At 47.3% G+C, this 54,119-nt stretch overlaps 5 protein-coding genes across 6 annotated transcripts in view; 2 read left to right on the top strand and 3 right to left on the bottom strand.

Annotated features, from left to right (window-relative positions):
- The window catches only part of SYCN (syncollin), a 1,487-nt gene extending 1,401 nt beyond the window's left edge, over nt 1-86 (bottom strand). Inside the window, exon 1 of the mRNA XM_055554041.1 lies at nt 1-86. This exon is cut by the window's left edge and continues 391 nt beyond it. Coding sequence (XP_055410016.1) covers nt 1-4 — 4 coding nt within the window. The 5' untranslated portion in view covers nt 5-86.
- A 22,584-nt stretch (nt 87-22,670) lies between these two features.
- LOC129632416 (interferon lambda-3-like) lies at nt 22,671-24,593 on the bottom strand. The gene is made up of 6 exons (XM_055554039.1): nt 24,312-24,593; nt 24,021-24,208; nt 23,650-23,727; nt 23,220-23,363; nt 23,031-23,114; nt 22,671-22,943 (listed from the first exon to the last, which is right to left on the bottom strand). Exons 1-6 carry the CDS (start codon nt 24,319-24,321, stop codon nt 22,845-22,847), a joined length of 603 nt encoding a protein of 200 aa, XP_055410014.1. The 5' UTR covers nt 24,322-24,593; the 3' UTR covers nt 22,671-22,844.
- Nucleotides 24,594-27,135: 2,542 nt separating this feature from the next.
- On the bottom strand, nt 27,136-37,729 carry LOC129630650 (interferon lambda-4-like). The gene is made up of 6 exons (XM_055551156.1): nt 37,726-37,729; nt 29,019-29,077; nt 28,405-28,476; nt 28,176-28,319; nt 27,868-27,942; nt 27,136-27,707 (listed from the first exon to the last, which is right to left on the bottom strand). The coding sequence occupies exons 1-6, from the start codon at nt 37,727-37,729 to the stop codon at nt 27,609-27,611; spliced, it is 453 nt and encodes a 150-aa protein (XP_055407131.1). The 3' UTR covers nt 27,136-27,608.
- Nucleotides 37,730-39,742: 2,013 nt separating this feature from the next.
- On the top strand, nt 39,743-42,598 carry LOC129630651 (interferon lambda-4-like). Its single transcript, XM_055551157.1, has 6 exons — nt 39,743-39,770; nt 40,036-40,211; nt 40,635-40,706; nt 40,792-40,935; nt 41,169-41,243; nt 41,404-42,598. The coding sequence occupies exons 1-6, from the start codon at nt 39,743-39,745 to the stop codon at nt 41,500-41,502; spliced, it is 594 nt and encodes a 197-aa protein (XP_055407132.1). The 3' UTR covers nt 41,503-42,598.
- Nucleotides 42,599-44,444: 1,846 nt separating this feature from the next.
- On the top strand, nt 44,445-46,756 carry LOC129632415 (interferon lambda-3-like). 2 transcript variants are annotated; one of them, XM_055554037.1, is made up of 7 exons: nt 44,445-44,727; nt 44,873-45,107; nt 45,211-45,398; nt 45,671-45,748; nt 46,047-46,190; nt 46,296-46,379; nt 46,467-46,756. In XM_055554037.1, exons 2-7 carry the CDS (start codon nt 45,098-45,100, stop codon nt 46,563-46,565), a joined length of 603 nt encoding a protein of 200 aa, XP_055410012.1. In that variant the 5' UTR covers nt 44,445-44,727; nt 44,873-45,097; the 3' UTR covers nt 46,566-46,756. The 2 variants fall into 2 exon arrangements, with proteins under 2 accessions (XP_055410012.1, XP_055410013.1); XM_055554038.1 differs by lacking the exon at nt 44,445-44,727 and having other exon boundaries at nt 44,826-45,107.
- Nucleotides 46,757-54,119: the final 7,363 nt, after the last annotated feature.

The following is a 54,119-nucleotide window of genomic DNA, read 5'->3' on the forward strand; positions in this document are numbered from 1 at the left end:
ACATGGTGACGCTGCGAGGCCGAGCCCCCGCTCCCTTTTATGCTCCCGACCCGTGGGAAACGAAAAGCTGCGAGATAAGGACTTGGGGATGGAAGGCGAGGGCGCCCGGGAGCAGGGAGACTTCCCAACCAACATCAGAACCCACAACCGCGCATACAGGACGGACTTTATTTGCATAAAACTCAGCTGCCGTCTACACGACTGAAGCGACTTAGCAGCAGCAGCTGCTGCTGCTTAAGACGGAATGTAGCAAATGACAGGACCTGTGACTTGGAATACAGAGGGTAGCATAGGGTTAATACTTATAGGTGGAGGAGCTCTTAAAAATTGACAGCGAGTGGACAACCCCCTCCCACTTCCAAATAGGGAGAGGCCCAAAGAAGGGGAGGGGAGCTGGGCCTCCGTGCAGGGCGTGTACCCTTCCCCCCAGGCAGGCCCTTGGGACAGGAGAAGCTGGAGATAAGGAGAGACAGACCTTGAAAGGGAAGGGAGAGATGGGAGGGAGGAGATGAGAAGGGAGTCGCCCCCACCTCCACAGGAGCAGATCTCTCAGAGCAAGGTTGAGAAATTAGCTAGACATATTTGCAGGACGAAAATCGTTGCAAGGTAATATACAAAAGGCTTGGGGGGAAATTTGCAACACTTGGAACAGCACAGAATTAGTAGCTATTATACATAAAGATGGAAAGAATACAGGGACGAATTGTATTAAAAAAGATCTTAATGAACCAGATTACTACAATGGTGTGGTTAGTCACCCAGAGCCAGACATTCTGGAGTGCGAAGTCAAGTGGGCCTTAGGAAGCATTGCTGTTAATAAAGCTAATGGATGTGATGAAATTCCAGCAGAACTATTCAAATCCCTAAAAGATGATGGTTTTGCATTCATTATCCCAGCAAATCCAGAAGACCCAGAAGTGGTCACAGGACTGGAAAAGGTCAATCCTCATTCCAATTCCCAAGAAGGGCAGTACCAAAGCATTGGACAATTGCACTCACTTCCCATGCTAGTAAGGTCATGCTTAAAATTGTGCATGCTAGGCTTCAGCATTATTTGAACCAAGAAATTCCAGATGTCCAAGCTGGGTTTAGAAAAGGAAGAGGAACTAGAGATCAAATTGCCAACATTCGCTGGATTATAGAGAAATCAAGGGAATTTCAGAGAAACATCTGTATCTGTTTCATCGACTACACTAAAACATTTGTGTGGATCATGACAAACCATGGAAAGCCCTTGGAAAGATGAGAATACCAGACCATCTCACCTGTCTCCTGAGAAACCTGTATTCTGGTCAAGAAGCAACAGTTAGAACCCTGTATGGAACACCTGATTGGTTCAAGATGGGGAAAGGAGTATGACAGAGCTGTCTGCTGTCACCCAGTTTGTTTAACCTATATGCTGAGCACATCGTGAGAAATGCTGGGCTGGATGAGTTACAAGCTGGAATCAAGATAGGCGGGAGAAGCATCAACAACCTCAAATATGCAGATGATACCACTCTAATGGCAGAAAGTGAAAAGGAACTAAAGAGCCTCTTGTTGAGGGTGAAGGAGGAGAGTGAAGGAGCCGGCTTAAGACTACATATTAAAAATACTAAGATCATGGCGTCCGGCTCCATTACTGCATGGTAAATAGAAGGGGAAAAGGTGGAAGCAGTGACAGATTTCCATTTCTTGGGCTCCAAAATCACTGTGGACAGTACCTGCAGACATGAAATCAGAAGACCATTGCTTCTTGGCAGGAAAACAATGACAAACCTAGACAGTGTGTTGAAAAGCAGAGAAAAGCTCTGCCGACAAAGGTCCATATAGTCAAGGCTATGGTCCTCCCAGTGGTCACGTACGGCTGTGAGAGCTGGACTGTAAAGAAGGCAGAGCACCAAAGAATTGATGCCTTTGAACTGTGATGCTGGAGAAGACTCCTGAAAGTTCCTTGGACAGCAAGGACATCAAACCAGTCAGTCTTAAGGGAGATCAAACCTGAATATTCACTGGAAGGACTGATGCTGAAGCTGAAGCTGAAGCTCCAGTATTTTGGTCATCTGATGCAAACAGACAACTCATTGGAAAAGTCCCTGATGCTGGGAAAGATTGAAGGCAGAAGGAGAAGAGGCGTCAGAGGATGAGATGGTTGGACGGCATCACTGATGCAAAGAACATGAACTTCGGCAAACTCCAGTCAATAGTGAGGGACAGGGAGGCCTGGTGTGCTGCAGTCCATGGGTTGCAAAGAGTTGGACACAACTGGGCGACTGAACAACAACAACACATATAAAGAAGACTTACAAACTGACAAGATATCAAACCACACCCTCTGCCACCTACCCCAAGAAGGACAAGTCAAGGAAGGGGAGAGGGAGGAAGAAGCTGCCACTGTCCCCCCACCCCAGAATTCTCACTCCCAAGGAACTAGATTTTCCTAACCAAGATTGGAAATCTTGCATCTATAAAATAAACAGGGGACTTCCCTGATGGTCCACTGGCTAAGACTCCACACTCCGGATGCAGAGGCGCTAGGTTCCATCCCCGGTCAGGGAACTAGATCCCACATGCCACAGCTAGGACACAGCACAGCCAAATAAATAGATATTTTTTTAAATAAAATAAACAAAGGATAAGTTAAAATGTATAAAACTTAAACGTTTTGTATAGCAACAAATAGAAAAACATAACCTGGGGGAAAATAGACAATTTTTGTAACATGAATGTTTACTGATCAGCAAGTCAAAATGGTATAAACCAAAGGCAAAATTAAGGGGCTGTACGGAGAAGGCAATGGCACCCCACTCCAGTACTCTTGCCTGGAAAATCCCATGGACGGAGGAGCCTGGTGGGCTGCATTCCATGGGGTCGCCAAGGGTCGGACACGACTGAGCGACTTCACTTTCACTTTTCACTTTCATGCATTGGAGAAGGAAATGGCAACCCACTCCAGTGTTCTTGCCTGGAGAATCCCAGGGACGGGGGAGCCTGGTGGGAGGCCGTCTATGGGGTCATACAGAGTCGGACACGACTGAAGTGACTTAGCAGCAGCAGCAGCACAGGAAGGTTAGGGAGGCTAGGACCTCAGGGACATGAGGACCCTGGCATCTGGGAGTCTGGCCAAGGCCCTTCAGAGGGTCTCTGGAATCCCTGGCCTCCTACCAGATGAGAACAGGGTCAGGTGTGTGAATGAGCTGTGGTTCTATGGGTGAGTCCAAGTCTGGGTCTCAGTTTCCTCATCTGTAAAATGGGTGACATTTCTTCCTACACTATAGGATTGCTATGAAGATTACAAGGGATAGGAGAAAAGTACGGGGGCTAGAGGAACAGCTTTTGGAGCCAGGCCGCCTGGAGCCAGATCCCAGCACCTCCATGAGCTTTTTCAAGTGACTACCTCAGGGTCTCATGGAGACAAGGACGGATGGTATCCACCTCAGGATGCTGGTGTAAGGAGTAAATGAAATAATCCACATAACAGCACTTAAAGTAGGGCCCTTGCTATGTGCCATATGAGTGTTTGCCTGTTCTTTTTTTTTTTTTTTTTAATATGTATTTATTTGGCTGCACTGGGTCCCAGTTGCGGCACATGAGATCTACTCTCTTAGTTGCAGCATACTGAATCTTGAGCTGCAGCTTGTGGAACCTAGTTCCCTGACCAGGGACTGAACCTGGGCCCCCTGCTTTGGAAGTTCGGAGTCCTTAGCCCTCGCCTACCAGGGAAGTCCTTGCCATATTCTTATGAAAGCCCTTAGCATGATGCCTGGCACACAACAAAGCTCAACAAACATACACCAGCACCCCACCAGACTGACAACAATCTGCTGTTATCCACAGCCACTCGGCCAACCCTGCTCCCTCCTGTTCTCCTAGACACCATCTTCTGCCTTGCCCGGGGTAGTGTAGGAGTTAAAAGCCAAAGGCTGGAAACACTAAGAACTAGGTTCAAATTTTGACTGTCACCTTACTGAATGACCTTGGGCAAGTGAACCCATCTCCCTGAACGTTTCCTCCTGTCTTCCATAGGATAATACAAAATGATGATAGAAACAGAAAATGACAATAGATTTACTATATAAAGTAATTTATAGCCAATAAAATACTATTTAAAATATTAGGAGCAATTCACATAATTATTTATATATATAATATATGTATTTAATTGTGATGGTGAATAAATACAATAGTATAAATATAAATATGTTGTTGTTTGGTCGATAAATTGGGTCTGACTCTTTTGTGACCCCATGGACTGTAGCCCACCAGGCTTATCTGCCCACGGGATTTCCCAGGCAAGAATAGTGGAGTGGGTTGCCATTTCCTTCTACAGGTATCTTCCCTACCCAGGGGTCGAACCCACATCTCCTGCATTGACAGGTGGATTCTTTACCACTGAGCCACCTGGGAAGCCCCAAATATAAATATATTTATAAATTACAGTATAAATATAATATAAAAAAGTACAAATATAAGTACAAAGTACAGTGCCTGGCACACGGTAAATGCACAATTAACAGAAGCTGTTAGGACTATTCTTACAATGATTCTGAGACCCTGTACCCTGGCCTGACCCGGCCCCAAATCAAACCTGGATCCTTCTCCCTCCTTTCTTCTCGTGACTACGAAATCTAATCTCCAGCTGCTAACTTCCCAGCGGGCCTCCTTAACTTCAGGGACACTGATCCCTACCCTCCCAGCTCTGCGAGGGTTGGACTTGGGGACAGACACAGTTACCTAGAGCCCCAGCCACCCAGGAGGGCCATGAACTTGAGACACAGAGAGCAACATCGGATGGTGAGGAGACCCTGACAGGGACAGGAACGCAGGACCCTCTGGGGCACAGCAGACAGCCAGAGGCAGAGAGAATCCATGGAGACCCAGGACATGGGCACAGCATCCCCAATCCAGGGACACACACACGAGTTGAGGGAAGGTAGGAACACCCCTTCACGCATCAGTATTACTGATGGTCACTGATACTCACTGGTGAATCTAGGATTAAATGTAGACATATGCTTGATACACAGTGCCAGAGAAACACGGCCTCAGACAATGTCTTGCCAACAGAATCACACGCCCACCATCATTGACAAAGCCCCAGTTCTCAACTACTCCCACCCTATGCTCTATGAAATCTCAAAATTGCAAAACTCCATGCAAACATCTAACATGCCCACGTGAGCACTCACTAGGCATCTTCCCCTGGAAACAATTTCCTTGCTGTTAGTAACATAAACTGGACAAATGGTAGAAAAATAAACATCTCTTTACTGCACGTTTTTTTTTTTTCTTCAAATGAAAGAATGTCCTGCCCTTGAGGAGCCCATGAGCCCTTGAGAAAGTTAGATGGTAAATCAATAATTCAAACACAATGAAAAGAGCTATTACAGGGGCGTTGCAAAGGACTCCGGGAATGCAGTGGGAAGAACAGTAGGGTTTTTTTTTAAATCCACTGATATATTTTTATTTGAACAATGTGAAAAAAAATTCCCTTTTTACATCTCATGTCTTGATTTGACATTTTTCATCAGACCATAAAAAATAGATGGGTATACATGTGAAAGTGCTAATAGAAGAAAAAAGAAAGTTTTGTCTCAATCTGGGTAGAATCTGAACATAAATAACATTATGAAAATGCTAAATCTGCTGCATGAATACAGGAAAACATTCAAGTCAGTACTTAAACTTGCACTGGATCACTGGAATGAATCACTTTTTTAATGACAGATCACTGAGAGGGGTTCAGATCAGATCAGATCAGTCGCTCAGTCGTGTCCGACTCTTTGCGACCCCATGAATCCCAGCACGCCAGGCCTCCCTGTCCATCACCAACTCCCAGAGTTCACTCAGACTCACATCCATCGAGTCAGTGATGCCATCCAGCCATCTCATCCTCTGTCGTCCCCTTCTCCTCTTGCCCCCAATCCCTCCCAGCATCAGGGTCTTTTCCAATGAGTCAACTCTTCCCATGAGGTGGCCAAAGTACTGGAGTTTCAGCTTTAGCATCATTCCTTCCAAAGAAATCCCAGGGCTGATCTCCTTCAGAATGGACTGGTTGGATCTCCTTGCAGTCCAAGGGATTCTCAAGAGTCTTCTCCAACACCACAGTTCAAAAGCATCAATTCTTCGGCGCTCAGCCTTCTTCACAGTCTAAGTCTCACATCCATACATGACCACTGGAAAAACCATAGCCTTGACTAGACGGACCTTTGTTGGCAAAGTAATGTCTCTGCTTTTCAATATGCTATCTAGGTTGGTCATAACTTTCCTTCCAAGGAGTAAGCGTCTTTTAATTTCATGGCTGCAGTCACCATCTGCAGTGATTTTGGAGCCCAGAAAAATAAAGTCTGACACCGTTTCCACTGTTTCCCCATCTATTTCCCATGAAGTGATGGGACCAGATGCCATGATCTTAGTTTTCTGAATGTTGAGCTTTAAGCCAACTTTTTCACTCTCCTCTTTCACTTTCATCAAGAGGCTTTTTAGTTCCTCTTCACTTTCTGCCATAAGGGTGGTGTCATCTGCATATCTGAGGTTATTGATATTTCTCCCGGCAATCTTGATTCCAGCTTGTGCTTCTTCCAGCCCAGCGTTTCTCATGATGTACTCTGCATATAAGTTAAATAAGCAGGGTGACAATATACAGCCTTGACGAACTCCTTTTCCTATTTGGAACCAGTCTGTTGTTCCATGTCCAGTTCTAACTGTTGCTTCCTGACCTGCATACACATTTCTCAAGAGGCAGATCAGGTGGTCTGGTATTCCCATCTCTTTCAGAATTTTCCACATTTATTGTGATCCACACAGTCAAAGGTTTTGGCATAGTCAATAAAGCAGAAATAGATGTTTTTCTGGAACTCTCTTGCTTTTTCCATGATCCAGTGGATGTTTTCAATTCGATCTCTGGTTCCTCTGCCTTTTCTAAAACCAGCTTGAACATCAGGAAGTTCACGGTTCACATATTGCTGAAGCCTGGCTTGGAGAATTTTGAGCATTACTTTACTAGCGTGTGAGATGAGTGCAATTGTGCAGTAGTTTGAGCATTCTTTGGCATTGCCTTTCTTTGGGATTGGAATGAAAACTGACCTTTTCCAGTCCTGTGGCCACTGCTGAGTTTTCCAAATTTGCTGGCATGTTTCTATATAATTCTCAAGGGCTGATATAACCCTCCAAACCAACCCGACTGTTTGGTTTGGAAGCAGCAGTTCTCAAAAAGTGATCTCTGGACAAACAGCATCCATCAGCATTCCCTGGAAACTAGTGAGAAATGTAGATTCTCAGCTCCGCCCCAGTTCTACGAATCAGAAACTCTAGGGATGGGGCCCAACAGTCTGAGCTTGTTTGTTTGTGGCTTTGTTTTGAGGGGGTGTTGTCTAGGCTGGCTTGAGGGATCTTAATTCCCAACACACACCCTGGACTATAAAAGCACAGAGTCCTAACCACTAGACCCCCAGGAATTCCCAACACTCAGAGATTGTTTGTTTGTTTGTTTAAGATTTATTTATTCATTTATGACTCTGCTAGATCTTCACTGCTGCACTCCGGCTTTTCTCCAGTTGGAGTGAGTGGGGCTACTCTCTAGTTGTAGAGGCTTCAGTAGTAGCAGCTCCTAGGCTCTAGAGCACAGGCTCAGTGGTTGTAGCAAACGGGCTTAGTTGCTCTGAAGCATGTGGGATCTTCCCGGAGCAGGGATCAAACTTGTGTCCCTTGTGTTGGCTGGTGGATTCTCAACCACTGGACCACCAAGGATACCCTCCAACAATCTGAGTTTTAAAAGCCCTCCTGGTGACTTGATGCTGGAGTTTGAGAACACTGGGTCAGGGCTTTGGTCTTCAAAGACTTCATATGTCACTGTTTATTATATCTAGAATTTTCCATATTAATAGCTCAATTTGCTCAACTCCTAGAAAGTTTATTTCATATATTTTCCCAAACAAATTAAGCCAAATTCCATTAGCAATAGAAAAGGGAACATCTCTTGGGCTCCATGATGGAGTCTCATTAGACCATACCTGGAAGCCAAATTTCTGGAATGTACTTGAACCTTCTCCAGTGCAGACAAAAAGTCACTCATCATCTAACTTCAAGACACACAGGTGAAGACCATTTTCTCAGCTACACCTGCTTCAGGTGAGGCACCTATCTGGAAGGCTCCCTGGGTCCCATGGTCCCCTGGTGCTGTAGGCCAGGGCTACTCGAACTTCCTGATGTGTGCGTCCCCAGTCACTTCAGTTGTGTCCAACTCTTTGTGGCCCTATGAACTGTAGCCCACCAGGCTCCTCTGTCCATTCTCCAGGCAAGAATACTGGTGTGGGTTTCCATGCCCTCATCCAGGGGATCTTCCCCTGCCAGGGATCGAACCTGCATCTCTTAGGTCTCTAGCATTAGCAGATGGGTTCTTTACCACTAGGGCCACCTGGGACGCCTCACTCAGGCTTTACTGTGCCCCAAATTACTTGGGGGTGAGGTGGGGTGGAGAGGGTCCTGTTAAGGTACTGATCCGATTCAGCAGGTCTGGGGTAGGATTTCGGTTCTGTGTTTTCTACCAGCTCCCAGTGCTGAGGACCATTAAGCAAGCCTGACACTCCCATCTGAGATAGATAGAGCCAAGAATTTGGCTCCAGACAGGCAACTTGCCACCAGGAGGGTATGGAGGAATTCAGAGGCCATCAAGGCTGAGGAGGAGCAGTAGGGAGCCCGGGGGCACCATAGGGGAGTAGTTGAAACTGAGAGAGAAAATCTAATGAAATTTCAGAGCAACCCGTGGAGGAAGCAGAGTCTGAAACTCCCAAAGGCTGTAACACTTTTGACCCAGAGACCGCCCCCCCCCCCCTCCGCCCACCCCAGTGAAAACCCTAAACCAAATCTGGGGAGGGGGTGGAGTTTGGCGGGCTGCGGGCCGGGCGTGGGGAGGCTGGGCGCACCCGCGAGGTGGCGCCGAAGCACGGAGATTCCTGGAGCCGGCTGGGGAGAGCTGGAGCCTTGGGTTCAAGCCCTGGCTCTGCCATTTACGGGCTGCCTGAACCTGGGAAGCCACTCAGCATCTGTGAGCTTCAGTTTCCTCTCGTGTGAAGTCGAGGCAATACACACAAAAGCTAGTTCCCTCTTCTAGTTCTGAGACTTGTAAGGAGCGTTTCCTTTTATTTATTTTTTGTACAATTGTTAAAGGTTACACTCCATTTACAGCTATTATAAAATACTGGCTATATTCCCCGTTCTGTACATCCTTGAGCCTATCTTACACCAGCGGTTTGTGCCTCTCCCTCCCCGACCCCTATATTGCCTTTCCAGCTTCCCCACACTGGTAACCACTAGTTTCTTCTCTGTGTCTCCCTTTTTCTTTGACACCTCAGCTGTGAGATCTTCCTGACTACTGGCCACCTAAGGAATTCCCTGTTTCTTTTTGTGTGTGTATTATCCTCACTAGTTTGTTGTATTTTTTAGATTCCACATATAAGTAATACCGTACAGTAGTTGTCTTTCTCTTGTCTTATTTTGCTTAGCCTAAGATACCCTCTAGGTTCATCCTTGTGGCTGCAAATGGCAAACCTTCAGGTTTCCTTTTCCATTGCTTATATTGGTCATCGGTACATTCTCTCTCTCTTTTCTTCTCATTTCTAGTTTTACTGAGATATAATTGACATGAAAGTGAAAGTGTTAACTGCTCAGTCCTGTCCCACTGTTGGTCACCCCATGGGCTGTCGCTCCCCCACCCACATCCATGAGGCTCTTCTGTCCATGGGATTCTTCAGGCAAGAATACTAGAATGGGTAGCCATTCCCTTCTCCAGGGGATTTTCCCCACCCAGGGATCGAACCCAGGTCTCCTGCATTGCAGGCAGATTCTTTACAGTCTGAGCCACCAGGGAAGCCCATAATTGACATATAGTATTGTATATGTTTTTCATGGCTATAGTCACCATCTGTAGTGATTTTGGAGCCCAAAAAAATAAAGTCTGACACCGTTTCCACTGTTTCCCCATCTATTTCCCATGAAGTGATGGGACCAGATGCCATGATCTTTGTTTTCTGAATGTTGAGCTTTAAGCCAACTTTTTCACTCTCCTCTTTCACCTTCATCAAGAGGCTTTTTAGTTCCTCTTCACTTTCTGCCATAAGGGTGGTGTCATCTGCATATCTGAGGTTATTGATATTTCTCCCAGCAATCTTAATTCCAGGTTGTGCTTCTTCCAGCCCAGTGTTTCTCACGATGTACTCTGCATATAAGTTAAATAAGCATGGTGACAATATACAGCCTTGACGTACTCCTTTTCCTATTTGGAACCAGTCTGTTGTTCCATGTCCAGTTCTAACTGTTGCTTCCTGACCTGCATAAAAAGCAGAGACATTACTTTGCCAACAAAGGTCCGTCTAGTCAAGGCTATGGTTTTTCCAGTGGTCATGTATGGATGTGAGACTTAGACTGTGAAGAAGGCTGAGCGCCGAAGAATTGATGCTTTTGAACTGTGGTGTTGGAGAAGACTCTTGAGAATCCCTTGGACTGCAAGGAGATCCAACCAGTCCATTCTGAAGGAGATCAGCCCTGGGATTTCTTTGGAAGGAATGATGCTAAAGCTGAAACTCCAGTACTTTGGCCACCTCATGGGAAGAGTTGACTCATTGGAAAAGACCCTGATGCTGGGAGGGATTGGGGGCAAGAGGAGAAGGGGACGACAGAGGATGAGATGGCTGGATGGCATCACTGACTCGATGGATGTGAGTCTGAGTGTACTCTAGGAGTTGGTGATGGACAGGGAGGCCTGGCGTGCTGCGATTCATGGGGTCACAAAGAGTCGGACACAACTGAGCGACTGAACTGAACTGAACTGATTGTATATGTTTAAGGTCTACAACTTAATGGTATATGTATATATTGTGAAATGATTACCACAGTAAGTTTAGTTAACATCCATACCCTCAAATAATTACATTTTTTCCCTTGTGGTGAGAACTGTTAAGATCTCCTCCCTTAACTTTTTATTTGTTTATTTATCTATTTTGGCTGTGCTGGGTCTTCGTTGCTGCCCCCGCTTTTCTCTAGTTGTGTCAAGCAGGGGCTACTCTCTAGTTACTTCTCTCGCTTCGGAACGTAGGCTCTTTTTGGGCACTCTGGTATCAGTAGTTGCGCTTGCAGGTCTAGCTCACAGGCTCAACCGCTGTGGCCCACGAGTATAGTTGCCCTGAGGCATGCGGGATCTTCTCGGATGAGGGATTGAACCTGTGTCTTGTGCATTGGCAGGTGGATTCTTTACCACTGAGCCACCAGGGAATCCAGCAACTTTTAAATATACAATACAGTATTGTTAACCATAGTCACCATGCTCTATGTTACATCCCTGCTGCTGCTGCTGCTAAGTCGCTTCAGTCGTGTCCAACTCTGTGCGACCCCATAGACGGCAGCCCACCAGGCTCGCCCGTCCCTGGGATTCTCCAAGCAAGAACACTGGAGTGGGTTGCCATTTCCTTCTCCGATGCATGAGAGTGAAAAGTGAAACTGAAGTCGCTCAGTCGTGTCCGACTCTTAGCGAACCCATGCACTGCAGCCTACCAGGCTCCTCCATCCATGGGATTTTCCAGGCAAGTGTACTGGAGTGGGGTGCCATTGCCTTCTCCATTTACATCCCTAGGATTTACCTATTTTATAACTAGAACTGTGTCCCTTGTGACCACCTTCATTCATCCATCAATCTGTTCTTGGTTTCTGTATGAGTTCAGCTTTTTGTTTGTTTTTTAGATTCCACATAAAAGTGAGATCAGGCAGTCCAATGGTTAAAACTCTGCGCTCCCAATACAGGGGAACTAGGATCCCACATGCCTCACAATGCAGAAAAAAAAAAAAAGGTGAAATCACACAGTGTTTGTCTTTCTCTGTCTGACTTACTTCACTTAGCATAATGCCATCCATGCTGTTTCGAATGGAAAGATTTCCTTCCTTTTTTATGGCTGAATTTTTTTCATCAGCTTTGAGATGTAATTGCAATTTTTTTTTTCAAATTACTAATGATAACCAACACTTAGTTTTATAGATCCTCTCTATTGTATATTTGGGGTTTTTCTTTAATTTGATCTTACTTCATTAATAATAACACATAACATTCATTTCTATTGTGCATTTGGTTTTTACTCTTTTTTTTTTAATGTATTGTGCTGTTCTTATCCTAACGTTTGAGATTGATGTTTAGCTTGCTAATTTTCAGCCTTTTTTTCTTTTCCCACATTTGTATTTAACGCTTCTTACTTCCTCTGTGAGATTGTTGCGAAGCTTACATAAGATAATGTTTCGTGTGCCAAGATTATATCAAGCATACAAAAGTTCTCAGTTTGTTGATTAATGTTGATGCTGGTTTTGATTATCATTATTAATGAGATAATTATTATTTTCTCCCTTAAAAACAGAGAAAGATTCAGGAGAAGAAAACTGGATCAATTATGTGTTAGTTTTCTATTGATTCCGAAACAAATGATTACAAACTTAGTGGTTTAAAGCAATACAGGGACTTCCCTTGTGGTCTAGTGGCTAAAACTCTGCACTCCCAATGCAGGGGGCCTGGATTTGATTCCTGGTCAGGGAACTAGATCCTACATGCAGCAACTAAAGATCCCACATGCTGCAAGGAAGACTGAAGATCCCACGTGTAAGACCTGGTGCAACCGAAAATAAATAAATAAATACTTAAACAAAAAAAAAAAAAAGAAGCCATTTTCAGGAAGTAAACTTAATAGTTAAATAAAATACAGATTTATTATCTAACAGATATGGAGATCAGAAATCTAAAATGGATCTCCCTGTGCTAAAATCAATGGATCTCACTGGGCTAAAATCAAGCCTCTTTCTAGAGGTTCTAGAAAACAATCTGTTTCTTTGCATTTTCTAGTTTCTAGAGGCCACCTACATTCCTTAGCCTGTGGCCCCTTCCTTCTTCAAAACCAGCAACATAGCATCTTCAAACCTCTCCCTGACTTTCAAGGATCTTTGTGATCACATTGAACTCACCCAGATAATGCAGGATAATTTCCTTATTTTAATGTCAGCTGATTAGCAGCTTTTATTCTATCTGCCACTATATCACCCCTGTTCCGTGTAATATAACATATCCACAGGGACTAGGGACTGGGAAAGGGCATCTTTGGCTGGGGTGTTATGCTGTCTATCACAAATTAGCATTAGATTTTCCTGAAAATAAGTTTTCTTCTCTTTTGTGTGAAGATAGGTGCTACTCAAGCTGTCCAGGGCTCCACAGTGTGAAGACCCAAGCTTCTTCTATCTTGTTGCTCCATCATCAATATGTGGCTTCCTCTTCATGGTCCAAGATGATTTCTTGAACTCCATCTTTGCATCCTTACTCCAGACAACAGATGAAGAATAAGAGGGAGGGAAGAAGAGAATGTTCCATTCTTTTTTTTTAATATAAATTTATTTATTTTAATTGGAGGCTAATTACAATATTGTATTGGTTTTGCCATACATCAACATGAATCCGCCACGGGTGTACACGTGTTCCCCATCCTGAACCCACCTCCCACCTGCCTCCCCATACCATCCCTCTGGGTCATCCCAGTGTACCAGCCCCGAGTATCCTGTATCCTGCAATGAACCTGGACTGGCGATTCGTTTCACATATGATATTATACATGTTTCAATGCCATTCTCCCAAATCATCCCACCCTCTCCCTCTCCCACAGAGTCCAAAAGACTGTTCTATAGAATGTTCTTTTCTTTAAGAGCTCTTTCTAGAAGTGACACATGATACACCTGTCTCCACCCTACCGTCAGAACTTAGTTATAGGTGAGCATACGATGCCATGAGAAGTTGAGTCGTGGACTTCCCTGGTGGTCCAGTGTTGAAGAATCTGCCTGTCATTGCAGGGAACACTGGTTTGATCACTGGTTTGGTCCAGGGAGGTTCCACGTGCTATGAAGCAATTAAGCCCACATACCACAACTACTGAGCCCACATGCCCTAGAGCCCAAGCTCTGCAATGAGAGAAGCCACTGCCATGAGAAGCCTGTGCACTGAAACTAGAGACTAACCCCCGCTCACTGCAACCAGAGAAAGCCCATGTGTAGCTATGAAGACCCAACACAGCTTATTAATTAAAATTTTTTAAAAGATTAGCCATATGCCTGGTGGGAAGTCAAGTTTCCTGTTCCTGAAGGAAGATTAGATATTGATGTATTAGATGCTGATTAGATATTGAGGTATTGTCACATTGCTTGGGTAAGAGGCAGGTTGAGGGATGAGAGACAGTCACACAGGACACAAGTCTCCAGGGGGGAAAAGGGAATGCAGCCTTTACACCACCCAGGTATGGTAGGGAATTTTGACTGTGGTGGGCTGATCAGTATCAGTATCAGTTCAGTCACTCAGTCTTGTCTGACTCTTTGTGACCCCATGAACTGCAGCACGCCAGGCTTCCCTGTCCATCACCCACTCCCGGAGTTTCCTCAAACATGTCCATCAAGTCGGTGATGCCATCGGACCATCTCATCCTCGGTTGTCCCCTTTTCGTCCCGCCTTCAATCTTTCCCAGCATCAGGGTCCCACCTGTGTACAGCAGAGGGAATTCTGACTCTGGCAAGCTGATAATGGCCTCCAAGGATATCCAGGTCCTCATCCTGGAACCTGTGAGTGTGACCTTTTTGTGGCCAAAAAAAACTGCACATGTAATCGAATTAAGGATCTTGAGATGAGAAGATTGTCCTGGATTATCTGTATGCCTGCTAACTCAGAGACTGGAGTGATGTTCTTTGAAGATAGGTAAGGGGCCACAAGCCCAGGAATATAGGTGGCCACTAGAAGTTGAAATAGGCAAGGAATCGAATTTTTCCCAGAATTCTCCCTAAGGAGTCAGCCCTATTGACACCTTGATTTTGGCCCTCTAAGACTCGTTTCAGGGACTTTCATGGTGGCCCAGTGGTTAAGAATTCCCCTTGCAATGCAGGGGACGTGGATTCAATCCCTGGTCCAAGAACTAAGATACGACATGCTGTGGAGCAACTAAGCCCGCACACCACGATTACTGAGCCCCAGTGCTGCAGCTAGAGAGCCCATGCACTGCAACAAAAGGTCCCGCATGATACAACGAAGATCCGCATGCTGTAGCTAAGACCTGATGCCGCCAAATAAGTCAAACATTTTTAAAAGACTCATTTTTATGCAAATGACTAATAAGCACATGTAAAGATGGCCACTAATCATTAGGGTAATGCAAATCCATTTGGTTTTGTTTTTTTTAGATTGATTTTACTTCGGCATATATATCATTACTTGGTTTATTTATTCACTGGTCAATGAATACATTGAGTGAGATGGAAGAGTTTTCTGGGCAGGGGAGGGGCCTGACTTGACTCAGGTGTTTACAGATTTCCTCTGGCTTCATGTGGGGATCAGACTAAGGGTCCACAGCAGGACTGGGGAGCACAGGGAAGAGGCTGCTGCCATGGTCCAGCTGACAGAGGGTGGACAGGAGCAGGGTGGGGCCGCTGAGGGAGTAAGCAAGGGCTCAGTGCAGCATATCCTTACAAGTAGCATCAACTGGACTTACTAACTGGATGTGGGAGATGGGAGAAAGAGAGGAACCAATGATGATTCCAAGGTCTTTGGCTTGGGGATCTGGAAACATGGAGCTTCCATTTTCTAGGATAAGAAAGATTGCAGAAGAAACAGGTTCAGGGTAGGGAAGAGCAGGAGTTACATTTCTGGCATGATAAGTTTGAGAAGCCCATTAGATATCCAAATGAAGCTGTTCAGTAGTGAGTTTGATGTATAAGCCTGGAGTTCAGGAGTGAGGTCTGGAAAGCTAAGTTTGGGAGGTGTATCAGTCAGTGTGTGCTGTGTAATAAACAACCACAAAAATCTCAAAAACACAGTAACCATTGACTTAGCTCAGCTCTCTGCAGATGAGCCGGGGATGGCTCTGCTGACCTCTGGGGTTCGATGATTCCGATCAGGTTCAGTTGGGTGGCTCTGATTCAAGCTGAGGTCTGGATGGCTCAGGTCTAAGGCCAGGCTAAAGGAGAGCAGCAAGCCAGGAGAGCTCTTCTCATCATCAGAGCAAAACCCCAGGAAGTAACAGGAAACCCATGAGGCTTCTTGAGGACTGGACTGAGAATAGGCACATTGTTGTATATCATTGCATATATATATATCATTGGCTTTAAAAAGTCACATGGCTGGGTCCAAAATCAAGGGACAGAGAAGTAAACTCTGCCTTCAGTGAGGTCATGGGAAGGCTGTAAATACAGGAAAGGGGAAGAATATGTACCAAGAATTCAATCTGCCACAAGAGCCATGACTATACAGATGGGATTGGGTTCTAAGCCATGAGAATAAATACATGCATCACAGATAGATGAGAGATAAGCACTGTAATGAGCTCTGGATGTTCCAGGAGATGGAAAATCAGGAAAGGAACTGAGAAGGAACCACCAGAGAGAGAAGGAAAACCAGGAAAGTGGGAACCAGAGAAGAATGTGTTTCATAGATCAGAGAATGAGCACCCATGTCAATTACTGCTGAAACATCAGGAAACATTGGTCTGAGTATCAACCATTGGGTTTGGGAATGGAAGGTGGATTCTTAACCACTGGACCACCAGGGAATTCCCTAGACAATTCTTTTGACAAACATTGCTGAAAACGGCATGTGATGGTCAGCTTTATATGTTAACTTGATTGTGCCATGGGGTCCCCAGACATTTGGCCAAACGTTGTTCAAGTTATGTCTGTGAGTGTGTTTCTGGATTAGATTACATTTGAACTGGTAGAGTAAGTCAAGTATATTGCCCTCCCTACGGTGGGTGGGCCTCATCTAATTAGTGGCAGACCTGAATAGAAGGGAAAGGTGGAGTAAGAGAGAACTCCATTTGCTTGACTGCATTGAGCTGAGATTGTGCTCTTTTCTGGCTTTCAGACTCTAGATGAACACTGGCTCTTCCTGAGTCGCGAGCAACCTGGTTTTGGGACTGAAACTTACACTATAGGCCCTCCTGATTCTCAGGGCTTTGGACTTAGCCTGGAACTACACGTCAGCTCTCCTGGGTCTCCAGGTGGCCAATGGAAGACGCTGGGACTTAGCCTCCATAATGCATAAGCCAACTCCCTATAATAAATATATATGTATATATATATAGGGCTTCTCTGGTGGTTCAGCTGTAAAGAATCCGCCTCTCAATGCAGGGGACATAGGTTTAATTCCTGGGTCAGAAAGATCCCCTGGAGATAGAAATGGCAACCCACTCCATTATTTTTGCCTGGGAAATCCCATGGAAAGAGGAGCCTGGTGGACTACTGTCCATGGGGTCACAAAAGAGTTGGACATGACTTAGTGCTGCTGCTGCTACTGCTGCTAAGTTGCTTCAGTCGTGTCCGACTCTGTGCGACCCCATAGATGGCAGCCCACCAGGCTCCCCCGTCCCTGGGATTCTCCAGGCAAGAACACTGGAGTGGGTTGCCATTTCCTTCTCCATGACTTAGTGACTAAACAACTATATATATATAGTCTATATCTGTATCTGTATCCAGTCAGAGTTCTGTTTCTCTGGAGAATCCTGACTAATACAAGGAGGCAGAGAAGTGTGGTAGCTGGAGTGGGTATAGGATTGAGTTGGAATTTATTTTAATTTTTAAGATATTTATTTTATTTATTTGGCTGTGCATGGAGTCTTCAATCTTCATCTCAGCATGGGAGATCTTTAGCTGCAGCATCTGAGATCTAGTTCCCTGACCAGGGATTGAACTTGAATCCCCTACATTGGGAGCATGGCGTTCCAGCCACTGGACCACCAGGGAAATCCCTATTTTTATTATTATTTATTTATTTATTTATTGACCACATTATGGCAAGTGGAATTTTAGTTCCCCAACCAGGGATCGAACCCATGCCCCCTGAAGTGGAAGCTCAAAGTCTTAACCACTGGACTGCCAGGGAAGTTCCAGTAAGTAAGCACATTTATGATATGTTAGAAGGAGATATTTGCTGGGGGGAGAGGTGGAAAGTTGAGCACTGGGACATCAGGACCACTAGTGCTTCCCTGGTGGCTCAGTCAGTAAAGAATCTGCCTGCAATACAGGAGACCCTGATTTGATCCCTGAGTTGGGAAGACCCCCGGAGGGGGACATGGCAACCCACTCCAGTGTTCTTGCCTGGAGAATCCCCATGGACAGAGGAGCCTGGTGGGCTACAGGCTGTGGGGTCACAAAGAGTCAGACACAACTGAGCGACTAAGCACAGCATGGAAGATTGCAAATTTTAAAAAATATTTACTTATTTGGCTATGTCAGGTTTTAGTTTTGGCCCACAGGATCTTTTGTTGCGGTGCATGAGCTCTCTAGCTGTGATTCGAAGACTCAGCAGTTGCATCACACAGGGTCTGAGATATGTCAGATCTTAGTTCCCCAAACAGGGATTGAACCCACATCCCCTGCATTGCAAAACAGATTGTTAATCAATGAACCACCAGGGAAGTCCTGGGATTTGCTATTTTTAATGGATTGTTGGTGTGGGTTTCAAGGGAAGTCTGCTAGGGGGCTTCTGGGAAAGGTTTTCCTTAGTGATAAGCAGGACACGTGGATATTCTTTCCTTTTTCTGCCCAAAGGATTTAATGTCTGGAACTGTGGTAGCCACCTTACGACCTGAGATGATCAAACCTGAGGATGCAGCTGAAATGCAAGGCTGAAAGATGGGAAGAATTTGAATTATTAATAACATTAGTGTGATTTTCTGAATTAGCCAACTCCTGATCTATCTTACCATCAGGTTTCTTGTTGTATGAAATTACAAAGTCCTGATTGTTTAAGCAAGTTGAGTTGAAGTTTTCTGTTATTTAAGGGAAAAAAAAAATCCCTGTAAACATATTTACATTTCATACACAGTAGGATTCTTCCATTTGTTCTCCAACCACATGTGATGTGACAATATTCCATTTAAAAAATCTGTAAATGCTGAAGAAGTTAACAGGCATTCACCAAGCTCCCAGCAATGGAAGAAACCACCCTCTTCTAGCTGTCAATGGTGTTCAGAACCATGGAGAGTGGACACTGATCCTGCCTTCTCAGCCCTGTGGGACTAGCTCTTCTTATGGGAGTTTTCACCAGTCAATCCCTTTCTAAGGACCATTATTCAGAAGATGGCAAGGGAAATTTTAGGGGCAGAGTCTTTGTTGCTATTGGCTTATCAGCTGGTACATTTGGATCTGAACTTGAGCTGATTTCTATGCAAAATAATAATGCTAATTTATCCTGTCTTTAAAGTCAGAGTTGGAGATAAGAACTTAAGATGTTTTATATTGCCTTATCATTCAAAATATCTTCTTCCAGGGAATTCCCTCGCGGTCCAATGGGTAAAAACCCACCTACCAATGCAGCAGATGCGGTTTTGATCACTAGTCTGGGAACTAAGATCCCACATGCTGTGTGGCAAGTAAGCCTGCGCTCTCCAGAAGAGCCCCTGCACCACTAAGACCAGACACAGTCAAAAATAAAGAAATATATCTTCTCACCTTCCAAAGAGAGGAATCCATTTCTGTGGGAAATTATTAATCTCTACCCTATTGACCTCAGGCATGGCTGTGTCACTTGTTGGGGTCAATGAAATGGGGATGGAAGTGAAGTGATCTGTATCATTTCTGAGCAGAAGTTCTAAGAGCCAGCGATTAGTCCATCGTGTACTCTTGTCTCTCTATTCTAAGACTATCAAAGTCCAAGATAGAACTGCACCTTCAACTTGGATCCCAGTAAGGAGCTGAGAGTCAACTTACTCAAGATGGTTGTGTTGCATGAGTAAGCAATAAACCTTTGTTGTTATAAGCCTCTAGTTTGAGGGTCATTTGTTACTGAAGCATAACCCAGCTTAAGCAGACTGATACAAAAGTAGTCAATGAGAATATAGTTGGTGAATCCATGGGGATTTGTGAGAAGACCCCAGAGAGAGTATAGAGAAGAGAAATGAGAATCTAGGACAGGCCCCTGAGACACTCCAGTATTCGAGAGATAGGAAGAAGAAAGAGAACCAGAAAATGTGACTGAGAAGAAGCAGGCAGACATGGAAGGAAGAGGAGAGGGTGGTATCCCAAAGGTCAAAGTAGGAGAGAGTTACAAGAAGGAGTTACTGAGGAATGGGTTAGATGCTGCTGAGAAGTCTTCTAGGGTGAGAACTGGAGAAGCAATGCAGGATTTAGCTGTAAGGAGATTGTTGTTGGGGAGTGCAGATCTGGGAACAGAAGCCAACTGTAGGGGTTACTGAGACTTGGAGTCTAGAAGGAAGTGGAGCCAGTAAAGGGAAATGGAGAAATAGTTGCAGACAATAGGACAGATTAAGAAAGGGATTTAATAAAAGAGGAGACTACCGATGGGCAGGTACTTGTAGAAAGAAAGTTATAGAAAATGGAGGCTAAGAGAAGGATAATTTATGGAGGAAGGACATAAGAGGGACCAGGGTCAGGCACTGGTCCAAGTTAGGAAGAAAGGTGGCTCACTTATCTTGATGGGGAAGCAAGAGGAGGGTGGGGACAGGTAGGGTGTGGTATAGATGATGTGGAATTTCTACCTGGTAGCTTCTGTGAGGAAGAGAGCAAAGTAATCTGTTTGGAGGGAGAGAAAAGACATGACGGAGTCACTGATAAGAGGAAGCAGAGAAGACTTGAAAGAGTTGGAGTGAAACTTTCAAGAAACAGAGGTTTGAAGGAATAGTGATGTCATAGAGACTGGGGTAGGCAGAAGGGCCTGTTTACCTGGATTGTAGCTCCAGGTTATTCATCTTCCTGCCCCGCTTCCATGGATACTGATTATGAGGACTCTTTGCAGCTTTGTATCAATGACAGTCTTGGGTATGGTGGAGGCATAACAATCCCATGAAGCCAGAATTCGTCAGCTCTGTGGGAAACCTGCCTTTCATTTCCATGTGTATCATTAAGGATGCTTTTGGCTGCAAGTAACAGTAAGTTTTGGGCTTACCTGGTGGCTCAACAATAAAGAATTCTCCTGCAGTGCAGGAGACACAGGAGATGTGCATTCAATCCCAGAGCTGGGAAGATCCCCTGGAGGAGGGCATGGCAACCTACTCCAGTATTCTTGACTGTAGAATCCTATGGATGGAGGAGCCTGGTGGGCTATAGTCCATAGGGCCGCAGAGTCAGACATGACTGAAGTGACAGCAGAGCACAGCACAACAGTAAGTTTTAACTCGACTGGCTTAAAAAATAATTTGAACTTGTTATCTTGCACAAAGCAAAGTAATGCATATAGACACAAAAATCCTTAACAAAATGTTGGCACATAGAATTCAGCAGTACATCAAAAGAATTATACCCTACCACCTAAGGGATTCATTCCAAGCATACGAGACTGGTTCAACATTTGAAAACCAATCAATACAATTCACCAAGACAGGCTAAAGAAAAAAAAAACCACATGATCATATCAATGAAGAAAAAACATTTACCAAACACAAACATTCATTCATGATTTTTGAAAACTCGTAGAAAAAATAGGAATGAAAAAAAACTTCCTCAACTTGAAAAAAAGCATCTTGGGACTTCCCTGGTGGCCCAGTGGCTAAGACTCCATGCTCCCAATACTGGGGACCAGGGTTTGATCCCTGGTCAAGAAACTAGATCCCACATGCAGCAATTAAGACCTGGCACAGCCAAATCAATATATACATTTTAAAAAAAAGAAAGAAAGAAAAGAGCATCTACAAAAAAAAAAAAACCCCACAGCTGACATTTACACTTAATGGTGAAACTGAATGCTTTCCCCCTAAGATTAGGAGGAAGGCAAACATGTCCTCTCTCACCCTTCTTACTCAGCATAGTAGTACTGCACTCCTATCCATTCCAATCAGGCAAGAAGGGAAATGAAAGACACATAGATCAGAAACAAAAATGATTTGTAGCCAACACAGTTGTCTATATAGCACAATGCTCGCGGTGGAACTAAGTAGTTTTTGGTGATAACTTCCTCTGTGATATTTCTCCCAGCAAATCTCCAATCTGACAAGCCATCCCAGGTTCAGAACCACAGGGAGATGGGGTGAATGGACCATAAACACAATTTTAACACATATGCTTAGACATACTCACAGATACAGACTGTAGGTCCATGATAAAGACATTATCCCACTGATCTGACCCAGACCCAGCCACCTCTAGACATCTTATTTCTTAATGTAATGACAGCTTGTGGTGCAATAAAATCTTCCCTTGTTGTGGTTGGAAAAATCCTTAGTGATTCTTTCACTCCTTGCTCATACATTCTTTTATATTCTCTTTTTTAAAATTACCTACTTCTTTATTTTTGGCTGTGCTGGGCCTTTACTGTTGCATGCAGGATTTCTCTAGTTGCAGAAAACAGGGGCTACTCTTGTTTCAGCGCATGAGACTCTCATTGCAGTGGTCTCTCTGTTGCTAAGCACAGGCTCTGCCTGCGTGTACTTCAGTAGCTACGCCTCAAGGGCCTACAGCACGTGAGCTGTGGGGTGCTACCTCAGTAGCTGTGTCCCACAGGCTTCGCTGCTCCGTGGCACGTGGAACTCTCCCCCACCAGGAACTGAACCACATTCCCTGCACTAGCAGGCAGATTCTTTTCCACTGAGCCACCAGGCAAGTCCACATTCTTTCCTATTCTCTTCATTTCTCCCTTCCCATCCCCCTGCCACATATGCGGTCACATATTCAGACACATATAAGCAAGGTCAATGTCATGAACAAATAGTTTATTTTCACACATTGTATAAAAAGTACAAGAATAAATATAATTTAGGGGCTTTGTAAAAAAATAGGAATCTAGAACCAATAATCCAGTGGAGGTAGTTGGTGCATAAACAATATCTAAAAAGGTGGGACAGGTTGCAGGCAGGTCTCCGGGGTCAGACACACTGGTCTCCGCTGGCAACACATTTCAGGTCCCGGGTGAGGAGGCGGAGGAGGTTGAACATCACAGAGGCTTCGAGGCAGTCCTGGGACTCCTGAGGGAAGAGGGGGATGGCTCAGTATCTCCCACGTCTGGGACCCCAGCTGCCCCGGACATCAGTTTGCCATCTCTGCTCACTCACCTTCTTCCGGGCCTCCTGGAGGCGGTGCAGCCAGTGGTGGAGGCGGCCCCGGGGCCTGGAGCTTGCTGTGGGCTGAGCTGGGACCTGTGGGCAGAGGAGAGAGGGGTGAGGCTGTGAGGCAGAGCCGGGGACCGAGGGGGACATCCAGGCGGTCAGAGCCCAGACCCGGCCCGGGGCCCCAGCACTCACACAGGCCTGGAGCTTGGAGTGGATGTGCTGCAGCGTGAGAAGGGGCTGCTCCAGGCTGTGGCCCAGGGATGAGTTAGCCATGGCCTCCAGGACCGTCAGTGTCAGGGCCAGCTCTGCTTCCAGAGCCACGGGGCGCTCCCACACCTGAGGAGGAGACAGAAGACACGTGAGAGCTGCAAGTGAGAGGGACCAGGTGAGGGGGCAGGTGAGGGGGACAGAAGAGGGGGCAGGTGAGGGGGACAGGGGGAGGGACAGAGGGAGGGGAAGCAGGGTCAGGTGAGAGACACAGTCCACGTGGTTGGCTGAGCAGAAGCGGTGGGAGAGGACTGGGGAGGGCAGGGAGAGAAGGACATGTGAGAAGGAGGAGGTAAGGGGGCACCTGCGGAGCCAGAGCAGGTGAGGGCAGGTGGGCCTGACTCTCCCAACTCACCTGCAGGTGCTTCAGGTCCCGGGTCCTGGGGAACAGGTGGGCGCTGCAGTCCCAGTCCTTCAGCAAGAACGAGTCTTCCTAGAGAGCAAGGGCAAGGTCGGATCACAGCGGGAGGGATGGAGGGGGGACCCCAGGGAGACCGGAGGATGGCCAGCAACAGAGGAGGGGAGGTTATCTTCCCAAAGGATGGTAGAGGCTCATCCAGTGCAGGACAGGAGATTGCCCACTGCGGGGAGGGGGGAGGTCAGCCCCGTGTGTGTGTGTGGGGAGGGGGGGGGCGGCAGGCAGACCTGCCTGCAGCCCAGGTAGTCTAGGAACCCACAGGAGGGGGCTGTGGGCTCACCCACTGCAGGAGGGGTGGGGAGACTCACAAAGGCATCCCTGGCTGTCTTGAAGGCCTGCAGCTCTTGAGGGGACAGAGACTTGAACTGGGCCATGTGGCAGCCCCTGGCAGGTGGGAGGGCCCTGGGGGCAGAGGGCACAGGAACTGCTCCTGTCCTGCTCAGCGCCAAGGTCGTCAGCATCAGCACCAGCACCAGCGTGCAGCCCGGGGCCATGTCTGGTTAAGGAAGGATAGAAAGGTGAGGGGAGGGAGGGCGTCAGGGAGTCAGGGTGCAGGCTCTGGGGAGGCGAGGGTCCCAGACAATGGTGCGGGGGCTCACCCAGCTTCATTCCTGCTCTCTGGTCTCTGTCAGAATGGGGGATCAAGTGTCCACTCTGAGGCTGTTGCCTGGGATCTCAGTCTTGTCTGGCGTCTCTGACTTCAGCCTCCTCTTCTGGATCTCGGCTCGTTGCTGTGTTCGTGTCTCTGAACTTCCAGCTCTGTCTGGTCTGAGGTGTAACTGCTGCCTGAGCTCCATGGTGCAGCTTTTAGCCTGTGCAGCCGGGCAATCCCAGCTGATGTAGGAAAAGTGAAAACACAGCTACAGGCTAACACTGGAAAGCCCAGAGTAGGGCGGAGCCAGTGAGCCAGGTGAGCAACTGAGCGAAAGAGAAACTGACATTGATTGGTGCTCACCTCCGAGGAAGTGAGTAATGAAGACAAAATCAGGACTGGAGTAGCTTCAACCCCACAAGGGCGGGTCTCCTATAGAGACCAGGCTGATTTAGGACTGGGTGGGGAGGGGACAGAGGAAGTTTATTTTTTGCAGATGCCCCAGTGCGGGCAATAGAAGGAAAAGGCACTTGTAGAAGGTGTTACCTTGAACAACATGGACCTTCCAAGAGGGAGGCTGTTCAGAGCATGAGAGAAAATCCAGGGGTGCTGTTGAGGGTGGGGAGAGCGGGTCAGAAAGGCAGAAACACTCTAGAATTAAGAGAGGAGACCAGCCCCTCCCCACCTATGGATAGTGACAGAATAGGGGAGGGGTGGAATCTGCATTAACCTGTTCTCTGATTGTCAGGTACAGAGGGACCCAGAAATAGGAGGATCTGCTATGAAATTGGGGTGTGACTAAGACTTCAGAGAAATCAGATGGGCTTGAGAAAAATGCCTTCATTCACTAAGTAATTATTTACTCCCCACTTTGGGTCAGATTCTTTTTAAGGTGCCAAGAAAACAGTATTGGAAGAAAATGAAAGACATAAAATAATCCTTCACGGAGCCATTTATAAGAAAAAGGTACCAGAGAGTATGGGATGGGGGGGTTAGGCATGTGGGATGTATTATGTTAGATAACATCAGATAATGGAAAATGAAAGAAATGAACCAGGGTTGAGAGTAGAATGGAAGAGAAAGTTGCACTAAATAAGGTAATGAAATGACACTTGAGGGCAGCCCTAAAGGAAGTGAGGGAGGCAGCTCTGTGGAGATCTGAGAGGGAGCCTTCTAAGAAAAGGGAACAGTCAGTGCACAAGGAAAAGAGAGAGAACCTCCTCCTTTTGTGAGCCTGTCTATGTCTCTGCTGCAATGTGGTCTTGAATACTCGTGATAGCACCAAAGACATCCATGCTTACCTACATTTCAAACACAGAAGATATTGCACGGACTCAGAGGGGTTAAGAAAGTTGTTTAAGGCCACACAGCATATAACTAGTGAGGGCAGGATGTGAACTGAGTTTTATCTGACAGCAGACAAGTAACTACTGCACTCAACAGCCCCAGTGTGGCTAGATCTGGACTTAGAGGTAATGGATTTCTCCAACAGAAAGTATGGAGTCCTGGAAAGGGTGGCCCACAGTCCTCATCTGGGAATATCTATGAGCTCCAATGCATAAGCATGTTTCCAAAGCAACCACAGGAATGTGCCTTGGGCATCTACAAGTGTTCTGGTCAGATTCTGTCAATTGCATGCACCTTATATCAAGGGAAAAGATCAGGGTCACCGTTCGCTTTTAGGGCTTCCCTGGTGGCTCAGAGGGTAAAGCGTCTGCCTGCAATGCAGGAGACCTGGGTTCAATCCCTGGGTCAGGAAGATCCCCTGGAGAAGGCAATGGCACCCCACTCCAGTACTCTTGCCTGGAAAATCCCATGGATGGAGGAGCCTGGTAGGCTGCAGTCCATGGAGTCGCAAAGAGTCAGACACGACTGAATGACTTCACTTTCACTTTTCACTTTCATGCATTGGAGAAGGAAATGGCAACCCACTCCAGTGATCTTGCCTGGAGAATCCCGAGGACGGGGGGAGCCTGGTGGGCTGCCATCTATGGGGTCGCACAGAGTCGGACACGACTAAAGCGACTTAGGAGCAGCAGCAGCAGCAGCATATCAGGGGAAAAGATATCCCTACAACAATGCATCATGAAAATTGACTGTTTATCTGAAAATTCCTAAATACTGTTTCTCTTAGAAAGGAAGTTCAGGGGAGTGGTTAGGAGCATTGGAACTGGAGGAAAATATTCTGGGTTCAAACCTGGTTCTGATCACTACCTATGTGACCCTGGGAAACAATCTTTGCACTTGGCTACAGTGGTTGCCCTGGAGAAGGAAATGGCAACCCACTCCAGTACTCTTGCCTAGAAAATTCCATGGATGGGGGAGCCTGGTGGGCTACAGTCCATGGGGTCGCAAAGAGTTGGACACGACTGAGCGACTTCACCACGACGACACGACAATGGTTGCCCATTCACAGGTCAGGACAAGTGGAAGAAGTACAGTTCTTGTGTATTATGTGCTTGGTGGTTTAATGGAGACCAGTTACTAAGGCCATTCTGTGACTTCAGCTGGAAGCTTCGGAAACATTATTTCAATATATATTACTCACTGCAATGGACGTGTAATAATGTCATGGCATAGATGAAAAAACTGAAACTCAAAGAGAAGCAATTTGTCCAGACACACAGCTATGAAGTGGCAAGGACAGAACCAAAACTCAAGTCACCTGATTTCCCTGTCTCAGAATTTTGTGATCAACAGCCCCCCTCACAATGATCACAGGAGAAATAACCAACAGAAATGCAAATAATAATAATAATAATTGGCAATAAATTGACAACAGAAGACAGAATAGCAAATACACACAGAAACTTCATTAGTACAAAACACACAAGTTATGGAATTAAAAGAAAAAAAAAACAACTGCTTCTCAGGACTTTTGGCCCCTCCACTACCCAGTCCCTCAGGGAATGAGGCCTCCCCGGGGGGAGCTCCAAAAGTCACAGATTTCATGGACTTTCAAGGTGACCACTGAAGGTTCAAAGCTGGGATTGGAACTTGTCATGGGACAGGGGTTCCTGTAACTACAGAAGTAGAAACCGGTCCATGGTCTGTGGTGGTGGTCAGCGACCAAGGCAGACACGGACTCCAGTCTTTTCCTGGGAGGGTCTTAGGGCAACGCATCCCACGGGAATACCGCTGGTTCCCGGGGACTCTTCCTGGTCTTTGGGGAAAGAGCGCCTCAGGCACCAGCGCATACGGGTCGAGGCTGAGAGAGCCCCTGGTTCAGTGAGACCACAGAGGAGGGCGGCGCCCGCAGCCAGGCGCTCTGAGCGCTCCGGGTCCAGACGGAGCGGCGGCGGCATCACAGACAAGGCCCCGCGTGCGCCACCAGCCGCAGGTCCCACGCGAGCAGGCGCAGGAGGTGGAAGATGACGGTGGCTTCGTGGCACCGAGGCGACTCCTGCAGCCCGGGAAGGAGGCAGGGCGGGGCTGAGTCAGGACTCTCCTTCCCGTGAGACCACCCCCAATCCAGACCCTCAGGGCTGCAAGCCCGACCCCCGCCCCTTCACCTCCCGCGGTCCTCCCTGCGGTCCAGCCGCGCTCGCGCCGGCTCCACTCACAGCTCGGCGAGTCTTGGGACGCCTCCCGGGCCGCCGCGGGGACCTCCTCCAGGAGCCTGGCCGGGCCAGCTCGAGCTGGAGCGGGGAAGGATGTCAGCGAAGGCGGTGGAGACCCGAGCCTCCCGTCCCCTCCCCGGTGACTCGGACCCTCATCCTTCCGGCCGCAGAGCAAAGCCGGGAGGATGCGATTCGTGTCCGTGCCCGTTTCCGGGCTCAGTGGGACAGCTTCGCGGTGCGGGTCGTGGCCCTGAGACCAGGGGCGCAGAGCAAGCCGGGAGCGGCGCGGGGCCACGCCGCCGGGCACTCACGCAGGCCGCCACGTCCCGCCCCGCGGCCGCCAGCAGCTCCAGGGTCTGCCCGACGCCGGGGAAGAGCTCGGGGCTCGGCAGGCTGCTCAGCACGGCCTGGGCGTCGGCGAGGTCGCGGGCCACCCGGCGGAGCATCGCACAGGACTGCGGGGACCGGGCTGGAGTTAGACGGGGCGGCGCCTGAGCCGCCCCCCACCGCACACACAACCCCGCCGGCCTCGGGCCTCACCGACGGCCGGGGAGGGTTCCTCTTCGGGCGAATAGAGCGTTTGCGAGGCCCCCAGCTCAGCGTCCCTTCTTCCTGCGGGACAAGAGCTGGGGTGACGCAGGGCCTCCTGGTCAGGGCCCCTCGAGCACTGGGACGTCGAGGATTCCTGGACGTGGAATCAGGACTGGTCGGGACGGTGGTGGTTTTCGTGTCCCGAACCAGGCTGCGCTCTGATGAGTGTGCAGAGCTGTAATGCTCCCGCCTTCCCGGTGCGGAGCCGGCGCCTCGACGTGGAGCTAAGTCCGCCTGGAGTGGGCGCCCCTCCGTGACCCTCACCAAGGCCGTATATGAGCCGACCACGGGACACCCAGGAAAACGTCAGAGTCACAGTTGTGGACCCTGAAATCAGAGATGTGCCTGCTGGACGCTAGAACATGAGCGCCCCTCGGGCCAAAGACTGGTGTCTCTGAGCCTGGAGGGCCCAGGGCCGGAGGGTCTGGGGGTTGGGAGGGGGGCGGTTTGGGGACCAGGGCCTCTGAGCATCATTCACATAGTGGTCCCTCAGTGCCTTGACAGCCAGCAGCGCCCAGGGGTCCAAGGAGTGATAACGTTAGAGGAGGCAGCGCCGGGCTCACCAAAACCCACAGCCCGATGGCCAAGGCGGCTGCGCCACTCCGCTCCATCTCTGCTCTCGCTGGAGGCGACAGATGTCAGGGAGCCCAAAGAGAAGGCCCTGAGTCCAAGCCCCTGTCTCTGGTTAGACTGGCACAAAGACTGTCACTCACAGCGTGGATGCTGATCACACCCAGGGGAAGACACAAGGGGGGTCCTGACACCCCTCCTACCCTCAGCCTCTCTTCCCTCACTCCTCACCTGCACTGTGGCTTGGGTGCCTGGCACTGCAGCAGGGCCTGTCTTCCACTGGCCTCTGAGTGGTGTCCAGAGTGGTGCCCACCTGGGTTGGCGGTGCCTGCACCCTCCAAGGTGGCTTTTAAGTGTTTCAACTGGGACCAGTGAGCAACCGGGCTTCCCCGGTGCAGGGTAAGCTTTCCCAACGTCAGTGCTGGCCAGTGGCCAGCGTGTGTGGACTTTACCCACCTTGGGCCAGTGCCAGCGATGACTCTGCCTGACCCTCGCTCCTGAGCCAATTGCTACTGTTTGCTTTCTGGACTCTGTATTTTCTGTGTGTTGATCTTTCTTTCGCTCTCTAGTGATAAACTGAAAACACACCATTGCCTTCAACTGGAAGTGGCAAGTTTGGCAGAGATACCAATACAAGTGCCTGCCCTCCAGGAGCTCATACTAGGGTTTCTAATGCTTGCTCTTCCATCACGCTTTTTTGTCATTACATCCTGTCTTCTCTCCCTGTCTTTTTCTTTCTCTTTCCTTGCACAAATATTCCTCCCTTCTGTTTTTCAGCTTTTTTCCTCATCTGGGTCTTAGAAAAATTCTGTCTTCCTTAGAGTATTATTTCATGTGTGTGCATGTTAAGTTGCTTCAATCATGTCTGACTGTTCTGTGATTCCATGGACTGTAGTCTGCCTGGTTCCTCTGTCCATGGGATTCTTCATTCAGGAAGTGCTCAGCATGTATCAGCTATAATTATTGTTAACAATGGTTGAGAAAAATATGTCTGCAATTCAAATTTTCAACAGCAAATGAACAATAGTTTTATAATTAGTAAATGAATAAATATCATTTAATAACACTCTATTAAATGATATGTAGTCCTTTACCAATTACCAACTAACAGGCTTAGTTGCTCCACAGTATGTAGGATCTTCCCAGGCCAGGGATTGAACCCATGTCTCCTGAACTGGGAGACAGATTCTTTACCACTGAACCACCAGGGAAGCCCCGCATGTTTAGTTTTTTAAGAAACGACCAACCCTGTTTTCCAGAGGGGCTGTACTATTTTGCATTTACACCAGCAATGAGTGATCAATTTCCTGTATCCTCACTAACGTTTGATGTTGTCACTATTTTTTCAGGCATTCTGATAGTCATATAATGGTATCTCATTGTGGTTTTAATTTGCATCTCTCTAGTGGCTAATAATGTCCAGCATCTTTTCATATACTTATGTCCCAACTTTCACTCTTTGGTGAAATGTCTCTTAATGTCTTTTGACCATTTCCCAAATGGATTATTTAATTTTTCTACTGTTGAGTTTGGAGAGTTCTTTATCTAGTCAAGATACTAGTCCTTCATCAGACGGGTGGTTTGCAAGTATTTTCTCCCAGTCTTTAGCTCATCTTTCTATTTTCTTTTTAAATTAATTAATTATTTCTGGTTCTGCTGGGTCTTCATTGCTTCACGAGGGCTCTCTCTGGTTGCAGTGCTCTGGCTTCTCATTGTGGTGGCTTGTTGTGGAGCACAGGCTCTAGGCACGTGGGCTTTAGTACTTGCAGCACTTGGGCTCAGTAGTTGTGGCTCACTGGATCTAGAGCATGGGCTCAGTAGCTGTGGAGCACAGGCTTAGTTGCTCCCAGGCATATGGGATCATCCTGGATCCAGGATCAAACCCATGTCCCCTGGATTGGCAGGTGGGTTGTTATCCACTGTACCATGAGAGAAGTCCTGTCTTTTTAACATGATCTTTCATAGAGCAAAAATTTTTGATCAAGTTCAGTTGATCAATTTTCCTTTTATGGATTAATCCCTTTGTCCACCTCTAGACCTTGAAGATGGTCTTCCTAAATTTTTCTAGCTTCTATAGCTTTATGTTTTACATTTAAGTCAGTGATCCTAATTTTTATTTTCATGTGAGTTTTAGGTCAACGTTCATTGTTTGGCCTATGGATGTCCAATTACTCCAGCATTGTTTTTTAGTTAATTAATTTACTTGTTCTTACCTGGGTCTGGTCTTCATTACTTCACGGACTTTCTCTAGTTGCAGCAAGCGAGATCTACTCTTCATCTCAGTGCCTGGGCTTCTTATAGTGGTGGCTTCTCTTGCTGCGGAGCAGGGGCTCTAGGGTGCTTCAGTGGAGGCTTCAAAAGTTGCAGTTTCTGGGCTCCAGAGCACAGGCTCAATAATTGTGCACAGGCTTAGTTGGCTCGGGTCATGTGGAATCTTCCCAGACCAGGGATTGAACCAGGTGTCTCCTGCATTGGCAGGCAGATTCTTCACCACTAAGCCACTAAGGAAGCCCAGCATTGTTTTTGAAAGGGCTATTTTTTTTCCAGTGAATTGCTTTCGCGTGTATGAGTATTTCTAAACACAAGGAATGTCACAACATGTGTATTGTTCTCAACAATTTCCTTTTTTCACTCTATGTCTTGAAGATTTTTCCACATCAATACATATAGATCTACTTCATTCTATTTAAAGTCCAGCTTAACCTGGGGTTCATGAACCACCCCTACAGTAGGATTCAGGGGAGGGTGAACTTGCATGGGAGAAAGTTACATCTCCTTCTTCACTAACCTCTAACTGAAATTTAGCATTTCTTTCCCTTATGAAGGTAAGCAACAAGCTACAATAATATTAGCAGAAGTTGTGACTTTGCCATAAAAGAAGACACAGATATTTCATAGCATATTACAGACATGGCACATATCTTGCAATATCATTTACTCCTATTAGTACCTCAAAAGTATAGTAGTTGTTAAACCTACTGCCCTATCTTGTACTTGGATCATTAATAAAGAGGCATCAGTTCAGTTCAGTTGCTCAGTTGTGTCCGACTGTTTGCGACCCCATGAATCCCAGCACGCCAGGCCTCCCTGTCCATCACCAACTCCCGGAGTTCACTCAGACTCACGTCCATCGAGTCAGTGATGCCATCCAGCCATCTCATCCTCTGTCGTCCCCTTCTCCTCCTGCCCCCAATCCCTCCCAGCATCAGAGTCTTTTCCAATGAGTCAACTCTTCCCATGAGGTGGCCAAAGTACTGGAGTTTCAGCTTTAGCATCATTCCTTCCAAAGAAATCCCAGGGCTGATCTCCTTCAGAATGGACTGGTTGGATCTCCTTGCAGTCCAAGGGACTCTCAAGAGTCTTCTCCAGCACCACAGTTCAAAAGCATCAATTCTTCGGTGCTCAGCTTTCTTCACAGTCCAACTCTCACATCCATACATGACCACTGGAAAAACCATAGCCTTGACTAGACAGACCTTTCTTGGCAAAGTAATGTCTCTGCTTTTGAATATGCTATCTAGGTTGGTCATAACTTTCCTTCCAAGGAGTAAGCATCTTTTAATTTCATGGCTGCAATCACCATCTGCAGTGATTTGGAGCCCCCAAAAATAAAGTCTGACACCGTTTCCACTGTTTCCCCATCTATTTCCCATGAACTGATGGGACCAGATGCCATGATCTTCGTTTTCTGAATGTTGAGCTTTAAGCCAACTTTTTCACTCTCCTCTTTCACTTTCATCAAGAGGCTTTTTAATTCCTCTTCACTTTCTGCCATAAGGGTGGTGTCATCTGCATATCTGAGGTTATTGATCTTTCTCCCGGCAATCTTGATTCCAGCTTGTGCTTCTTCCAGCCCAGTGTTTCTCATGATGTACTCTGCATATAAGTTAAATAAGCAGGGTGACAATATACAGCCTTGACGTACTCCTTTTCCTATTTGGAACTAGTCTGTTGTTCCATGTCCAGTTCTAACTGTTGCTTCCTGACCTGCATACAGATTTCTCAAGAGGCAGGTCAGGTGGTCTGGTATTCCCATCTCTTTCAGAATTTCCCACAGTTTATTGTGATCCACACAGTCAAAGGCTTTGGCATACTCAATAAAGCAGAAGTAGATGTTTTTCTGGAACTCTCTTGCTTTTTCCATGATCCAGCGGATGTTGGCAATTTGGTCTCTGGTTCCTCTGCCTTTTCTAAAACCAGCTTGAACAACTGGAAGTTCACAGTTCACGTATTGCTGAAGCCTGGCTTGGAGAATTTTGAGCATTACTTTACTAGCGTGTGAGATGAGTACAATTGTGTGGTAGTTTGAGCATTCTTTGGCATTGCCTTTCTTTGGGATTGGAATGAAAAGTGACCTTTTCCAGTCCTGTGGCCACTGCTGAGTTTTCCAAATTTGCTGGCATATTGAGTGTAGTACTTTCACAGCATCGTCTTTCAGGATTTGAAATAGCTCAACTGGAATTCCATCACCTCCACTAGCTTTGTTCGTAGTGATGCTTTCTAAGGCCCACTTGACTTCACATTCCAGGATGTCTGGCTCTAGGTCAGTGATCATACCATCGTGATTATCTGGGTCATGAAGATCTTTTTTGTACAGTTCTTCTGTGTATTCTTGCCACCTCTTCTTAATATCTTGTGCTTCTGTTAGGTCAGTACCATTTATGTCCTTTATCGAGACCATCTTTGCATGAAATGTTCCCTTGGTATCTCTAATTTTCTTGAAGAGATCTCTAGTCTTTCCCATTCTGTTGTTTTCCTCTATTTCTTTGCATTGATTGCTGAGGAAGGCTTTCTTATCTCTTCTTTCTATTCTTTGGAATTCTGCATTCAGGTGCTTATATCTTTCCTATTCTCCTTTGCTTTTTGCTTCTCTTCTTTTCACAGCTATTTGTAAGGCCTCCTCAGACAGCCATTTTGCTTTTTTGCATTTCTTTTCCATGGGGATGGTCTTGATCCCTGTCTCCTGTACAATGTCACGAACCTCAGTCCATAGCATTTAGCACAGGTGGCTGTGACCAGTGCATTTAGCACGGGTGGCTACCCCACGTCCGAGGTCAGAGGCAGAAGCCAGGAGGATCCCATGCCCGAGAGGAGGCGGCCAAGAGGAATTACCCCACGTCCGAGGTCAGGGGCAGAGGTCGAGAGTGCCAGGCTGCGAAGGCGCAGGAACGGCCAAGAGGAACTATCCCGCCTCCGAGGTCAGGGGCGGCAGCCGAGAGGAGCTACCCCACCTCCAAGGAGCGGTGGCTGCGCGGGCGCAGGAGGGCCTAGAGGAGCTATTCCACGTTCAAGGTCAGAAGGGGCGGCGGTGAGGAGATACCCCTTGTCCAAGATAAGGAGCAGCAGCTGCGCTCTGCTGGAGCAGCCGTGAAGAGATACCCCACGCCCAAGGTAAGAGAAACCCAAATAAGACAGTAGGTGTTGCAAAAGGGCATTAGAGGGCAGACACACTGAAACCATACTCACAGAAATCTAATCTAATCACACTAGGACCACAGCCTTGTCTAACTCAATGAAACTAAGCCATGCCCGTGGGGCCACCCAATACGGGCGGCTCATGGTGGAGAGGTCTGACAGAATGTGGTCCACTGGAGAAGAGAATGGCAAACCACTTCAGTATTCTTGCCTTGATAACCCCATGAACAGTATGAAAAGGCAAAATGATAGGATACTGAAAGAGGAACTCCCCAGGTCAGTAGGTGCCCAATATGCTACTGGAGATCAGTGGAGAAATAACTCCAGAAAGAATGAAGGGATGGAGCCAAAGCAAAACAATACCCAGTTGTGGATGTGACTGGTGATAGAAGCAAGGTCCAATGCTATAAAGAGCAATATTGCATAGGAACCTGGAATGTCAGGTCCATGAATCAAGGCAAATTGGAAGTGGTCAAACAAGAGATGGCAAAAGTGAACGTCAACATTCTAGGAATCAGCAAACTAAAATGGACTGGAATGGGTGAATTTAACTCAGATGACCATTATATCTACTACTGTGGGCAGGAATCCCTCAGAAGAAATGGAGTAGCCATCATGGTCAACAAAAGAGTTCGAAATGCAGTACATGGATGCAGTCTCAGAAACAACAGAATGATCTCTGTTCGTTTCCAAGGCCAAACCATTCAATATCACAGTAATCCAAGTCTATGCCCCAACCAGTAATGCTGAAGAAGCTGAAGTTGAACAGTTCTATGAAGACCTACAAGACCTTTTAGAACTAACACCCAAAAAAGATGTCCTTTTCATTATAGGGTACCGGAATGCAAAAGTAGGAAGTCAAGAAACACCTGGAGTGACAGGCAAATTTGGCCTTGGAATACGGAATGAAGCAGGGCAAAGACTAATAGAGTTTTGCCAAGAAAATGCACTGGTCATAACAAACACCCTCTTCCAACAACACAAGAGAAGACTCTACACATGGACATCACCAGATAGTCAACACCGAAATCAGATTGATTATATTCTTTGCAGCCAAAGATGGAGAAGCTCTATACAGTCAACAAAAACAAGACCAGGAGCTGACTGTGGCTCAGACCATGAACTCCTTATTGCCAAATTCAGACTTAAATTGAAGAAAGTAGGGAAAACCACTAGACCATTCAGGTATGACCTAAATCAAATCCCTTATGATTATAAAGAGGCATATGTATCACTTATTGCAAAGTTACTCTAATATTTTGGTAACTGTGTTTCAATACAATCAGTTTTCTTAATAGTCCTGTGTATTTAATTTTATGTCTTTAAAAACATGTTTCTAGAAAAAAAAACACATTTCTGAATCAATAAGTGATTACAGCAAGGTGGCAGGATATAAGGTTAATACACAAAAGCCTATTGCTTTCAATGAACAATTTTAATTTGAAATTAAAAATACCATTTACATTCAGCATCCCCCAAAATGAAATACTTAAGTATTAATACAAATCTAACAAAATATAAACAAAATCTGTGTGAGAAACACTATAAAACTCTGATGATAGAAGTAAAAGAACATCTAAAAATAGAACTCTTCTATGAATATAGATAAGAAGACTCAATATTGTCAAGATGTCAGTTCTTCCTAACTTAATGTATAGAGTCAATGCAATCCAAAGTTCCAGCAAGTTAATTTGTGGATATTGACAAAGTGAAAGTTAAACAGAAATCCAAAAGAACCAGAGTAGCTTTCACAGTATTAAAGGTGAAGAACAATGTTGAAGGACTGACACGCTCACGTTAAGACTTACTATAAAACTACAATAATCAAGACTCAGCTATTAGTGAAAAGATAAATAAATCAATGTAACAGAAGAGAGTGCCCAGGAATAGACCCACACAAATGCAGTCAATTGATTTTTGAGAAAGGACCAAAGGCAATCCAGTAAAGAAAGGATTGTGTTCCCAAAAATGGTATTGAAACAACTGGATAGGGAATTCCCTGGTGGCCCAGTGGTTTAGACTCCGAGCTTCCACTGCAGGGGGCGAAGTTTCAATCCCTGGTCTGGGAACTAAATCCTGCATGCCTTAGAGTGTGGCCAAAAATAAATATAAATAAATAAACCTAGATGCAGACTTTGCACATTTTCACAAAAATTAACTTAAAATGTATCATAGACCTAAATGTAAAGTGCAGAACTATAAAACCCCTATAATGTAGTATAGGAGAAAATCTAGGGAACCGTGGTGATGATTTTTTGTATATGCTGAAAGCACAAGACATGGAAGAAAAAAAAAAATTGATGAATTAGAAAAATTTAAAATTTCAGATGACAGACACCATTAAAAGAATGAAAAAGTTACTCCCTTTCTCTCCCCTAGTCTTAAAAAGCATGATTTTAACAAAAGACTGGAAAGAATATCAATGCCCACCAATAGGAGTTTGGGATTGGTTATTCAATAATCCCATTAGATTGGAAGCCTTACTAGTGGTACATGCAAATTGTCTTCCATCTGCCCCTCCAAGTTCATTCTTCCCACTTCTCTAGCCTCCTCTGGGCCCCAGAAGCTGGCCTTTGGCTTCTGTTGAGTGCAGCCAATGGGGAGCCTAGTAATAGGGCCCGAGAGAGGGAAAGTAGAATACAGGCAGTGTATTTACTTCTCTTTCCCTCCACCTGTGTGTATGACTCTCTTCATCCCAGGTCAGGGAACCCCTCCCTGCCCTATCCGCTGTCTTCAGGCTTAGGGATGACAGACCCACACCGGCTGGGCCCAAGACCTTGAACTACTCCTCCTCTGCTCCCTTTACCATCCAATCCCTTAGTAAACACTCCTGGTATTAAACCACTTCAAATTATCCTAAGTTGATTAGGGCATCTTTCCTGCAGGGGACCTCACTGATACAGTATAATTAAAGATGTGGGGGAATGTAAAGGAGAGATAATGGTAAGACACAAAAAGCAGGCTTCCAAACTGTATACAGACAAGCTCCAACTTGGCAGAAATTGTTCATAGAGGGAAAAAGAAAAAAAAGGAGGATTAGCAACTAACTGCTAAAAAGATTACCTCCAGGAAGTGGGATTAAAGACTTTTTTAACTCTCCAAGTTGTATGTTTTTTTAATTGGCTGAATCTTGATAACAAATGTGTTACTTCGATAATCAGAAAACATACACACAAATCAATATATGTACATTTCTACACATTGGAAAAACTGTTCCAGAGCTGGGGTGAGGCGAGACAGGGTGAGGTGGGTGGTGAATTGACAAATTTTCTTTTTCTCCCTTACGCATGTCTCTATTTTTCAGGCGTTATCCAATGGCCCTGCATTACTAATTTTATCAGAAAAAGTAGTAGGTTTTATTATTTATTTATTTAATATTTTTATTTATTTATTTGGCTGCACCAGGGTCTTAGTTGTGGCATGTGAGACCTAGTTCCCTGACCAGGGATTGAACCCAGGCCCCCTGCATTGGGAGCCCAGAGTATTAGCCACTGGACCACCAGGGAAGTCCCTTTTATTTATTTTTATTTTGGCTCTGTTGGGTTTTTGTTGCAGGCCTTCTTCAGTTGCAGCAAGTGAGGGCTACTCTCTAGTTATGATGTGCAGGCTTCTCATTGCAATAGTTTCTTTTGTTGCGGAGCAAGGGCCCTAGAGCTCTGGCTCAGTAGTTGCGGTGCGTGGGCTCTGTTGTCCCTCAGCACACGGAATATTTCCAGACCAGGGATGGAACCCATGTCCCCTGCATTGGCAGGCAATTCTTTACCACTGAGCCACCAGGGAAGTCCAGTAGATTTTGTTTTTAAACCAAAACAGAGACTGACTGAGACACACAGAGACAGAGATGCTTGAATGTTTGCAATGTTGACTAAAAAAATAGTCACAGCCTAAAAGTTGAGTTACATTTTATTTGGTGGAAATTTTCAGGACTTAAGTCCAGGAGGCAGCATCTCAAGTGGTCCTGGGAGAACTACTCAGAGGAGATGGGAGGGGGAGGGAGTCAGGTTACATTGAAATTTGCATCAAGGGGTAGGTAGTCGGAACGTCAGAAGTATTTTTGTGAATTAAAGAAAATCAGATACCACAAGTTAAGGAATTTAGCGCTTTTCCTTATATGCAAAGATGGGAGAGTCTGGACTCACTGAAATCATTCCTTTCATATGCATCTCCGCTATCTGGGGCCAGTATCCTGAGTCCCTCAGCATTCACCATAGGGAATGGTTACAGCTTGACGGCTGCTGGATGTTGTTCTCCTTCCTGGGCTCAGAAATTCACCTTTGGAGGGCTGGAATCACTGATGGCTGCGACATCCTTGTCTATTGATATGGCAGGAAATACTCCTTTTCTCAGTGAGAAAAAGGACTAAGAAACAAACGAAGTTACTGACAGAGACAAAAACAGGACCAAAGAGGTGGAGACAAAAGGGGAGGCGAATAGAGAGGGAAGAAAGAGAAATAGAATGAAATGAGGACAGAAGAGGAAAGAGAGGAGGCACTAAATCAGATATGGGGTGGGGGGTAGTTATGGCTTAGAGATCAAGCTTTGAAGCTGGTTTGAGTACAGGCTCAAATTCTGCCTCTGCCGATTATGAGCTGCGTATCTTGGAGAAGCTCCTTCGTCTTACTGTGCCATGGTTTTCCCATCTGCAAATTGGAGGTATAATAGAACTATTCTTGCAGTGTCATTTTTGGAACATTAAATGAGATGCTGCTGCTGCTGCTGCTAAGTCGCTTCAGTCATGTCCGACTCTGTGCGACCCCACAGACGGCAGCCCACCAGGCTCCCCCGTCCCTGGGATTCTCCAGGCAAGAACACGGGAGTAGGTTGCCATTTCCTTCTCCAATGCATGAAAGTGGAAAGTGAAAGTGAAGTCGCTCAGTTGTGCGTGCCCAACTCTTAGCGACCCCCATGGACTGCAGCCTACCAGGCTCCTCCATCCATGGGATTTTCCAGGCAAGAGTACTGGAGTGGGTTGCCATTGCCTTCTCCATTAAATGAGATGAGTACATATCAATACCTTGGAACAGGGCCTAGTAATTGTGTAAGAGCTAATCGGCATTATAGAAAAGAGATAACGACACCCAGGGTGATGAAAGTGAAAGGATACAGAAAGGGCCTGGAAGTGTTGGCAGTCAGCTGGGGTGGCATCATTGCTGGCATTGCCTCACTGTGGGTTAAAGTCCTCACATCCCTGCCTACAACCCTCTGGGCCGATCAATGGCCAGCACTGACGTTGGGAAAGCTTACCCTGCACCGGGGAAGCCCGGTTGCTCACTGGTCCCAGTTGAAACACTTAAAAGCCACCATGGAGGGTGCAGGCACCGCCGACCCAGGTGGGCACCACTCTGGACACCACTCAGAGGCCAGTGGAAGACAGGCCCTGCTGCAGTGCCAGGCACCCAAGCCACAGTGCAGGTGAGGAGTGAGGGAAGAGAGGCTGAGGGTAGGAGGGGTGTCAGGACCCCCCTTGTGTCTTCCCCTGGGTGTGATCAGCATCCACGCTGTGAGTGACAGTCTTTGTGCCAGTCTAACCAGAGGCAGGGGCTTGGACTCAGGGCCTTCTCTTTGGGCTCCCTGACCATCTGTCACCTCCAGCAGGAGCAGAGATGGGGCGGAGTGGCACAGCCGCAGCGGTCGTGGAATTGTGGGTCTTGGTGACTGTGGGTGTAGCTGCCAACCCCAACGTGACTAAGCCTCAGCGCTGCCTCCTCTCACACTATCACTCCTTGGACCCCCGGGCGCTGCTGGCTGTCAAGGCGCTGAGGGACCACTATGTGAGTGATGCTCAGAGGCCCCCAGCCCTCCGCCCCTGGCATCCCCGGGCTCAGATATGCCAGTCTTTGTCCCAAGGGGCCCTGGCGAACTAGAGTCTAGTAGATGCATGGCGGATCTCAGAATGGAGAACTGTCAACCCCGACCCCTTCCCTGAGGCTCTAGTGGTCAGTCATACAAGAACTTGAGGCGCATCACAGATGGGGGGCCCCCTCCAGGCGGACTCGGCTCGACGTCAAGGAGCAGGCTCCGCACACAGAGTGCGGGTGCATTTCAGCTCATGCATCAGAGCGCAGCCTGTTTCGGGACACGAAAACCACCACTGTCCCGACCAGTCCTGATCCACGTCCAGGAATCCTCGACGTCCCAGTGCTCCAGGGGCCCTGGCCAGGAGGCCCTGCATCACCCCAGCGCTTTTCCCGCAGGAAGAAGAGACACTGAGCTGGGGGCCCCAAAACTGCTCGATCCGCCCGAAGAGGAATCCTCCCCGGCCGTCGGTGAGGCCCGAGGCCGGCGGGGTTGTGTGTGCGGTGGGGGGCGGCTCAGGCGCCGCCCCGTCTAACTCCAGCCCGGTCCCCGCAGTCCTGTGCGATGCTCCGCCGGGTGGCCCGCGACCTCGCCGACGCCCAGGCCGTACTGAGCAGCCTGCCGAGCCCCGAGCTCTTCCCCGGCGTCGGGCAGACCCTGGAGCTGCTGGCGGCCGCGGGGCGGGACGTGGCGGCCTGCGTGAGTGCCCGGCGGCGTGGCCCCGCGCCGCTCCCGGCTTGCTCTGCGCCCCTGGTCTCAGGGCCACCACCCGCACCGCGAAGCTGTCCCACTGAGCCCGGAAACGGGCACGGACACGAATCGCATCCTCCCGGCTTTGCTCTGCGGCCGGAAGGATGAGGGTCCGAGTCACCGGGGAGGGGACGGGAGGCTCGGGTCTCCACCGCCTTCGCTGACATCCTTCCCCGCTCCAGCTCGAGCTGGCCCGGCCAGGCTCCTGGAGGAGGTCCCCGCGGCGGCCCGGGAGGCGTCCCAAGACTCGCCGAGCTGTGAGTGGAGCCGGCGCGAGCGCGGCTGGACCGCAGGGAGGACCGCGGGAGGTGAAGGGGCGGGGGTCGGGCTTGCAGCCCTGAGGGTCTGGATTGGGGGTGGTCTCACGGGAAGGAGAGTCCTGACTCAGCCCCGCCCTGCCTCCTTCCCGGGCTGCAGGAGTCGCCTCGGTGCCACGAAGCCACCGTCATCTTCCACCTCCTGCGCCTGCTCGCGTGGGACCTGCGGCTGGTGGCGCACGCGGGGCCTTGTCTGTGATGCCGCCGCCGCTCCGTCTGGACCCGGAGCGCTCAGAGCGCCTGGCTGCGGGCGCCGCCCTCCTCTGTGGTCTCACTGAACCAGGGGCTCTCTCAGCCTCGACCCGTATGCGCTGGTGCCTGAGGCGCTCTTTCCCCAAAGACCAGGAAGAGTCCCCGGGAACCAGCGGTATTCCCGTGGGATGCGTTGCCCTAAGACCCTCCCAGGAAAAGACTGGAGTCCGTGTCTGCCTTGGTCGCTGACCACCACCACAGACCATGGACCGGTTTCTACTTCTGTAGTTACAGGAACCCCTGTCCCATGACAGGTTCCGATCCCAGCTTTGAACCTTCAGTGGTCGCCTTGAGAGTCCATAAATCTGTGACTCTTGGACCAGTTTCTACTTCTGTAGTTACAAGAACCCCTGTCCCATGACAGGTTCCGATCCCAGCTTTGAACCTTCAGTGGTCACCTTGAGAGTACATGAATCTGTGATTCTTGGAGCTCCCCCCTGGGGAGGCCTCATTCCCTGAGGGACTGGGTAGTGGAGGGGCCATAAGTCCTTCTGAGAAGCAGTGTGTATTTTTTTTTTTTTTTTTTTTTAGTTCCCTAACTTGTGTGTTTTGTATTGATGAAGTTTCTGTGTATTTGCTATTCTGTCTTCTGTTGTTAATTTATTGCCAATGATTAAATATTTTTTGCATTTTTATTGGTTGTTTCTCCTGTAATCCTTGTGAGGAGGGCTGTTGAGCACAGAATGGTGAGACAGGGAAATCAGGTGACTTGAGTTTCGGTTCTGTCCCTGCCACTTCATAATCGTGTCTCTGGACAAATTCTCTTTCAGCTTCAGTTTTCTCATCCATGCCATGGCATTATTGCACTTCTCTTGCAGTGAGTAATATACATTGAAATAATGTTTCTGAAACTTCCAGCTGAAGTCATGGAATGGCAGTAATAATTGATCTCCATTAAATCATCACACATATAAATGCAAAACAATTGGACTTTAAAAACTTGTCAAGGGACTTCCTTGGTGGTCCAGTGGTTAAGATGCTGGGCTTCCAGTGCATGGGGCTTGAGATGGATCCCTGGTTGGAGAATTAAGATCCTATGTGTCCCACTGTGGGGCAAAAAAAAAAGTCTGAACCTGTGGATGAACAATCTTTATGGACAGCTACAAGGCCTGTTTCCCAAGGTCACACAACTAGTGATGGTCAGAGCCTGGTTTGAACCCTGGAATCTTTAACTCCAGCTCCCAGCTCCTACCTGGTATCTCAGAGAGTAAAGAATCTGCCTGCAACGGAAGAAACCCAGATTCAATCCCTAGGTCAGGAAGACCCCCTGGAGGAGGAAATGGCAACCCACTCCAGTATTGTTGCCTGGAGAATCCCATGGACAGAGGAGCCTGGTGGGCTACAGTTCAAGAGTTCAAAGAGAGTCCGAGGTGACCACACTAACACTTTCACTTTCTTCCCAAGCTCTTAACCACTGCCCTGAACTTCCTTTGTAAGAGAAGCACTATGATGTTTAAGAATTTTGAGGTATTTTGTCAATTTTCAGGATTCCTTTTAGCAATGTCTCCTCCCCTGATATACTGCTACTGCTAAGTCACTTCAGTAGTGTCCGACTCTGTGCAACCCCATAGACGGCAGCCCACCAGGCTCCCCCATCCCTGGGATTCTCCAGGCAAGAACACTGGAGTGGGTTTCCATTTCCCTCTCCAATGCATGAAAGTGAAAAGTGAAAGTGAAGTCACTCAGTTGTGTCCAACTCTTAGCGACCCCATGGACTGCAGCCCACCAGGCTCCTCCATCCATGGGATTTTCCAGGCAAGAGTACTGGAGTGGGTGCCATTGCCTTCTCTGTCCCCTGATATAAGGTCCCTGAAACCGACAGAACTGACCAGAACACTGGTCGGTGCCTTGGGCACATCCCTGCTGTTGCTTTGGAAACATTGTTATGCATCAGTGTTCAAAGATATTCCCAGCTGAAGACTTTGGTCCACCCTCTCCCTGGAATTACGAATGAAGGAAAGAGGGGGTGGGAGGAATAGTCGAAAGGACTCCACACCTTCTACTGGAAAAATCCAACTCCCTCTAAGTCCAGGAGCACTAACCACACTGGGGCTGCTGAGTGCAGTGGCTATTTTCTTGTTTCAGACAAAATTCAGTTCACATCCTGCCTTCACTGATTATTTGCTGTGTGACCATGAACAACTTTCTTAAGCTCTCTGGGTCCCCCACCCCCACCCCCTGTCTTCTGTATTTGAAATGTAGATTAAAGCATGGATGACTTGGTGCTATTGTGAGTATTCAAGACCACACTGCAGCAGAGACATAGACAGGCTCACAAAAGAAGGAGGTTCTCTCTCTTTTCCTTGTGCACTGACTGTTCCCTTTTCTTAGAAGGCTCCCTCTCAGATCTCCACAGAGCTGCCTCCCTCACTTCCTTTAGGGCTGCCCTCAAGTGTCATTTCATTACCGCATTTAATGCAAACTTTCTTTTCCACTCTGCTCTCAACCCTGGTTCATTTCTTTCATTTTCATTATCTGATGTTATCTAACATAATACATTCCACATGCCTAATCCCCCCATCCCATACTGTCTGGTACCTTTTTCTTGTTAAAAAAAAAAAAAAAAAACCTTCATGAAGGATTGTTTTATGCCTTTTATTTTTTTTAGTGATCTCTTCCTTGCACCTTAAAAGGGTCTGACCCAAAGTGAGGGAGGGGGTGAGTAATTACTTAGTGAATGAATGAAGTCATTTTTCTCAAACCCAGTTGATTTCCCAGAAGTCTTGGTCACACCCCTATTTCATAGCAGATCCTCCTATTCCTGTGCCTGACAATCAGAGTACAAGTTAGTGCAGGCTCCGCCCCTCCCCCATTCTGTCACGATCAGTACCAGGTGGGGAGGGGCTGGTCTCTCTTAGTTACAGAGTGTTTCTGCCTTTCTGACCCCCTCTCCTCACCCTCAACAGCACCCCTGGATCTTCTCCATCCTCTGAGCAGCCTCCCTCTTAGAAGGTCCAGGTTGTTCATGGTAACACCTCCTACAGGTGCCTTTTCCTTCCTCTTCCTGCACTGGGGCAGCTGCAAAAGAGAAACTCCCTCTGTCCCCTCCTCACCCAGTCTTAAATCAGCCTGGTCCCTGCAGAAGAACCCCCCGAACCCCTTGTGGGGCTGAAGCTGTCCCCGTCCTGATTTTATCTTCATTACTCACTCATTACTTCATTACTCATTCGAGGTAAGCATGAATTGATGTCATTTTATCTTTCGCTCAGTTGCTCACCTGGCTCACTGGCTCCGCCCTGATCTGGGCTTTCCCAGCCTGGGCCTCCCCTGGTGGCCACTGTCAGCCTTTACCTTTGTTTTCACTTTTCCTACATCAGCTGGGATTGCCCGGCTGCACAGGCTAAAAGCTGCACCATGGAGCTCAGGCAGCAGTTACACCTCAGACCAGACGGAGCTGGAAGTTCAGAGACACGAACACAGCAACGAGCCAAGATCCAGAAGAGGAGGCTGAAGTCAGAGACGCCAGACAAGACTGAGATCCCAGGCAACAGCCTCAGAGTGGATACTTGATCCCCCATTCTGACAGAGACCAGAGAGCAGGAATGAAGCTGGGTGAGCCCCCGCACCATTGTCTGGGACCCTCGCCTCCCCAGAGCCTGCACCCTGACTCCCTGACGCCCTCCCTCCCCTCACCTTTCTATCCTTCCTTAACCAGACATGGCCCCGGGCTGCACGCTGGTGCTGGTGCTGATGCTGACGACCTTGGCGCTGAGCAGGACAGGAGCAGTTCCTGTGCCCTCTGCCCCTAGGGCCCTCCCACCTGCCAGGGGCTGCCACATGGCCCAGTTCAAGTCTCTGTCCCCTCAAGAGCTGCAGGCCTTCAAGACGGCCAGGGATGCCTTTGTGAGTCTCTCCACCCCTCCTGCAGTGGGTGAGCCCACAGCCCCCTCCTGTGGGCCCCTAGACTACCCGGGCTGCAGGCGGTTCTGCCCCCCCTCCACGGGGCTGACCTCCCCCCTCCCCGCAGTGGGCAATCTCCTGTCCTGCACTGGATGAGCCTCTACCATCCTTTGGGAAGATAACCTCCCCTCCTCTGTTGCTGGCCATCCTCCGGTCTCCCTGGGGTCCCCCCTCCATCCCTCCCGCTGTGATCCGACCTTGCCCTTGCTCTCTAGGAAGACTCGTTCTTGCTGAAGGACTGGGACTGCAGCGCCCACCTGTTCCCCAGGACCCGGGACCTGAAGCACCTGCAGGTGAGTTGGGAGAGTCAGGCCCACCTGCCCTCACCTGCTCTGGCTCCGCAAGTGCCCCCTTACCTCCTCCTTCTCACATGTCCTTCTCTCCCTGTCCTCCCCAGTCCTCTCCCATGGCTTCCGCTCAGCCAACCACGTGGACTGTGTCTCTCACCTGACCCTGCTTCCCCTCCCTCTGTCCCTCCCCCTGTCCCCCTCACCTGCCCCCTCTCCTGCCCCCCTCACTTGCCCCCTCACCTGCCCCCTCACCTGGTCCCTCTCACTTGCAGCTCTCACGTGTCTTCTATCTCCTCCTCAGGTGTGGGAGCGCCCCGTGGCTCTGGAAGCAGAGCTGGCCCTGACACTGACGGTCCTGGAGGCCATGGCTAGCTCATCCCTGGGCCACAGCCTGGAGCAGCCCCTTCTCATGCTGCAGCACATCCACTCCAAGCTCCAGGCCTGTGTGAGTGCTGGGGCCCCAGGCCGGGTCTGGGCTCTGACCGCCTGGATGTCCCCCTCGGTCCCCGGCTCTGCCTCACAGCCTCACCCCTCTCTCCTCTGCCCACAGGTCCCAGCTCAGCCCACAGCAAGCTCCAGGCCCCGGGGCCGCCTCCACCTCTGGCTGCACCGCCTCCAGGAGGCCCGGAAGAAGGTGAGTGAGCAGAGATGGCAAACTGATGTCCGGGGCAGCTGGGGTCCCAGACGTGGGAGATACTGAGCCATCCCCCTCTTCCCTCAGGAGTCCCAGGACTGCCTCAAAGCCTCTGTGATGTTCAACCTCCTCCGCCTCCTCACCCGGGACCTGAAATGTGTTGCTAGTGGAGACCAGTGTGTCTGACCCCGGAGACCTGCCTGCAACCTTGCTACCTTTTTAGATATTTTTTATGCATCAAAACCAGTTTTTTTTAATTTATTGCCTCCAAATAATTATTTCTTTATTTATGGATGACATTTCTCAAACTCAGACCCAGTATGTTTATTTTTCTACTTTTTATAAAAAATGTACAAATAAACAATGAGAAAATGATACTTCCTCTGGTGTGGGTCTCTGTATTTGTGTATGTGAATTCTGGGGGGAGGGTGCCACAACAAATTCTCACAAATTGAATGACTCCACAGAACACAAATTTATTATCTCACACTTACACAGGTCAGGAATCTGGGTGGACTTGGGTAGTTTCTCTGCTGTGGGTCTTACAGGCTAAGTCAATGTGTGGCTGGCTGGATAGTTTCAGAGGCTCAGGAAAGGATCCCCTTTCAAACTCATTTAAGTTGTCAGCAGGATTCTGTTCCTTATGGTTGTCAGACTAAGGTTCCATTTCCTTTGCTGTGATGGCCCATCCTTAGCTCTTGGTCCATTAACGAGGACCCTAGATCTCAGAGTCAGCAATCATGAGTCAAATCCTTCTTACGCTTGCAGTCCCTCTCATTTCTCCCTTTGCCACATTTCTCTTCTACCTTCAGCCTGGGAAATTTCTCTGCTTTTAAGAACGTGTGAGGTACCATTTCACGCCAGTCAGAATGGCTGCTATCCAAAAGTCTATAAGCAATAAACGCTGGAGAGGGTGTGGAGAAAAGGGAATTCTCTTACACTATTGGTGGAAATGCAAACTAGTACAGCCATTATGGAAAACAGTGTGGAGATTCCTTAAAAAAACAGAAATAGAACTGCCATATGACCCAGCAATACCACTGCTGGGCATACACACTGAGGAAACCAGAATTGAAAGAGACATGTGTACCCCAATGCTCATCGAAGCACTGTTTATAATAGCCAGGACATGGAAGCAACCTAGATATCCATGGGCAGATGAATGGATAAGAAAGCTGTGGTACATAAACACAATGGAGTGTTACTCACATTAAAAAGAATACATTTGAATCAGTTCTAATGAGGTGGGTGAAACTGGAGCCTATTATACAGAGTGAAGTAAGCCAGAAAGAAAAATACCAATACAGTATACTAATGCATATATATGGAATTTAGAAAGACGGTAACGATAACCCTGTATGCGAGACAGCAAAAGAGACACAGATGTATTAACAGTCTTTTGGACTCTGTGGGAGAGGGCGAGGGTGGGATGATTTGGGAGAATGGCATTGAAACATGTATAATATCATATGTGAAATGAATAGCCTGTCCAGGTTCGATGCATGATACAGGGTGCTCGGGGCTGGTACACTGGGATGACCCAGAGGGATGGGATGGGGAGGGAGGTGGGAGGGGGGTTCGGGATGGGGAACACATGTACACTCATGGCAGATTCATGTCAATGTACGGCAAAATCAATACAATGTTGTAAAGTAAAATAAATAAATAAATACATTTTTAAAAATACAGAAAAAAAAAAAAAAGAACGTGTGTAACAGATTGAATCTGCTCAGGGAATCCAGGATAATCTATTTCAAAGTCCATAAATCTTAATTACATCTTCAGATCCTTTAATTACACCTCCATGTGTAATAGGATTTATTCATAGGTCAGGGATGGGGATTTGGCATCTTTGGGGGCCATTATTGATCCCCCCCAGAGAAGGTAATGGCACCCCACTCCAGTACTCTTGCCTGGCAAGTCCCATGGACGGAGGAGCCTGGTAGGCTGAAGTCCATGGGGTCACTTGAGTGACCCATGGGGTCCCTCAAGTGTGGGGGCCCCACAAGAGTGGGACATGACTGAGCAACTTCACTTTCACTTTTCACGTTCATGCATTGGAGAAGGAAATGGCAACCACTCCAGTGTTCTTGCCTGAAGAATCCCAAGGACGGGGAGCCTGGTGGGCTGCCGTCTATGGGGTCGCACAGAGTTGGACACACTGAAGCGACTTAGTAGCAGCAGCAGCATTGATCCTCCCACAGTACCTATGTGGTGGTGTGACAGTCTCACTAGAAAGCATTCTTTTTTAAACCCCTTCTTTTTAATTTATTTAAAATTTTTATTATTATTAGGTTTTTGTTTTTTTTTTAAGCCATGACTGGGCGTGTGGGATCTTAGTTCCCTGACCAGGGATCAAACTCCCACCCCTTACATTGGATGCACAGAGTCTTAACCACTGAACCACCAGGGAATTCTCTAGAATGCATTCTAAGTAAAGTAATATTAACTAAAAATGCCTTAATAATGAGAACATTGATTACTATATAGGATGAGAAATCTCGAACAGTGGGGTCCATTTAAGATGAGCTGTTCAGTATGGTCTCCAGATCCCATGTAGCTACCATGAACTTGAGAGGTAGCCAGTACAAGCAGAGCTGTGTTCTAAGTATAAGATATCATCCAGAATTTAACAACTTCTTGTTTTTCTTATTTTTATTTTTTCAGATGGTGCCTGCCAAGTTTCTCTACTGTACAGTTACTATTTTTCTCTTTGGAGTAAATAAGGGTGTGGGGAGACTTTGATACCACGTAAATCCCTATTACTTCTCAAACTCTGACCCATTTGTTTTAGCATCTATGAATGGAGTTTGCCTTACTGTTGCTGTGCTGATAAGTCGATTCAGTTGTGTCTGACTCTTTGCGACCCCATGGACTGTACCCCACCAGGCTCCTCTGTCCTGAAATTCTCCAAGCAAGAATATTGGAGTGGGTAGAACACCAGCAGATGGCTTCTCTGCCACCATCGACTGAACCTTAACCCACCCACAGTGGGTGCAAGAGACACTAGTTCTTCCCCAAGACTAGAACACATTCCCTGGATGCATCCATTTCTGCGGGATGCATGGCCACAGACTATCATCTCGGGTGGTCAGTAGAAGACTTGATTCCTGGGTCACTTTGGTCACTGACCCCCACATACCAGGAACCAGTCTTACTTACTTAATTGCGTGGGTTCCTCTAACCATTACAGGGCTGGTCCTCTGATTTGAACCTTCAATGCCTTTGGGGGATTCTATGAATCTGTCACTCTCGGCTCTCCCCCACCCAAGCAAGTCTCATTCCCTGAGGGATCTGGGGATCACAGATGTCAAAGTTCACAGTTATAATATTCTGGGTCCTGCTATTTATGTGTCCCCGTGTTTGCAAATCCCATGTCCCTGGTGGTATTCTTTTCTTCTGGTGTCAGTTCATTTTCATTTATTAAGTGGTGTTACACTTACTAGTGAGAGCAATCATTCTGAGACAGAGTGGAGGAAGCCTGACTTTGAACTTGGACCTGAATTTGATACCCAGATGGGACATTTACAAGTCACTCTGCTGAGTGACTTGTCGTGATATATTTACCTTTCCTGGCCTCTAGATTTCTTCATCTGAAAATAACTTAAGGGGACTTCCTTGGTGGTCCAGTGACTAAGACTCCTTGCTCCCAATGCAGGGGGTCCGGGTTTGACCCCTGGTCAGGGAACTGGATCCCACACGCTGCAACAAGAGTTCGAATGCCATATCTAAAGATCCTGTATGCCCCAACAAGGATAGAAGATCCGTGTGCTTCAACTAACACCCAGCACAATCAAATAAATAAATAATAAAAATTGTAAAAAAATTTTTTTAAAAAACAACTTAGGAATTCCTCACTTTGAAAGTTTCATTTATTCATCCCTGCAGCCATTCACTCATTCTACACAGATAGTGTTTCCTAGTTGCCTGCTATTTGCCAGTATTGTGGGTACAGAGCCACAGGTCCCTATCCTCCCAGGAACTTCTGTCTGGGGAGGACTCTGGTCATTAAAGTTTGAGAAACAGAAAGAAGGCCAGTGTGCTGGAGTCCAGAACTCCTCAGAGGGATGGCTGGGAGTGAGGTTAGACAGGCAGATCGGGACCAGGGCCTTTGGTGTCTGTGAAATCTTTAAGCATTTGGATTTTTCTGTAAGATACAAAGAGTCATTGCAGAGTTTTAATTAAAGATACAACTTCTCAGATTTATGTTTCTAAAAGTTCAGGCCTCAGAAGAGGAGAGCTCCCTGCAGTACCTAAGAGTAGATGAGGGAGTTTGGGTGAGAGGTAATGGTGACATGTATTCAAGTAAAGAGGTTCTTCCATAGATTAGAAACAATATATGCCAAGACATTAGCATTTCATCTGACAGGCAGAAGTATCTCAAGTCTGAGAAAGGATGGTGGTCATGGTTGAAAATGCGAGCTCTGAGGTCAGAGAGATCTTGCAATCTCAACCAACGCTCACTTAGTTACTGCGCGACCTGGGGCAAGTCAGTTAAGCTTTTAGTTTCCAATCAGTAAAATAAATTATAATATCCTGCCCCCATTGGGAAGTAGTGGGAATTAAATGTGTTAAATCATGTCAAGTACCAAGACACAATCCCTGGCATAACATAAGGACTCGTTATTAAATCAATTTATCATCATTAAAAAATTTTTTTCTAACATGTGAACTGTTGAATAAGAGAGGAAGCTCTATCTTAAGGCCCTATCACTAAAATGGTTAAAGGAGACACGGTTGTGGGCAGCCCAGCAAAATTTCTCAGGTCATTCTTTTCAGCACAGCCCCTTCCCCAATTATTCTTTTCTTTAAAAATAATTTGTATATTTTTTATTTTTGGCCATGAAATGTAGCGTGCTGGGAACTGGATCAGGGATCAGGGATTGAACCTGTGACCCACACAATGGAAACACGGAGTCCTAACTACTGAACTGCCAGGGAATTCTTCTTCCCCCTCCCTCCATCAGCGTCATTCTTGATTGACCTAAACCAACCTGCTCTAGTGCTCTTGCTGGGGACTATCGTAGGCTTGACCACGTGACTGTATCAGCCAAGATCCTCTCGATCCTCTGCTGCTGCTGCTAAGTCGCTTCAGTCGTGTCCGACTCTGTGCGACCCCAGAGACGGCAGCCCACCAGGCTCCCCCGTTCCTGGGATTCTCCAGGCAACACTGGAGTGGGTTGCCATTTCCTTCTCCAATGAATGAAAGGGAAAAGTGAAAGTGAAGTCGCTCAGTCGTGTCCGACTCTTAGCGACCCCATGGACTGTAGCCCACCAGGCTCCTCCATCCATGGGATTTTCCAGGCAAGAGTACTGGAGTGGGGTGCCATTGCCTTCTCCGCTCGATCCTCTAGGGAGACCAAATGATCAGATAGGGCAAGAGATTTACTGGAGCAACAACTCTACAAGATGCGGGTGCATAGCTAAGAGAAACCAACAGAGGGCAGCACCCCGGCCCAGCCAACAGCCGGAGGCTACCACCGTTCCTAAACCAAAAGGGACCTGGGAGGGAGTGGTTCCCAGTCCCCGGACACAGATTCTTGCAACATCACTGCTGCCAACCCAGCCGGGAGCTAGTCAGGAGAGTCAATATGCACCTGCTCTCTTTTCCTCCCTCCTGTTTTCTGCTAACACCTCCCATGGCTGAACCCAGCTGGAAGGCAGAAGGCACGGGAGTCCCAACGGATGTAATTCCACACACTCCCACCTAGAGCAGAACGGAGAGTGAATCTAAAGGGAAAAGAGAGGGCGTGTTTTGGGACTTCGCTGGCGGTACAGTGGTTAGGACTCTGCGTTTCCACTGCAGGAGGACGGAGTTTGATCCCTGGTCGAGAAACTACGATCCCATCATGCCATAAAGCGCTCCAAAAAAAGAAGAAGAGAGACAGGAAACTTTTCACAGGGGTCGGATTCTGACCCATGCTGAGGGGAATTTGGCTTGAGAGGAGGTGACTGCTCTAAGAAAGATTTTATGATCTCTCTTGTGGTAGGCTGAAAAGCGCCTCTCCCAGAGATAGCCACAGCCCAACCCTGGGACCTATAAAAGTGACCTTACTTGTGGAAGGGGAAAAAAAAGAGATTTTTAAAGGATGTGATGATTAAATTAAGTATTTTGAGATGAAATTATCTTGAATTATCAGGCTGAGATGGAAATGCTCAGGCAAGCATCATCATAAGAGAGAGATAAACGGAGAACCCCTAGGAGAGATGGTCCAATTGCTCTGGCACCCTAGAAGTCATCAAAAAATGTTCTCCCAAATAGTTTTGTCCACTTACTCAATAAATATCTGCTCTGTGCCAGGCCCTGAACTGGGTGATGAGGGGACATTGTGATGACAAAGAGAGCCCAGGTCCTGCCCTCACAGAGTTCGCAGTCCGGTTACTCTCAAACTCTCCAGCACTTGATTTTCGTTAGTTTCTTTATTTTGTTTTGTTTGTTTGTTTGGGGTTGTGTTGGGTCTTTGTCATGGTGCTCTGGCTTCCCTATTTCAGAGCATGTCTGGCATGTGGGATTTTAGTTCCCTAACCAGGGATCAAATCTACATCCACTGCATTGGAAGGTGGATTCTTAACCACTGGACTACTAGAGAAGTCTCAGCACTTGCTTCTTTAAATCCTTCTGTATAAAGTCATTCAGGTGGATGAATAATGGTGTCTTATTGTGATTTTGTTGTTGTTGTTTTAGCTCACTAAGTCATGTCCAACCCTTTGTTACCCCATGGACTGTAGCACCCCAGGCTCCTCTGTCCTCCACTATCTCCTGGAGTTTGCTCAAACTCACGTCCATCGAGTCAGTGATGCCATCCAACCATCTTATCCTCTGGCATCCCCTTCTCCTCCCGCCTTCAATCTTTCCCAGCATCTGGGTCTTTTCAAATGAGTCAGCTCTTCACATCAGGCGGCCAAAGTATTGGAGCTTCAGCTTCAGCATCAGTTCTTCCAATGAATATTCTGGGTTCATTCCCTTTAGGATTGACTGGTTTGATCTCCTTGCAGTCCAAGGGATTCTCAAGAGTCTTCTCCAACACCACAGTGCGAAAGCACCAATTATTCGATTTTAAATTACATTTCCCTAATGACTAACAACGATGAGCATGCTTTCCTATTGTTATCTGCAATCCATATATCTTCATTGGTGAAGTGTCTGTTCAAATGTTTTTTTCTCAGTTTTATTGGGTTCTTTGGCTTATTACTGAGTTGCAAGTTTTCAAAAACATATTCTGGATAAAACACCTTTATCCAAAAATAGTTTTGCAAATATCTTCTCCCCTTCCATGGCTTGTCTTTTCATGTCTTCACCGTGTCTATTTTTTACGTATAGTTCATATGTATTCTTGAGATACAAATGACATATAGTAAATGGCACATATTTAAATTTACAACTTGATCACTTTTGATATATGAACTCATCTGTGGAACCACCACCACAATCAAGATAATAACCATATCACTAACCTCTATAGTATTGTCCTGCTACTTTGTAATTCTTCCCTTCCTTGCTAATTTTTAAAAATAACTAATTGACTTTATTTTTGGTTGCACTGGGTCTTCATTGCTGCGCATGGGCTTTCTCTAGATGCTGCGAGCAGGGCCACTCTGCACTGCGATGCATGGGCTTCTCATTGTGGTGATTTCTCTTGTTGTGGAGCACAGGCTCTAGACACACAGGCTTCAGTAGTTACAGCTTGTGGGTTCTAGGGTGCGGGCTCAGTAGTTGTGGCCCACGGGCTTAGTTGTTCT

Source organism: Bubalus kerabau, chromosome 17 (genome assembly GCF_029407905.1).
Source record: "Bubalus kerabau isolate K-KA32 ecotype Philippines breed swamp buffalo chromosome 17, PCC_UOA_SB_1v2, whole genome shotgun sequence".
NCBI classification, from domain to species: domain Eukaryota; kingdom Metazoa; phylum Chordata; class Mammalia; order Artiodactyla; family Bovidae; genus Bubalus; species Bubalus kerabau.

What these genes read in the sequence shown, in the direction of transcription:
- LOC129630650 (XM_055551156.1), bottom strand. An exon ending in GGAACCCTCCCCGGCCGTCG is followed by an intron (nt 28,320 to 28,404) that starts GTGAGGCCCGAG and finishes CGGTCCCCGCAG; the next exon opens with TCCTGTGCGATGCTCCGCCG. An exon ending in GTCCCAAGACTCGCCGAGCT is followed by an intron (nt 27,708 to 27,867) that starts GTGAGTGGAGCC and finishes CCCGGGCTGCAG; the next exon opens with GAGTCGCCTCGGTGCCACGA.
- LOC129630651 (XM_055551157.1), top strand. Translation starts at nt 39,743, where the DNA reads ATGGAGGGTGCAGGCACCGCCGACCCAG. An exon ending in AGGCGCTGAGGGACCACTAT is followed by an intron (nt 40,212 to 40,634) that starts GTGAGTGATGCT and finishes CTTTTCCCGCAG; the next exon opens with GAAGAAGAGACACTGAGCTG. An exon ending in GGAATCCTCCCCGGCCGTCG is followed by an intron (nt 40,707 to 40,791) that starts GTGAGGCCCGAG and finishes CGGTCCCCGCAG; the next exon opens with TCCTGTGCGATGCTCCGCCG.
- LOC129632415 (XM_055554037.1), top strand. An exon ending in ACTCCAAGCTCCAGGCCTGT is followed by an intron (nt 46,191 to 46,295) that starts GTGAGTGCTGGG and finishes CTCTGCCCACAG; the next exon opens with GTCCCAGCTCAGCCCACAGC. An exon ending in TCCAGGAGGCCCGGAAGAAG is followed by an intron (nt 46,380 to 46,466) that starts GTGAGTGAGCAG and finishes CTCTTCCCTCAG; the next exon opens with GAGTCCCAGGACTGCCTCAA.
- LOC129632416 (XM_055554039.1), bottom strand. An exon ending in ACTCCAAGCTCCAGGCCTGT is followed by an intron (nt 23,115 to 23,219) that starts GTGAGTGCTGGG and finishes CTCTGCCCACAG; the next exon opens with GTCCCAGCTCAGCCCACAGC. An exon ending in TCCAGGAGGCCCGGAAGAAG is followed by an intron (nt 22,944 to 23,030) that starts GTGAGTGAGCAG and finishes CTCTTCCCTCAG; the next exon opens with GAGTCCCAGGACTGCCTCGA.